This window comes from Zootoca vivipara, chromosome 4 (assembly GCF_965207765.1).
Source record: "Zootoca vivipara chromosome 4, rZooViv2.hap1.1, whole genome shotgun sequence".
Taxonomy (NCBI): domain Eukaryota; kingdom Metazoa; phylum Chordata; class Lepidosauria; order Squamata; family Lacertidae; genus Zootoca; species Zootoca vivipara.
The window spans coordinates 78,748,027-78,819,966 of NC_142587.1; the positions used below are offsets into that span (position 1 = coordinate 78,748,027).

General features: G+C 43.2%; 2 protein-coding genes across 3 annotated transcripts; one reads left to right on the forward strand and one right to left on the reverse strand.

Annotated features, from left to right (window-relative positions):
* Positions 1-14,690: 14,690 nt before the first annotated feature.
* SLC46A3 (solute carrier family 46 member 3) lies at positions 14,691-29,015 on the forward strand. Of its 2 annotated transcripts, XM_088668248.1 has the most exons (7): positions 14,696-14,871; positions 18,189-18,396; positions 18,753-18,956; positions 22,295-23,159; positions 23,662-23,745; positions 24,033-24,189; positions 26,484-29,015. In XM_088668248.1, the coding sequence occupies exons 3-7, from the start codon at positions 18,774-18,776 to the stop codon at positions 26,569-26,571; spliced, it is 1,377 nt and encodes a 458-aa protein (XP_088524374.1). In that variant the 5' UTR covers positions 14,696-14,871; positions 18,189-18,396; positions 18,753-18,773; the 3' UTR covers positions 26,572-29,015. The 2 variants fall into 2 exon arrangements, with proteins under 2 accessions (XP_088524376.1, XP_088524374.1); XM_088668250.1 differs by lacking the exon at positions 18,189-18,396 and having other exon boundaries at positions 14,691-14,871; positions 26,484-28,992.
* Positions 29,016-38,656: 9,641 nt separating this feature from the next.
* Positions 38,657-50,673, reverse strand: POMP (proteasome maturation protein). The gene is made up of 6 exons (XM_035116003.2): positions 50,632-50,673; positions 46,688-46,785; positions 43,368-43,428; positions 40,932-41,033; positions 39,993-40,086; positions 38,657-39,172 (listed from the first exon to the last, which is right to left on the reverse strand). The coding sequence occupies exons 1-6, from the start codon at positions 50,632-50,634 to the stop codon at positions 39,105-39,107; spliced, it is 426 nt and encodes a 141-aa protein (XP_034971894.1). The 5' UTR covers positions 50,635-50,673; the 3' UTR covers positions 38,657-39,104.
* Between the last annotated feature and the right edge of the window lie 21,267 nt (positions 50,674-71,940).

Here is a 71,940-nt window from a genome sequence, read left to right on the forward strand (position 1 = left end):
TTATGAATTGCTTCCTTTAACACATCTCGAAGCAGTTTAGCAGTAAAAACATCAACGATGAGAGCATATATAATAACAATTTCAAATACAACACAGACTGGGATAAAAAATTCCACATAAAACACTTGTTGGGAGGGAAAAGGTCTCCAAAAGGTGCTGGAAAGGCAACAGAGGTGTTTTTTTTCTGATGTCTAACGGGAGGGAGTTCCAAAGGGTACATAGAAATGAATTATTTTGTGAGAGGGGGGTTATTCTTGGTTTGTTTTTGTTTTATTGTGTATTTTGTGTTCTCATTTTGTATTTTAAATGTTATGAACTGCCGTGTGATCTTTGGGTGAAGGGCAGTATACAAATAATAATTATTATTATTATGTTGAGGAAAACAATGCACAAAGTACATTATATGGCAGAAAATTCCTTTAAAAACACATATTATATTACGCAAAATGGCGTCATGCAGATATTAGGATTATTGTCACAGTAATGTGGTGCCGTGAGGAAGCAGCCTGAAATTAAGAAATGGAGATAAACCCAAAATTGACAGATTCTCCACCACTGACCCACCTTACCCATGTAGCAGGGGCCCAAAGGGCCACAATTAAGGTGATAATGTAAACCCTTATTAATCTTGGGATATGCTTATAATAGAAGAGTTATGGTAACCTGATGCTTTAAAGAAACTGATGATTCAGCAAGAAGCCATCCCTACTGGGATAGAAGGTCAGCTAATACGTCAATCACAAAGAAGCAATTCATAAACTAGAACATGTTGTTACATGGTACATGTAACACAGGTTCCCAACATGCATACTAACTCACAATGTAACATATTACTGAGAATCAAGGCCTAGTTAGCAATACTTACTGCACATGTGTATTAAATTAGAATTAGGTAATAATGGACATGCGTACTAAAATAGAATGAGATAATGTTTAATGTGATTGGTTAAATTGAAATCCTTTGTTTGAAATGTTATAAATACCCCTGCCCGACCTTTGGGCGGGGCTGCAGTTTTGCGAAATGATTCGACTGTAGCCTATTGCTTTGCAGTAAACAAAATGGACTCCTAACTCCTCTTGTCTCTGAGTTTTATTGGCCTAACTCAGAAGATAAGCCATTTTTGGCCATGCAACACCCACACACAGCTTGATCTTATTTCTCTAAAGCTGTGGTCCCACACACACACACACACTTAATATGGAATAAGACCACTGGGTCCCCCACTGAGGTAAATATTTGTAAGGTTAAGTCAGTGCTGTTTTTTTAAGGGGAAAAAAAGAATTACTGGAACTCACCCATCACCGCCTCTCTTGTTCTCTTCGAATGGCAATGGCACCCACCTGAGAGGTGCAGGAATTGAGGGCTGGGGGAAAAAACACCTGTGTGGCAGATGGAATGGCCAATCACCTCCTCATCTGACAGACAGGTGACCAATAAAGGGAGGGAGGTGGTCTCGTGAGTTAACTTGGGCCCAGGCCATATAGACCTTAAAAAGGAATTATTAGCCCCTTGAAATGGGCCTGGAAGCAACTGAACTGCCAGTTGCCAATAAGCCGTAGCATTCATTCATCACATAAAAAAGTTTAACCTGCCCCCAAAGTGGTTTAAACATAAATGAATAAGCCTATTTCCGATTTGCTGGCAACAAGGCCCACAGGCTTTCCTACTGTTCAGAAGCACCTGAATAACAGGGAGCACAACAGGGTAGATATTTTGCATTCTAGGGAAAAGAGCAGAAACTGCTTTTTTCAGACATCTCCCCCGCCGTCAGTCAAAATACATAGTACCTCAGTGACTTTGGCACCTGAAGTAGAAAATCCAACAAGCACCTTGTTGGTTTGCATTTCTTAGTGCAGAAAGGATCCAAGAAGCTACTAGAAGCTTCTCTCTGTGAGAGAAGCAGGCAGAAGGGCCATGATTGTTTGGGTTGTACCTTCAGAATAGCTGAGTACAGCTGGCTTGAAATGGTTCTCTTATCTCTTCCAATTAAGGTCATGCTGACTATAAATATGGGCCAGAAGGAGCCTAGGTTTTAATTTCGCTTTCTTTCTCTCTTCCTTCTGGTGTGGTATTCTGTACATAGTATGCTTAGCGTTAAGGTTTAGACTTGTTATAAGTTTTTATAAGTGCTGCAACTGGATTTTTATGGACTGTGCCAATCCTGAATGTACTGGATTTGTGACCATTATGCTTATCAGTAGCAAGTAAAGCTCTGCTGAATGAAGTACAATTGCCTCTGGTCAATTTTTTGGGAACTCTGCATTGTGTTTTAAATTTTTCCTCCACACGTAAGACACACCTTTCCCCTCTTCCCGGCTATAAAATAATTACAATAAATCAAATAACACGTTTTCCTTTCGTGACACCCCAAAATCAGATACCTGAGGCTGCTGCCTCACTTTGCCTAATGGTCAGGGTGGCCTATTTTTCACAGAGCATATTCCTAGACCAGCACTCTAACCGTTACACTGCCCTGGATCTCCAGAATAAAAATTAGTAAACACACATTTGTGTTGTGGGCTTATGCCCCTTACCTAGTGATGTCCCTGCCAAGCTTTGCTGCTGTTCTCCTTCAGGTGGACATAGCAGGAAGAAGAGGCATTGTTGCTGTTGTTGTTAATTTGTACCCCGCCCACCTGATTGAATTGCCCCAGCCACTATGGGCAGCTTCCAGCATATAGAAAAACATAGTAAACATGACACCTTAAAAAGCTTCCCCATACAGGGCTGCCTTCAGATGTTTCGTAAATGTTGTTGTTGTTTAGTCGTGTCCGACTCTTCGGGACCCCATGGACCATAGCACACCAGGCACTCCTGTCTTGCACTGCCTCCCGCAGTTTGGTCAAACTCATGTTCGTAGCTTCAAGAGCACTGTCCAACCATCTCGTCCTCTGTCGTCCCCTTCTCCTAGTGCCCTCCATCTTTCCCAACATCAGGGTCTTTTCCAGGGAGTCTTCTCTTCTCATGAGGTGGCCAAAGTATTGGAGCCTCAGCTTCACGATCTGTCCTTCCAGTGAGCTTCGTAAATGTTACCGATATATAATTACTTATCTCCTTAACATCTGATGGGAGGGTGTTCCATAGGGTGGGTGCCACAACCGAGAAGGCCCTCTGCCTGGTTCCCTGTAGCTTCACTTCTCGCAATGTGAGAACTGCCAGAAGGAAGGAAGAACCTCATGTATCCAGCCTTGAGTCCCATCTGGGGAAAAGGTGGGGAAGAAAGAAAGAAAGAAAGAAAGAAAGAAAGAAAGAAAGAAAGAAAGGAAGGAAGGAAGGAAGGAAGGAAGGAAGGAAGGAAGGAAGGAAGGAAGGAAGGAAGGAAGGAAGGAAGGAAGGAAGAGGGAGGATGGGGAAAGGAAAGAGCCCCTGTCCCTAAGCAGGCAAGCTGACAGATTATTCTGTCTGAAAATAAAAGGGGCCATGAATCTCTTTTGCTATCACCCTGTCAAGCTCTAGTGTGTAAATGATAGCTGCACTGAGAGAAGCTTGGATGAAAGCGCCTGTATCGGGGTGAAAACTTCAAAGGCAGAGCAGGCTTTCTCCATTTCATCCCTGCCGAGGCTTGCCTGACGATTGCTAGAGAAAGCTACATCCAGCCTTGAAAGGAGAGGATGGCATGGGACATAACGATAAGGAAATCAAATGTTTTCAGCACTTTAAAAAAAAACCCCAAAAGATGTTCAACTGGCGCGGCCTTTAATGATAAAACAGTCCATCCTAAATGACAGTTCCATATGCCATGTGTTGCAACACGGCTCCCAGCCCGCGCCTGAAGGGCAAGGGGAAAAGGAGTGCGTCTAATAGAAATTTAATTCACCCACTTAGGCACGCTTCAAATGTTAGCGGTTCCACCAGTTATACTCGGATCACTGCAGGAAAACAGATGACATTCAAATCAAAACATGCACGTCTTCTTCCTCATGGTGAAGGGCAGAGCCTAAAGACATTAAGAAGAATCACAGGAGTAAAACAAAAAAAAACCAAACTAGAATGTTTACTAGATAGGAAGTCCCTATGAACGCAGTGTGAATTGCTTCTGAGTTAAACATACCTTGGTACAAGTTAGTAAGTTTTGGTGATGCAATTGCTTTAATAGACACGTGATGAAGTGCTGTTTGATGCTCTATCTGTTTTGGAGCGGTTCCGAGACGAACGTGGCAATTAGAATCCATTACTTAATAGATCACAATGTATTCTTGGCTTTACTGACACCTGGGGAGACTGGTTTTGTAAATTATGGATATTAAAAGCTTAATGTGTAGCTACACATTTAAAGCTTAACCAGTGTACAGTCATACCTCATGTTGTGTCTGCTGTGGGTTGTGTTTTTCCAGGTGACGAACGCGGCGGACCCGGAAGTGTTTACTTCCGGGTTTTGCCGCGCGCGCATGCGCAGAAGTGTTCTGCGTGCTTTCACGCATGCGCAAAAGCGCCGCTCGGGTTGCGGACTTTTCGGGGTGCGGACGGCACCCCGGAACAGATCGGGTCCGCAACCCGAGGTACCATTGTATAAACAAAGAAGGCTCAAGGAAAACAGCAGGTGGGCTTAGTCCGAAGTGTACACTAGCATTTAAGAACTGCACAACATCTGTGGCTAGTGATTACTTTTCAAGATTTGAATGTATATGGCAAGCATTTGTGACTACACAGTGGACTGTTATTCTATATGAGGAGCCATGTAAGAACATAAGAAGAGCCTTATTTCCCCCCCTCCATAAATATATCGTGTACTTTTGCTAATATTGTGACTCCCCAACTTCTAGCCTGCTGACACTTCTCTCTCCTGTGCAGAGGTTGTGCCATTTTGGATCCAGACTACGCTCAGAGAATGAGTTTATGGTTTATATTGATGTGTTACTGTATAGCAGGCATCCCCAAACTTCGGCCCTCCAGATGTTTTGGACTACAATTCCCATCTTCCCCGACCACTGGTCCTGTTAGCTAGGGATCATGGGAGATGTAGGCCAAAACATCTGGAAGGCCGCAGTTTGGAGATGCCTGCTGTATAGTATAGTAATCAGGCTGCATTTTAATTTTATTTTTTAAAAAATATATTTTTATTGGTTTTATAACAAATACAGAAAAATATGAAAAATATAAGTACAAAAACAAAGGAAAAACAAAAAACAAAAAAAGGAAGAAAAAACAAAAAAACATTTCTTTAACATTGTCAAATATATTTCTTACTCTGTCGACTTCCTCCTTCCCCCCCTTCCACGTTTCTATTTATAACTAATATAGCACTCTCTACTTCTTAAACCATTTCTTCTTCTAAGATACTTATTATAAATATTTTTCTTGATCCATTTTAACCACACATTCCCAATATTTCAAAATATCATTTGGATCTAGAAATCTTAATAATTATTTTACATTTAAACTTATTCCGTTCTTACTATATCTAAATGCTTCTTCAGCCTCTTTGTACTTCCACTTCCCTTATTGTCTATTTTTAATCATATAATTCTTTTCCAAATAAATCTTAAATTTCTTCCAATCTTCTTCCACCGTCTCCTTTCCCTGCTCTCAGATTCTCCCAGTCAGTTCAGACAGTTCCATAAATTCTATCAGCTTCATCTGCCAGTCGTCCACCGTAGGTAGGTCTTCAGTTTTCCAGTTCCTTGCTAATACAATTCTAGCTGCTGTTGTGGCATACAAATTTTAATACTGTATTTTAATCTGTATTTTAATCAATTGCTTTTTATGTTTTATTGTAATTTTATTGGTGTGAGCCGCCCTGAGCCCGGTTCTGACTGGGGAGGGCGGGGTATAAATAAAAATTTATTATTATTATTATTAGTAGTAGTAGTACAGTACAGTAAACCCACAACTTATGAGAGGGTTCAGTTCCAAGGAACTGTGTGCAAATGCAAAAACGAGTAAAGCCAGGAACTTCAACAACTCCTAAAAATCCCAGTGCGGGAAAAAACTAGCACTTACTCTCAAACCTTCCAGATTACCTCACCACCTCTCCTCATTTTCAGACCACCTCTGTTTGCTCTCTGCTCTTGCTAGGCCCTAATTTCACTCTCCAAATAATCCATGTATCACTATTGGAGTGATTGTTTTATTTTTATTTTTCCACACATAAAAATGCATGTTAAGAGAATTTGTTGGGTAGCCAGTTTCCACCCGCATTGATTCAGTTGCTGTGCTTTCTTTTCACTGTTCGGAGTGGGTCTGAAGCTGCTGACACAAGCTGGCAATAACCTGCCAGCAGCCTCCAAACAGTATGTCACTGTGACCCCCCCTCCCCCAATGACTGTACAGGAGTAGCTCCCTAACAAGACACCAGCTGTTAAGAGAACTTGTGACAAGTAATTTGAAACTATAATGGAGACAATATTGTAGTTGCATGCATTACCTAATTGGTGCTTGATGTGCTGCTCCTGGGGGATTTGAAAGCATCCATTAGTCTTCACCTTGCTGAAACAAAGGGTTTCTCCCTCCACCTGCAACCCCCCCACCCCCGCTGGGAGCCAAATGCGGTTTCACATTGTAGTGACATGCTCACTATTGAAAAGGGAATGTGTAATGGGGTTGTGAGCAAGTAAGTCACCTCATCTGGCATCAGTCAGCTCTTGTCATCTTCCAAGAACACATTTTGCACCCCTAAGCACAAATATGATTCTAAGCAAGACATCCACAAAGCCAGCCTGCCTGCAGTTTTAGACAGTGAGCCCAATCAGTTGTCACCATTTTATTTTACTTTTGTGTGCATTTCACCAATTCTTCACATGCTTCGTAAATGCTGCTAAAAGACCCACCAAATATTATGGAAATGTGTATGGAAATATGTTGGCTGTGGGCCATGTCCGTATGTTCCCATTTGTTTTTGATCCTTTGCTTTGAGTCCTGTTTGGTATGCACCTTTGCCCATTCCCTTAAGACTATGTGCCAGTCTGCAAATGGGTGCAGCCCCGCTCTGAGCTATGGGTAGTTAGCAGGAGAAAATGAAAGAGTTTCCAGGAAGGAGTTTCAGGATTGCAGTTGGGGGTGATGTAAACTGGAGGAAAATTACAGTAGTCTGCCCGGACACTGAGGTCCAGTGCCGAGGGCCTTCTGGCGGTTCCCTCGCTGCGAGAAGCCAAGTTACAGGGAACCAGGCAGAGGGCCTTCTCGGTAGTGGCGCCTGCCCTGTGGAATGCCCTCCCATCAGATGTCAAAGAGAAAAACAACTACCAGACTTTTAGAGGACATCTGAAGGCAGCCCTGTTTAGGGAAGCTTTTAATGTTTTTAATTATTTTATTTTAATATTTCTGCTGGAAGCCGCCCAGAGTGGCTGGGAAAACTCAGCCAGATGGGTGGGGTATAAATAATATATTATTATTATTATTATTATTATTATTATTATTATTATTATTATTATTTGCAGTTTGCAGTTTGCAGTTTGCAAGTGGCAACAGGCTGGAGAAAACGGTTGTCAGGGCACAACGGGGGCTGTCAGTTTGAATCCAAGGTTTCAGAAATAAGAGAACAGAACCCTCTTGGAGCATAATGCTGTAAGCCCCACCATCATAGGCTCAGGTTGCATATATGTGTAAATAAACCATATATCCTAAAACTACGGTCTCTGTTGTGCCTCGTTTTCCAAAGGAAACACAGACTCAGAGTAAAGCGTGCTTGGAACTTCCTGGAATCTTGCACTGCCGTGGAGATTGGAGATGGTGTGTAACAGTATATTGGTGGCTTATGCAACGCAGGCATGACTGACTTCTTAAAGCAATCATAAACCCCTATGTTGAGGACTCCATATTGCCCCATTACCTTTCCTCTCAGTCTATTGCCTCCCAGTGGTTCAGGCAGACTCACAGACATGTGGGCCATTATATATATTTATGATTATAATTATCTACGATACTGTAAGGCAGGATCTCCAACCTTTTTGGGCTGTGAGCCCATTTGCAAAGTGGAAAAACTACTGAACGCCACACATATCCTGTGACATATTCAATAGAAGAGAAGAGAATACTTTTTTCAAGCCTGATTTTTTTTGGGGGGGGGGCAGGGGAAAACCTTGGGTAACCAGGGGAGGTATCTGCAGGCACATGTAACAGCTGTTTCACACATGCACTTCCTCAGTGTGTTCTCATCAGCACTCTGATACACGTTGCAGTAACTCTCATTATCAGAAAGGTGTGATGAATATTATTAAGATTGCAAAAACAGGAAAAAGGACAACTAGTTCACACAGCACCTTCAACTGTAGGTGTGCAAACATGGCCAAGGATGACATCATGGAGGAATGTGGGTGGCCAAAATGAACTTGTGAATCTGTGCTCTATTTCTCCTCCTCCTCCAACCAATGTAAGTGGTTTGTCTTGCTTGCCACATTTGATTTCCACTTCCCTTTTCCTTATTTTTTTTCTTTCGTTGTACAAATTTAGCCTACTCAGTGGTTTGCGGTTCTGCCTTGACACACACACACAGAGAGAGAAAGAGATAACACATTTCCAAGGAGATTCAGTTTGGAGAGGTCGTTTTGGGGCTCCTCGCAATCCTGTTTTTGTTTTTACCACCCTGAACATTTGGTCTCGTCTGCAAACTTGGGTGAGTCACTGCTTGCTCCCTGACTCCTGATCATTTGTGACCTGGCTTAACGACACCAGTCCCAGCACACCTCAGTGTCCGGGCTGAACGATGGGGGAGACACTCCTTCAGGTATACTGAGCCGAGGCTGTTTACGGCTTTAAAGGTCAGCACCAACACTTTGAAATGTGCTCGGAATCATTATGTGAATGATTCAACGCCAAAATGTGGTAAGTCAGTCCTGATACATTTTGGAGCCCTCCTGCTTGTTCTGCTGTGTGGGGCACTGAACATCTGCTCCAGAGTCCTGATCAGATGGCACCACCACACTTTCCCTCGAGTAGTAGCTTATGCAGACAAACAGTAATTCTATCATAGTGCAGATATACAAAGAGGGAAAGCATTTATTTGCTTACCTGCTTACCTCGGCAAGAGAGACAAAGGTTGAGGGGGGATGGAGGCAGCTTGCCCTCATATGATCAAATGAGTAAGAGTCATGCGATTAGCAGTCCTCTCTAGTCTCTGCCCCCCCACCTGTTGGATAAAATTATCAAAAACACCAATGAAAAATAAATGCCTTGTTCTTTAGGAGAGTGCCACTGCATCACAAGGAGCTGACAGGTCAGAGAATACTGTGGATGAATGAGATGGTGGCTGGAAATGGGGAAGTTGCAGCGCTCATATCACGTTATTAATCGAGGGAGCCGGCGTACAGCTTCCAGGTCATATGGCCAGCATGACAAAGCTGCTTCTGGCGAACCAGAGCAGCACATGGAAACGCCGTTTACCTTCCCGCTGTAGCGGTACCTATTTATCTACTTGCACTTTGACATCCTTTCAAACTGCTAAGTTGGCAGAAGCTGGGATCAAGCAACGGGAGCTCACCCCGTCGCGGGGATTCGAACCGCCGACCTTCTGATCGGCAAGCCCTAGGCTCTGTGGTTTAACCCACAGCGCCACCCGCGTCCCAACTAAAAAAGAAAGCACTGTAGATTAAAGAGAAGCAGGTTCCAAGGAGTTACTTCAGAAGGCGAAACAGCACTGCTATCTCATTCTGTGTTCTGCCTAAATCATCAGAAGGTTTGTCTCTCTCAGTTGAATTTTCTATCTTATCTGTATCTTCTCCAATGAGTTTAGTGCAGCATACTTGGGGTTACCCCATTAAATCTTCAAAGCAACCTAGCAAGATAGACAGGGCCAGCCCTACCACTAGGCAGAGTGGGACCACAACCTCAGGTGGCTTACTTTTAACGTCATGAAATAGCAGCAATGTTTGTTTGTTTGATTGATTTCTAAGGTCCCAAGCCAGGTTACACAGTTACTAAGACAACTGCAAAAGTAATCCATAATAAAGCATGAAGCAACAACAATAAAAGAATAAAACGCCTTACTGCTAACATTTGCAAGGAGGACAAGTATAAATGCATACTGTACTTCTCTTCCAAAGACCAGGGCAAAGTGTGTCTTAAACAAGTTGTAAAGTGCTTGTGCCAGCTGCACCTCGTGGGAGGGGCTTTCCACAATAATACCATGGGTGCCATTTTGAGGACCAAAGGCATAAGATTTCAGTGCTGTCCATAGCTGTCAAGTTATCCCTTTTTTAAAGGGATTTTCCCTTATGCTGAATAGGCTTCCTCGCGAGAAAAGGGAAAACTTGGCAGCTATGGTGCTGTCATCCTGAAAGGAACCTCTTACCAACCACAAAGGAAGTGAGAAGCAATATGCACAAAGTACTATACGAGATGTAAAGCATGCAAGCCATCAATCACAAAAAACAGAAACAGGTGACAAGCATGAATACCACTTAGGTCACAAGAAGCTCAGGTTTACTGCAGTGTTGGTATTAGCATCCACAAAAATGCAAGATGACAAGGCTTCATGGACACAATCCAGGTGGCTGCCTCTGGTACATTTCAAGACTTGATATGCTGTACTCCTGCAAATGGACTTCTGTTGATTGTCTTTGAGTAGCAGCCTTTACCTCTGAGTTTCATTAGCAATTTGCCAGGCAGTATGTCTGTGCTGTGGCGTGGCAAGAGGAAGCCTGCATTTTGCAAAGGCAACCACACTCACAAACAAAGGAACTGCTTGGCACACAATAGTACAATAATACAGTTCTCAGAACCGTGGCCCATGCTTACAAGATATTTTCATACTTTTTATGCAGCCTGAAGAATACTTTAAAGCAGGGTCCCCAAACTAAGGCCCTGGGGCTGGATGCGGCCCAATCACCTCCTAAATCCGGCCCTCAGACGGTCTGGGAATCAGCATGTTTTTACATGAGTAGAATGTGTCCTTTTATTTAAAGTGCATCTCTGGGTTATTTGTGGGGCCTGCCTGGTGTTTTTACATGAGTAGAATGTGTCCTTTTATTTAAAATGCATCTCTGAGTTATTTGTGGGCATAGGAATTCGTTCATTTTTTTTTTCAAAATATAGTCCGGCCCCCCACAAGGTTTGAGGGGCAGTGGACCGGCCCCCTGCTGAAAAAGTTTGCTGACCCCTGCTTTAATGTAAACACAGGTGTTGCAATGGGGAAAAGAGTGTGAAGAACCAACTTCAAACAGCAGAATAGCAGCAGAATAATTAGCAAGCAGCTATGGGAAAATGACCACCTGTAAATCTCAAAACAGATGAAACAGCAGGAGTAAGCAAAATGGCACTCAGCAGGAAAGCTTTCTCCCTCTCCCCTAAACACATTTTTAGCACTCTTTTCAGTGGTGCAAGTAGGGCTGGAGCAAATTCCAGGACCCACCAAATGATCTGCTGGAGAGCTGCAGATGATGAGCTAAGTGACAAGCAAGGCCTGCAACAGTACTAGGGTCACCATGGGCTGATGCTGGTTGCCATATTTTCTCTCTTAAAAAGATTTTAGTCATCAGCCAGCCAGCCAGCATTCACCAAAATGCTCATTTCATTGTTTCTACTTTAAAAATATATTATCCTTTCTAGAACAAAATGATGCTCATTCCATAGCTGTCAAGTTTCGGATTTGAAAATAAGGGATCAGCACCCTCACCTGTCCCGGGGACAGTCTACGATTCTCAGGGACAGTCTACGGCACAGTAATCCCCCCAGGCTACAAATTAATTTACACCAGGCCACACACCATCATCTTTCCCCACCTTCAGAATGTCAGAATGGACACCACCCCCATCCATCTCCCCATCCCACCATTCCCCAAGTTAAATACGCTTTTACCATCAAGGCAGCAGAAGCAAACCCAGTTGTATTCCTGTAGCCATGATGTGATTTAAATCAGTTTAACACATGGAACTACATATGTGCAGATCTTTTTTTAAAAAACAGAGCTGTTGTTGGGTTGGGTTGTTTTTGTTCTAACGGATCAGTAATATAGAAGCAGCTGTAAAATACAGTGGTGCCTCGCTAGACGAAATTAATTCGTTCCAGGACTCAATTCATCCTACGAAAATTTCGTCTAGCGAGGCACCGTTTCCCATAGGAATGCATTAAAAGTCAATTAATGCGTTCCTATGGGCTCCGGGGGAACTGGTGGCGGCGGCGGCGCTTGTTCTCTTGGCTCGGGGAAGGCAGGCAGGCACTTCCCCGAGCCAAGAGAGCAAGTGCCGCTGCTGCCAACGACAGAGCCGGATCGGACGAAGCTTCAGAAGCTTCGTCGGATCCGGCTCTGTCGGGCGGGGTGGGGGAAAGGCGAAGGAACGATCCTGCGCCTTTCCCCCACCTCTGCCAAGCCCCATGCCGGCTGTGTGCGGCAAGACAGGCAAGACAGGCACGCAAGCAAGGGGTTTCTCAAAGGAAACCTGTCCGAAACTGCGCTCCATGCCGGCTGTGCGCGGCAAGACGCGGTGGCGGGGGAAGACGTTCCCCCGGCGCTGCGTCTTGCCTGCCTCCTTTGAGAAACCCCTTGCTAGCCTGCCTTGAGAAGCCTCCTAGGATCCCCACTGTGTGACAGGCAGGATGTGGGGGAAGCACAGGATCTTTCCTGCGCTTGCCCCGCATCCCGCCTGTCACACAGCGGGGATTGTAGGGGGCTTGAGAAGGCGCCCGGCTTTTTCGGCGAAGGCAAGCGGGGGACACCTACCTAGCCCGCCCCCTTGCCTTCGCCAAGAAAGCGCCGCCTCGGCGAAGGCAAGCGAGCGGACACCTAGTTCCTCCCCCACTAGTTCCTCTTTGTGTTCCGCTGGTCTCTGCTGGGGCAGAGACCAGCGGAACACAAAGGGGAACCAGCTGCAGCAGGGAAAGAAGGCAAAGGGAGATCAGCTGAGAGGCGGTGACAGCTGTCAGCGCCTCTCAGCTGAGCTTCCTTTGCCTTCTTCCCTTGCTACAGCTGGTTCCCCTTTCGCTAGATGAATGCCCTGATTTTCTGATCGGAGGTTTTTATGGCCACGCTTCGCAAGACGAAGCGGTGGCCATAGAAAATCTCGTCGTATAGCGAGGCAACCTCCGATCAGAAAATCCTTTCGTTAAGCGGAATTTTCGTCTAGCAGGGCATTCGTCTAGCGAGGCACCACCGTATGAGAAAAGAAGATTCATAGAGATGCATCTAGCATCTTCATTGTATAGCTTCTCCCTTATGCTAAATATGTACCTCTTATTATGCCATAATGAATTTGAGTTTTTAATGTTCCACAAGTCTCTCTGTTGTTTTTACTAACCCAGCTATGCCTCTAGTAACTTATTCTGAGGATTTTCCTTCTAAAACAAATGAGGATTTTTGGATCATGTCAAGTTGCTACTTCCAAGAAATAAACAGATTGGAAATTCTATGGGATAAACCGCCTTTGATAACACCACAAAGTTGTCTTTGTTTCAGCTTGCATGAGCATGTGAAATGTATTTGTATTAATCTCATGCTTGTCATTCTAGAAATGGCTAGAGACCTAAGGCAGACAATTGAGTGCCTTTAGCAAGCTTTGCTTGGTAAGACAGCTACAGCCTTTTCTGGATTGATAGCTTGACCACAGTTGTGCATAAAGTCAAAGCTTTAAGGTTGGATTATTTGAATGCACTCTGGACACTTCCGCTGGCAGGCTGCGGGGGTGGGGGCAAACTTCTGCCAGCATATAACATAGTAATACTGTAATTTTATTATTTATATGCCACCCATCTGACTGGGTTGGCACAGCCCCTCTAGATGGCTTCTAACAGAGTATTAAAAACACAGTAAAACATCAACCATTTAAAACTACCTTCAGATGTCTTGTAAAAGGCAAATACTGGTACCGTAGTTGTTTTTCTGTTTGACATATGATGGGAGGGCATTCCAAAATAATAATATTGTCTGTGAGATCTATACTGGCTGTCAATCTGCTAGAGGGCAGAGTTCAAGTTTTTGGTACCAACATATAAGGTGAGCTATCCAGCTTAACACCAGGTTACAAGGAGGAGGAGTTATTGGTTTGTGTTTTCTTTTTAGTTTGTATTTTGTGTTTTTATCTTGTGAACTGCCCTGTGATCTACAAATGAAGTACACAAATTTAATAATAATAATAATAATCAGAGATCACTATTTTAGCTGTTTTTACTGTATGATTGCGAACTGCCTTGTGACGGTTCACTGTCATCTTCTTATATTGTATGAGGTTACTTCGGGGCAACTATCTATTCCTTCTCCTTCTGAATGGCGCAACGGGTAGGACACTTAGCGACTGTGGAAAGGAGGTGGGACTGAGGCGGCCTATTGCAGGGGTATGCAACCTAAAGCCCGTGGGCCGGATGCGGCCCAATCACCTTCTCCATCCGCCCCGCGGACGGTCCGGGAATCAGCGTGTTTTTACATGAGTAGAATGTTTCCTTTTATTTAAAATGCACATCTGGGTTATTTGTGAGGCATAGGAATTCGTTCACATATTTTTTTCAAAATATAATCCGGCCCACCACATGGTCTGAGAGACGGTGGACCGGCCCACGGTGAAAAAGGTTGCTGACCCCTGGCCTATTGCATACCGTAACGCTAGGAGCGTCCATGCCCTAACATCTCCCGGTCGTCCTCGCGCAGCCTTTGGACTCTCACCGCCCCAAGCCAGCCAAGCCCAGACTTTGCCAAAGCCGCGCGGCCGCCTCCACACACCGGGCATGCGCGGAACAACAAGACCCGGGCGCTCCGCCGGAGAGGCGGGCTCCTGCGGATTCGAGTGACGCGTCGGCAGGCCAATCGCCTCGTGAGGGCTTCTGTCTCATATTGGGAGCCAATAAACAGGGCCTCGTTCGCATGAGCCGGGCGAGGAGCGCGCGGGGAGCCGAGGGCAGGTAGCGCTTGTCTCCCTAATGGAGAGGCGGCGCTCCTTCGTCTGCAACAGGCCATGGAGGCGTAGTAGGAGTTGGGGAAGCGGGACAGGTGGGGCTGCGTGCGGCCGGAGGTAAGCGAATGGCGAGTAGGGCGGCGCTGGAGCGCAGTTTGCGCTTGCGCTCGAGCGTGCGCGTGCACCACCGTCATCCCCCGGTGCTGCCTGCGCGCGCGATATCGGGAGCGGAGGGGCAAACGCGTGCACAAAAGCTCCGGGTCACGGGGATAAATTCGGGGAGCTGCTTTCAAATACCGCAGTGCTTTTTTCATTAAAAAAATTGTTAGGGGTGTGTGCACCCCTGCGTCCCCCCGGAAAAAAGCACTGCAAATACTTGAGCATCTTCTTGCTTGCACAGAGCGCACGGCTGTTCGTTCGTTTGCATGACAGCCGAGGCCGAGCCACTTTGCAATATAAACTAGGCTGAAGGCGACAAGATGCTTGGGGGGGGGGATAAAATAAAATTCCCCCTCCACCCCACTTACAACTGACTGGAGGGGGAGGGGAAAACAAATAGGCACAAGTTTCTGACAATCTGATGCGCAGGGGGTGACTTGCAAGGTTGCTGCAGGTGAACGGGTGCCGCTCTGCAGTTTGATGACCTGTGGCTCAAAAAGACAGGCATTTGAGGTTTTTCGAGCCGCCAAGCAGACAGTTGCGCAAAGGCTAAATAACTGACGCGTGCGATTTTTGTTGGGTTTCGTTTTGTTTGCAGTGTCATGTGAGAGAGATGCAGGGCCATAAGAACCAGCTGAGCTTTACTTCACCTTCCTTGTTTTCCTGGATGAAGTTCGAATGAAGCTGACCAAGCTTTTGTTTATTTAAAACAGTGGTAGTCATTCTTTTTTTCCCCTAATGTATATTCCCAGGTTTGTTTTCTACAAAGGAGTTGCAGTGGCAATCTTCATGATTGTCACAGCCACGCGGCCCACGCCCCTTCTAAGGTTGTACAGCATTCTAAGATTACACATCAATCTTATAGTTATTATTGTATTCCTAATTATTATTGAGAGCACTAGGATAAGATTGAGGGCACTAGGAGAAGGGGACGACAGAGGACGAGATGGTTGGACAGTGTTCTCGAAGCTACAAACATGAGTTTGACCAAACTGCGGGAGGCAGTGCAAGACAGGAGTGCCTGGTGTGCTCTGGTCCATGGGGTCACGAAGAGTCGGACACAACTAAATGACTGAACAACAACAACAACAAATTATTATTATTGTATTCCTAAATAATAATAATAATTAATGGACATATTGCAACAATCAATGCAGATCTTCAGGCGTTGCCTTTTAGCTAGATCTACCATAGTTTGTGCACGTTCATGGGCAAATGATTTGGAGTGGTCCAATATCTTTCAGAGTGACTTGTGTTTCCCTAGAAGTTCCAATTTACATAACAAAAGTTGCACACCATTCTTTTGAAACGGACGCACCTAGTGTTTTCAGTGTTCCTAAATGCTTAACTTTGGAGCATACTGTGGCTTAAAAGCTCCCCTTTCTAGCTGATGGGGTGACTCTAAGACACTTGAGGCAGAAATAGTAACATGTCTTTGAGTGGACCAGTACAGTACTGTTCAGCAGTTCTGGGCCTTAGACTGTAAGAACCTGTGCTTTTTCCAATGGAGTATAAACTTGGTATTAGCATAATTCCTGCCTTGGAATAAACTTTTTGGAAAATGCATCATTGGCATGTATCCCAACGTTTTGTCATTGTACAATCCACGTTAAATTGTGGTGTCTCTCAGGCCAATCCTGGGAGGAAAAAACATACACATTTGCTGCTGGACAGCTGCCTTATATGAGAAGTGCTGGCATTGTGTTTGGCCCAACACTTTATTTTTCTGAAAGACCCTCTCAAGAGTAGAATGTGTGTGCACACACGTACACACTAGTAACTGCTGCTATAAATATGAACGAGGAACTGGGAAGCTGTGATAGATAACAAAAAAAATCTCAATCAATCTTTATTACAGTTAAAGACCAGACAGGGTAACTTTCCCTGGGGTGACAGTAGCTGTATGAGTTCTCCACTGTCTTATAATTCATTGTCTTTTAATGAATGCTGAATAAACAGGCCATCTGGAAAAGGCCATAATTTTTCATAAAAGGCACACATGCTGAAACACAACTTTTAAAGATTCAGGTGCCCTGCCCTGTCTTTTAACCAGGTCACTCAACCAGTACTTCAGTTGCTATTAAAGTGCTTTATTTCTAGGGGGGTAAAGGTGCTGATACTCTGGGCAGTTGCCCTGGACACAAAACTTCCTTGGGAGTCAGGAAAAACAAATACATGTAAAACAGAGTTGCGTGTTACAGGTAGGTAGCCGTGTTGGTTTGGCGTAGTCGAAACAAAATAAAAAAATTCCTTCCAGTAGCACCTTAGAGACCAACTAAGTTTGTCATTGGTATGAGCTTTCGTGTGCATGCGCATGAAAGTATCTGAAGAAGTGTGCATGTACACGAAAGCTCATACCAATGACAAACTTAGTTGGTCTCGTAAGGTGCTACTGGAGAGAGTTGCATGTTTTACTGGAACTTCATTAAAATATTGGTATGTAGTTATTACATGATGTGGTAATTAAAGGACTTGCTGCAACTCTATACCTTGTTCTGTACTCTTAGTACCTGACTGTGCATGCCTATTTTCGCCACAGGGTCATACCATTCATGATTCTGCTGGGACACGGGCTCACATTCTACTAATGCAAAAACACCAGGCATGCCCCACAAATTACCCGGAGATGCATTTTAAATAAAAGGACACATTCTACTCATGTAAAAACATGCTGATTCCCGGACCGTCCACAGGCGGATTTAGAAGGCGATTGGGCTGAATCCGGCCCCTGGGCCTTAGTTTACCTACCCATGCGGTACTGTGTACCATTGTGTACTGCCAGAAAAAAAAGCACTGCTTTCATTGTCTAATTATGTTGTTCAAGACAGAAAAACAGAAACCAAAATTGCAAAGCAGGAAAATGGATAAAATAACCCAGTAGGTTGTTGGCATCTGTCTGTCTTGAGAGACAATGGAGTGCACCTCCAGGGGTGAAGTCAAACTGTTGCATTAGCTGCACCCAAGTGACCTCCATGGGGCACAAGCCTGGGCAGTGTGTATGGAGGTCCTGGGCTACCCAGACAACAAGACTGGGCTACCCAGACAACAATCAGCCTCGCTGGTGTGGCCCAAAGGAAAGTAGTTTGGCCCCAGGTTGGCTGCAGGAGTTGCAAGAAGGAGGCGTACAAGGCCATCCAACCATCTTAGGGACTCCTTTTCTTTTCCCAAAGATACCGCACAAGGCAGTGGAAGTTTAGGGCCAGAGTTTCCTTATCCTAGCTAGGGTACCTTCCCAGGTTGATGAGCCCCATCTGCCCCTTCACTTCCCCCTACAGCATGAGCAGAAACCTTCTTGACTGTTGGACCCACTATTACTCTTGTCTGCTCAATCTGCTGGAGCCTGTCTTCGCATACAGTGGAAGTCCATAACTCACTGTGGGTTTGAAAGCCATCAACTGCCCTCATCTGGATTAGCCAGCCAGTCGAAGCCATTTCCTGAGGAGCAACCCCCTATTGCATGCTGACAACTTCTGGAAGCCGCAGGTGAGAGCTGAGTGCAGGGTGGGGAACTTCCTCAGAAGGAGCATGATGTGTCTGCCACCCATATACCCCAAACCCAGAAGTTATTAAAAAAATAGAACTCCCTTGTGCTAAACTCATTTGAAAACCCCATCTTAGCAGTGTAGGTTAGAGCAAATGTGAGTCAGAGCAGGTTAAGTGGCTCTTGCATAATTTAACAAGGAATTCCAGAGGATCCACCCCTTCTGGTAACAGCGCCCCAAACCATCAGGGTTGCAGTGTTTTTTTTCTTGCTTGACTCATCACCTGTTGTGGGACTGCAGGTGTGCAGGTGTTGGTCCTTCCAAGAAGACTAATGCGTTCCTTTCTTCCTGAAACAGAATTAAAACTCTGATTCAAGCATGAAGAAATTTATGGTAGTGGAACCTGTGGTTGCCTTGTTCATGTTTTTATATTCCATGCCATTGACGCAGCAATATGTGTATCGGAGGCTCTGGGAGGATATCACCAATTCCACCTTCGATAATGACAATGCTTCTCATTGCCATGTGAACCAAAGCGACCCAACTTTCTTGAAGCAAAAGGTAAGCTCAAAGTTCTCCTTGGGTGCATACCAGGCATAGTTAAATGGGCAGCACAAGTCTACTGATTTCTATCCAGAAAGCTCCTACTCTTGTTTTCTTGGGAGTAATCTCCACCGAACTCAATGGGTTCGGTGTACACTGGGTAAACTCGTAAGAAAACATTTGTAGGATTGGACTGCTAGTCTCTATATATCGCTGCGAGAGATTTAATTGTATGCTCTTTAGTTCCACAGGCTTTAATGGAAAATTTAAAATGCATATGCTTGGGTTGTGTCCACTAGGAGAGAGCGTTGCAAAGAAAACATCACTTGAGCCAAGGATACACAAGACCCTCTTTTGAGTTAAATGACACAGTCAATGAATTGTCAGCTGCTGGAATAATCACAGCTGGAAGGACCAGCTGCAAAAGAGGACGGGGCTCTGGCAGCTTTAAGAGGGCGTTCCAGTAGGCTCGCCAACTGAACTTTGTGTGGACTCTTCAAATGTAGTCCCATTGAGAGCACATGGCAATAATCCAACCTGGATGTGACACTTTTGTCAGAGCTTTTCAAGAATGGCTGCTGATGGTGCACCAGCCTAAGCTGGACAAAAGCACCCCTGGCCACAGTACTCTTTGGACATCTTCATCCAGGAGTACTGCCAGATTGCAACCTGATTTTTTCAGGAGGAGGGCTACCCCATCGAAGGTGGGCTGAAGTTTTAAAACAGAGAAGTTGTGTATCTCCAGTCACTGATTGCCTTAGGAACTTGAATATGGTCAGTGTTGATCACTCATTTTAGGGATGGTTCAGGATCAAGGATTTTAAAGCGGTATTTTTAAGAAGGCTTCCTAGCATTTGCATTCAAATATCTTTTGTACTGTGTTAGAATTGGATTCATGTTTAATTACAAAGAAGCTCAGAATTCATTAGACCAGACTGCGGCTGGCCTGCTTGAACAAATATCTTTATAGCTAAAGTGGGGGATCTTACACTGATACAGTGGTGCCTTGGTTCTCAAACTTAATCCGTTCTGTGAGTCCATTCGAAAACCAGGGCACAGCTTCCCGTTGGCTGCAGGAGCTTCCTGCACTCAATCAGGAGCTGCATCGGATGTTTGGCTTCCAAAAAACGTTCGCAAACCGGAACACTCATTTCTGGGTTTGCGGCGTTCGAGAGCCAATTTGTTTGACAACTAAGGTACCACTGTACACTGTTTAATGTGCAATGCAGGTATGCTGCTTGCTAGACTGGCTGCAGATTGTGGAAAATGCTTTCATTAATAATAGGGTTTGCTAGCAGCGCTCCCTTCCTTGCATCTTGTTTTGCCTCACAATGCTCTATCCCTTAATTTAATCTTTAATATAAGTTGAGGACTCCTCCCTGTTTAAATTTCTGTTGCAAGTTCTATTTACTTGCTTCACAAACTGTGCCCTAGAGTGAAACGTATCTTCAGATTTAAGACATGTGGGCCAAATCTTCAGCTAGCGTCACAGTGCAATGCTTCATTGGCTTTGCTGAAACTCAGCTGCTTTTAATCCAGGCGCTTCTCATTTACTTTCTTGTGTGCCTGACTTAAGTAGTGGAGTGTTGTGTTTAATTTATATGCAGCATATGTTTTGGTGACTCTCCCTCATTATCTGGAGTGATCAGCAGATACCTCATGTGAAAACATGGCTGTGTGCAACCCAAGCTGACGTGGCAAAGTCCTATGGACTTCTTTAAATAAGTGCATTCAAGGCTCATTTGTTTTTCCCTCTGGATTGCACACAACACCAAGCACCAGGCCAGGGTCATCTTGTACCAGCTGGGATTCTTGCAACATTTGCTTAGTGTTGGGCCTTCTGTCTCTCCTCTCTGCTACCCCATCTAGACAGATCATTGCCATGTTATCATCTTGCCCAGAGGAAGTTAAAGGTCCTTTTGTGTTAAGAAAGTCTTCAAACAGAAAAACAACAACACAATCGCAGGAAACAACAGTCCTGCGGTTTCGGGCGGGGGGCCCCCGTTGAGTCTGCTGAGTGAGGGGGGCCTGGACATCTGCCCCAAGGTCCTACCCTGTCTCTCAGAACAGACACACCAAGTGTGTCTTCAGTCGGCAAGTGTTATTCTGCCACTCTCAAGGAGAGAGAATCGTTTACAGAAGGGCCAAAAGGTCACTAAATGCAAGAGGCATGCATAGTCTGCGACATTTCTACTCAAAGTTCAAGTGTGTGTGAGATAACCTCCGTGCTTACTTTGCTTGCCAGTGCTTTCTCTGTGGGCTTGATACATTTGAGCTTTGCACAGAAATGTAATGGGCCCCTTGCATTTTGTGGCATTTCAACATGGTGATTTATAATTCTCCCGTCTGTAAATAGATATACAGGTATGGCTTCAACTGGCATTTCACGCACTGGGTGATGTAGAATCTAGTCCACAAAAGCTTATGCCGCTGTAAATGTGTTAAAATCATATCCACACCATTTAAAGCACACACCTTTCTCCAAATAATCCTGGGAACTGTAGCTTGTTAAGAGCGCTGGGAATTGTAGCTCTGAGGGTGAACTACAGTTCCCATGATTCTTCCAGGAAAACCTTGTGTTTGAAATGTATGGTGTGAATGTGACCTAAAAAGGCTCTTTTGTCTCTGTGGTTGCGCTGGCTGATCAAAATTTGGCCTTCCCTCTTCACACTGTCTCCTACATGCATGCATGTTGAGGTGTGAAAGAGGGAAAGATGATGATGTTTTAAATAATAATAATTTATGTACTGCTCACAAAACAAAATGCCTTCTAAGTGGTTTGCAACTATAAAACCAATTATATAATCCATGCATAATTAAAATACACTAACAATTCCACTGTAGCATTAAAACATAATTAATTAAAATATGCCACAAGCCAGTTATAATAAATATAACTTTATATCCCGCCCTTCCCAGTTTAAAAACCGGGCTCAGGGCGGATAACAGCAAAAATTAAACATTGATTAAAATGGAACTTAAAAACAGCATAGAATACCACATAAAATGCAGCATCAATATCAATAAAATCCAAAAATTATGGGGTCATTTTTGGAAGACGAAAAAAGTTAGAAAGCACGACAATGGAAACAACTGGGAAAAAAACCAGTAGGATCAAGTTGAAGTTCAGGAGCATGCCCACCTGAACAGGTGTGTCTTCAAGAGCCAGTGGAATGCCAGTACTGATGGCACCTTGGTATTTCAGCAGGGAGGGCACTCCACAACACACTGGTTCCACGCTTGCCTGCATGTTATCGCAAGCCATTAACAATCCGTTATTACACAGGTTTGCATTCACGGATTGACAACCCGCTCCCTGCTACTTTATATTAAATCTGTTTATTTTCCTCTTTCAGGAAGTCCAAGAAAAAGTCTCTATTTTTATCTTGAAAACAGAGCTGTGTGCGGGTGCCCTCAGCATTTTGGTAGCCTTTATTGTCGTAGCAAATGGAGAACGCTGGGGGCGCAAAGTATCGCTGGTTCTTCCTATGGTGGGGAGTCTTGTGAGCACCATCTTCCTCTGTGCTATATCCTATTTCTCGCTGCCCCTCTCTCTCCTTTTCATTTCGGCCTTCGTTACTGGGGTGTTTGGAAGCCTAGCAACCTTCCTCGGCGGTGCCTTTTCCTTCATAGCTGACCTTTGTGAGAATGAGAAGCAGAATACCATCCGAATAGCGGTGATCGACTTCATCCTTGGAGTGGCCTCTGGATTGGGAGGACTGTCTTCAGGCTACATTTTAAAAGCTTTGGACTTTACCTGGACATACGTGGTGATGTCACTGCTTCATGTGGTCAACATTTTGTATGTTACGTGTTTCTTGGATGACACTGTCCGGGTATCTGATGATGAGCCAAAGTCTCTGAAAGAAAAGCTCAAGGAAACCTTTTCTGGAGTTTATGACTTATTTCAGAAATCTCCCTGTAGGAAACGGACTCTGATTGCATTGTTGCTTTGTACATTCATGACTTACTTGTTCATAATGATCGGCGCGCTTTCTCTTTACACAATCTATGAACTGAACGCTCCGCTCTGCTGGAATGCCATCTACATAGGATACGGCTCAGCTGCATCTACTGTTGCATCTCTGATTGGCTTTCTAGGAATCCTTGTCCTTGTCAAGTACTTAAAGGACTTTTACCTTGTTTACCTCGGGATCTTCTCTTACATAGGAGGAGCCGTCATGGCTGCTTTTGCCAACACTACGTTGCTGATGCTTTTAGGTGAGTTCAGTACCAGACCGGTGAAAATTCAGGACTTCTGGTAAGAACGCTGGTTATGTAGACGTTTTGAAAACAGGTGGTGCTCACAACCGTGAGGAGTAATTTCTGGGCTACATTATTTTCAAGAATATATGCAATTTTATGCACACTTCCCCCAGATGTATGCATTTTTATACACATTCCTTGGTTCGAGAACTGCACCACAAAATTCAGAAAAGTATGGATTTTGAAATTCATTTGCATTTCGGTTTGCATATTGTTTCAGGTTAGGTTCACATTAATCCTTACCAAACCATTGAAAGCCCACTGAAATAGACTTGAGTAATTTAAATGCATCTACTGTATTTTAGTGGATCTTCTCTGAGTATGACTTAGTTGGAGACAACCCTATATGACTATCAAAATACCTTGGCTGTTTCCTTTTGCTTTGTTGTAATTTACAGTACAGCTTCATCTATTTCAGTCTCCCATTCATAATATTGCTGGCTTGTGTGTTTTGCAGTGAGAGTGCCTTCCCTACTACTTGCAATGCCCATTCCGGTCCTTCGGTCCATGTTGTCCAAATTAGTTCTTCCTAATGAACAAGGTGAGTTGAAGTTGCGAAAGGACAGGTCGCGGCGGTTGTCATGTCATAAATTACAAAAGGAGTTAGGAGGTGTTGGGTGGATTTGTCAGTTTTATTTTACATTGCTATTTATTATTTGGGGCTTAAAAAAAGAAAAAAGCTTAACCCTATTAATAAGTAGCTTAAGTAACACTCTTGAATGCCACCCTGGAACCTTCTGAGAATAGGCGGATGAGAAATGTTTCAAATAAATGGAGAAAAGCACAAGTGTCTTATTTTAATTTTTTTGTGTTTTCTCGTTTTGACAGGAGCTATATTTGCTTGCATCGCCTGCTTAGAGGTCGTGATGGGGACTCTTGGACTTGTCACGTTCAATAGTCTTTATGCTGTGACTGTGGGCTGGTTTCCAGGCTTCTCCTTCCTCTTCTCAGCCGGCCTTTGCATAATTCCACTGAGCACGCTGAGGTCGTATACATATTACTCCTCTGGTTAATGCCAAAAGCAATGCTAATTATTACATTGCATTTATAGCCCACCTTTCCCTCCAAGGAGCTCCAGGTGGTCTACGTGGTTCCCCCCCCCTCCCCCTTTCAGTAACCCTGTGAGGTAGTGTCCGGGCTTGTGCGTGGCTACTCTTTGAGTAAAGACGCCAAAGTCCACCCTGTCTTTAACAGGTTTATTGTGCATAGTATTTACAGTGCAGAGATGCCAAGGAACATGACCTTCTAGTCACTCGCAGAATCCGGGAGTGGACGTTCCCTGTTACCTGACCAGCGTAAGAGCTTGGGCACCCCGAAATGCCACCTCCCCTCCTTACGTTTAGTACCACGCCTTAACTGGGGCAACGGAAGTGGCTGCCCCGTTTCCTCAGTTCGTTGGCCGGGGCAGTGCCAGGGCTCTGCAGCATCTCTGAGCCCTCTCTCCTCCATCCCCATGACTTCCTCCTCCCCCTCCCCTGACCTGCTGCTGCTCACTGGGCGATGTGCTGGTCAGCAGGAGAGGCAGAGGCTCCCTGTACGGAGGTCCCCTGACAGGTAGGTTTAGAGTTAGAGACAGCGACTGGCCCAACATGACCCCGAGAGCTGCATATGAAACAAGTGCTCCTCTATAGAGCTACCACTCCTCCGCCAGTGCATCCTTAATAAAAATCTCCAGCATCACTACTTCATATATTATCAAGTACTGAGACCTGGTAACAGTATTTTTTTTTTCTGAATGAAATTCTTCTAGTGAAATATTAATTAAATAATTAAGCACAGTGGTACCTTGGCTCTCGAACTTAATCTGTTCCGGGAGTCCCGTTCGAAAACCAAGGAGCGGCTTCTGATTGGTGCAGGAGCTTCCTGCACTCAAGCAGAAGCCATGTCGGATGTTCGGCTTACGAAAAGCGTTCACAGACCAGGATACTTACTTCCAGGTTTGCGGCATTTGGGAGCTGATTTGTTTGACAACTAAGCCAGTCAAGAACCAAGGTACCACTGTATTGAGTACTATAAAGTACTGGTAAAGTATTTAGGTGGTGTTCGACTAGCCTTTAAACTGTTGGCCCATTGAAATGAACATGACTAAGTGAGACTCGTCCATTTCAAAAGGTCTACTCTCAGTAGTTGAATACCACACTTTGACTTGAACAAAGGAGACCAACCAACACCATGTTTTCCCCCCCTCAGTACAAGACTTTTCTCGGTCAAAACTTCATTCCAGGGTGTTTGTGTTAAAAGGGAATAATCCCATCTGAGCTACTTGGAAGATAGGCTGAGTACAAATGCAATGTAGATCGGTAAAAGAAATGGTCAGGAAGGGGTGTATTGCAGATAAAAGTCTATATGTCAGGACAAGAGTATTTGCTGGAAATTAGTGAAAAATAATGCAAAACTCAGGCTATATATTTCCTGCTATGCCGATTTCCCAACAGTGCCTTGGCTTTGCCACATACCTACAGTGTTAGGGTGGACACAGACATAACATTTAAAATAGTGGTCACACTGCGTCCTTCTCCCTGCAGTATGGAACTGCAGTGGTACCTTGGTTTTCGAACAGAATGTGTTATGGGAGTCCATTTGACTCCTGGAACCATTCGAAAACCAAAGTGCGGCTTCCCATTGGCTGCAGGAGCATCTTGCAGCCAATCGGAAACCGCGCCAGATGTTCGGCTTCTGAAAATCATTTGAAAACACAAGCCCTGACACTTGAAAACCAGAATACTTCCAGGTTTCGATCGTTTGGGAGCCGATTTGTTCAGTACAACTGTACTAACTAGTAAAATACCGGTTCAGCTGTCCATCCTTTGCTTTCCTTTGTGTTTCACGTTCTAGAGATTGGCAAGGGGGAGGTGCGTAGGTAAATGTCATAGGTTTTCACCAATAGGAATTCTCCTTGGCCAGCTATTTCCCAATTCAAACTGAACCATGCTGAAAATTTGCAGAAGTGTTGTTTTTCCACACATGTCCTGGGATAAAGGAGAAGCTATTTCGCCCTGGCAAGGTTGCTTTCAAATTGCCTTAACTGCTCTTAGAATGTTCCACCTGCCTTTGGTCCTAATCTAAAGCTTGTATGACAGGTGTTTCCTTCAAAAGGTTAAGAAGACTATCCATTTCAGGTTGCATACAGGGAGGTATTGTCACAACCTTACTGAATACGCCACATGGACCTTTTTCATTGCAGTGTATGACAGCTTTATGATTTCTGTACATTTTCAGTTGACTTAGTACAGTGTGTTCCGTATCTCCTCTTTAAAACGTCTTATCTCTTCCTCACAGCTGGTTTCTGTATGCCACTTGGCATGAATATCACTGTGCACTACTTATAAATGAAGAAGACTCCCTTGGGGAGAATGCTGACAGCTGAACAGAGAATTTGTCTAATGGCTAGCCCTCCTCTCCTGTTCTTCTATCATGGCCATACCTGTTGACTCCATTGGCACAGCTAAAGAAGGATCTGATGTGTCTGTTGTTAGATCTCTACAAGAATTGACCATCCCAGGTTTGCTACTGTCCTTGATGGTACATAGGATGCTGCGCAAAGCGGTAGCAGAGAAGAGAGTCGTGAATGGTGTTTTCAGTCTGTTGCTATTCTGGGGCGGGATTCAATCGCAAGCTGGCAAATTCGCAATGACAGTTGATTGGGAGGCCTTGCGCAACAAACCTGCTTTCTCAAAACATCAGGCTTTTTGCAGTAAGGAAAGTGACGGGGAAATGGACTGGAAAGGATAGGCTCGCTGGACACAACGTCGTCTAGCCTCTCCACAAACAAATCGGGGTGAATGCTCACTAAATAGCCAATGTAGCAAACAGATCAGGAAGGAACGCTCAGTAAACAGATTGTCTGGAAGCACCCAAAGCACTGCCTTGGTCGTGCTGTTTCAAAGGCAATGGGCAGTTGGCCATTGCTGAAACAGGAGTGATGTCAGAACTGGGATCAGGCCCTTGATGTCTTGGTGCACCTGCGCATGGCTGTTAATGTTTCAGTGCAATCAGTAGCAGATAGTGTGGTGCTGCTGCTCACCTGATCTCAGGTTGGGTTGGTTGTCGCTCCTGCTTACTGGAAGAGGCAAGGTGTCACCATGTTTGGACACATTTCCGTTCTCTCGTCATTTTGAAATGCCCCGGCCTTTGAGTTTCGGAATTCTGTGACTCCTGTATTAATCAGACTTTCTTGTGTACACCAGCATGTCTGTGATGCATACCTGCTTGCAAGGAAGTGGAAAGATGGGCAGTAGCGATGCCACTCCCTCAGCAAGGAAATAATGCACTTAATTTGCATGCAATGCAATCTTATGTGTGACTATTCAGAAATAAGCCCAATTGGGTTCAGTAGGACTTACTTACAGGATTGAACTATTATACAGTCACACCTTGGTTTTCAAACAGAATGCATTCTGGAAGTCCGTTCGACTTCCGAAACATTTAGAAACCGATTGCGCAGGTGCACCAGAAATAATAGTGGAAGCCGCATCGGATGTTCGGCTTCCAAAAAAAGTTTAAAAACTGGAACACTCACTTTCGGGTTTTGATCGTTCGGGAGCCAAAACGTACAAGTATCAAGGCATTTGAAAACCAAGGTACGACTGTATATTGATATGTAAATAGAATTATCTACTCTTGCAACAGGAAGGTCGTGTTTGTGTTGCAGAGGGAGTAAGAATCACAGGATGGGTGAAGTGCTGTCAACAAACCCTGTTTGAGCAATTGCAGCTGTGGAGGCCTACATAGCTTCCCCAATTTTTGTGTGACCACATCTGCAAGCAAGCCCTGTGGCCAGACAAGGTTAAGAAAATACAGAAACTGAGCCAATTATTTTTAAAATAATTCTGAACAAACCTGATTCTTCTTTACACAGAGGAGAGGCAGGTGCCTTGAATGCAGTCTATAATAATGATTGGCAATCTTTGGCTTGGAATCTAAGGTAAGTTAACTTAAGGAACATAATGGAAAAAAGGCTTCCATCTCCTGTTCCACCTCTGTAGCCACCTGAATCCCTCCCCCTGAAAAAAGCCACTCTGGAAGGTTTTGTCTCCCTCCCGAATCATGTAGGATGGGATGCTAAGGCCTTTGGGAGAGCTGGAGAATCAACTGGAATTGGGCTTGGATCAAAGAATTATATGGAAGGAAAGATTTCACCCAACAGCTCCACGCAACCTGTCCCACATTGTACAGGAAGGGCCAGCAAACCTCTGGAGAGGCTTTCATGATGGCAGAGGAGAGGAGAGGAGGGGGCAGCCAATTCCATGAACTTCCATAAGTTAACCTATTTTATGATGCATACAATTGTATAAAATGCCGCTGTGATTTATCTTGCGTTATTTTTCTTAAATTGTTCTATTGGGCCTAAGAATGGGCGGGTCTTTCAATTTCAACATCAGTTTGCAAATTCTTTCATTTTAAAAAAAGGTCAGAAGAAAAAAACCAGCATTTTAGTACAAATTTCTCCTACATGCACATTTTTGTATGCAATGTTGTCATTTTTGCAAGTAGTATCCACTATTATAATGCATTTTTATGCGCACTTTACCTAGTTTGTATGAATTGCTTGGTTAGAGAACTGCATTGCAAAATTCAAAGAAGTCTGAATTTCAAAGGATGACTGTATTTGGTTCATATATTTTCAGGAGTTAGGAAAATTTGCCTTTAAATGTGAACTGAATCCCTCATTAGCCTGGCCTGCTAATGCATTTAAGTATACAAAAGGGAGGATTAATCAGTAATGTTTGCTGTATGCTGCCCCCCCCCCAACAGCACTTTCTACGGCGGATAAAAGAGGATATGTTGTAAACAAAAAGGAAAAAGAAAAGAAAAAAACCCTAAAGTAATTGTATATTTTGTTTAAGGATTGACTTGTTAAATTATTAGGTAGTGTTTCAATTGATTCATTTGATAGGGTTGGTTCACATGAAAACAAAGAGCAAGACCTTGCTATTCAGGATAAGCATGTTGAACCTGTGAAGCCTGCAGTGGAAAATGTAGCTGCCTGCAGGGTAGACGCTACGTAATGTTTTGGGCTGCAGTTCAACACAGGATTAGGTGTGCTTAAAACTCTTTCAAAATAACTGGATTTAAAACTTGCCATCCTGAGCACACTCACATGGCCCTTCTGCATACCTGCCAAGTTGCTGTCAGAGAAATAAGGGACCGGGCCGGAAATAGCAGGCCGGAAGTAGCGCTGCCGCCATTTTGGAACTGGGCGGAGCATGCTCAGAAGTGACTTTTGATGCTGCTTTGCCCAGTTCCAAAATGGCCACCATGCCAGAAGTCGCACTGCAGCCATTTTGGAACTGGGCAGAGCAGCATCAAAAGTTGCTTCTGAGCTTGCTCTGCCCAGTTCCAAAATGGCTGCCGCGCCAGAATAAACCAGGGAAAAACAAAAAAATCAATTTTTTCAGCTAGGAACAGCTGGAAAAACGGGGATTTTTCGGGGTAAACGGGAGACTTGGCAGCTATGCCCTTCCGCTTCCTTAAGTGAAACCCCAGAGTCTGCCATACCTGCCGCCGCCACCATTACGGGGGATGGGGGGAAATGGGACAGCAGGCGGGCATTCTTGCTTGTGTGTGGGTCAGGCACAGTGTGCCACAGATATAGAGTGGCGTTTTGGAACTCCACTCTTGGCCCACACTCTGTGGTTTGGTTGTGGGTGTAGGAATGCTGGCCATTTTCCAAACGTCTGGTAGTGCTGATTGCATTCTCCAGTGATGGCCGGGGTGGTTCAGCCAGTGAAATAGTTACAACACAGGGAAAGGCAGGAGAAGAACAGGCTGGTTGGCTAGATGGGGGTGAATGGGGAAGTGGAAGCCTGTGTGGTGTGTGTGTGTGCAGGGCCGGCTCTAGGTAGACCCCCGGTGGCGCAGGGCACCATGGCGCTGGCCCGCCAGGAGGGCGCCATGAGCTGCGCCCGCCCGCTGGCTGGCCGGTCCGCCAACCGCGCTGTGCCTGCCCGCCCGCCGCGGCACCGCGCAGCAGGGGGCGGGGCGGGGGGGCGCCAGAGTGATCCGTTGCTCCGTGGCTCCAGGGGCGCTTAAGACGGCCCTGTGTGTGTGTGTGTGCGTAAGCCAAGAGGGGGGAACTTCTGTGTTTGCACGTGAAGGAATATTTGTGTGAGTGAGAAGATGAATGATGGTTGAATGAAGAGAAGGGAGAGAGAGAGAGAGAGAGAGAGAGAGAGAGAGAGAGAGAGAGAGAGAGAGAGAGAGAGAGAGAGAGAGAGAAGTGCTCCCCCCCTCCCCACATTTTGGACAACATTCCAATGTTGGGCGGTTTTCCCCTAAGCGGAGATGGCCCTAAACCCCCCCCCAAAAAAAACCTTTCTCATCTTCTTACTGGAAAGAAAGCCTTGTCAATAACGTTTTCAAAATCAAGAATCTTAAATTTTGTCTCTCCTTGAGCACTTTAACATTTTTCTCCCCTCTGGTCTGGAGAATCTTCCTCATTTCTTTTTACAACTCTTTTGAGCTCCTGTGATGGAACCAGAGCTGTGCATCTAATTAGTTACAGTTAATGTGCTGTGAAGTGTAATTTTGTACTTGCATCGCACTTTTCATCTTTCAGAGCGCTGGGCAAATATGTAAGTCATTAATCTTCTCGATGCTGCTCTGAGGCAGGTACTCTTTGCCAGCTTCACTTTCCACCTCTGGGTGGGCAACCTTTTAATATCGAACTTGTCTCAGGGCCACAGAGCAAATTAATATTAGGGATTGAGATGATAAAACAGCTTCTGCCTTTTGGGTTTATATGCTCTATAATGACAGTATGTATAGAGAATGCCATTCAATGGCGTCTGTCCTCCCCACCCCCACCCCGCCCAGCATAAAATATGTTGTTAACACCTGGCGAGTTTTTCATATAGCTAACATTTAGGATGTTATTTCCCCACTTGCCATATATTGCTTTGCCGTATCATGAAGTGCTGAGGTGCTTTCATGCTGGTGGTTTTATGAGAGTTCCTTAGTGACTTCTAACGCTCCCTCTCAGTCTCTGTGATCCACACACCTCTCTCCCCCATAGATCAAATTAGATGTTCATGGGAAGATTGTGATAAGTCTCTGAAAGGGTTTTTTAATGAACCCTGACTGCCGTCAGGAGTGAGAGAACAGCAGGAGGTGGGGTGGGCAGCACTTCACTTTCCTGCAGTTTGTCCACTCAGAATTTATTTCCCCCCCAGTTGCTTATCTCCCTGCGAGGGAAAAATATCTGGGTTCTCATCCATGCAGCTGGTTTATACAATGTGTGCTGTTGAAATGATATTTTATGTTCTTTAGGGGTTGTTTGTGTCCGTGATATTGCTGTGTTTTACTTTGATGAACTAACATTCATTAATTTGGGGAACCTTTCGGTTGGAAGCTTGGCTATAAATCCAAGTAGTAATAATAACATCTTTTCCTACCCTCTTGCTTTACTCAGACTGCAGCGTTACCTAGCAAGTTCCATTTTTTAAAAGTCCAGAGACTGGTTGATGTTATCTCCTATGTAATGTCTGCTATACCCCACCCCACCCTGATCGTGAGGGTTGCAGATTGTTTGGGGTCATAATGGACTACACTGTAAATAGCATTTTGGGGGCTTTGGAAGCGTGGGAAATGAGCAATGGACTGGGCACTCTTTCCTCAGTCCAATGTACCCAGCTCACCCCCCCTTCCACATCTCTGTATTTCTTAATTTGTGTATGTGGGTAGTCTGGGCCGCCATAGTACATTTGTTGGATGGAGGGTAGGATTTGTACAGTAGCTATAACAAACAGGAGTTTGGAAGTCTTTTTTTTTGGGGGGGGGGTGGCAGCTAGGAGAAAGCTCTCCAAATGTAGCTGCTTTGGTAGTCGACCATTATTTCCGATGTCCACTAACCGGACCTGTCTACCAAAGTGCCAGGGGAGGCAAGCTGTGGCCTCGCTTCCTACTGTATGGAGATGCTCAGAAGCAGTGAGACTCTTACTTCCTCTTGCATCGGAGTGTTTCCAAAGCTTGGCATGAACCAAGTGGCTGACTTCTCTTTTCCAAGTACATGTGCCAGAGAGATATCAGGGAGAAGGCCAGGCTTTGTTTCTCCCACACAGCGTGAAGCAAAATGCTGCTCTTGGCTTTTGTGTCCTCCTAGTTGTGTGGAGAACTTGTGTGGGGGTGTGTGGGGGTGTCTCATCTAGCAGTAATTCATTTTATGGGCACCACTTTGATTGACGATACAGAAATTTAATTCAGTGTGTGGCCCCCAGGTTCTCTGACGAAGTGCTCTTGTGGCCCACTTGGTCTGAGTTGTTGGACCACTTTGCTTTAGGGTAACCTTTAATGACTGGTTTTAGATTGCCCTTTTACTTTGCCCACTTGGTGTCCTGTAGATGTTTTTGGACTACAACTCTTCATCCCCAGCTCCAGCACATGTGGAGAGCAGGTTGGCGAAAGCTGCCACAGACAGCTATGGAACAAAAGAAGGGACTGCATTTTCTCCCAACCAGCAGCAGTAAGACTGCAAGCTTGCTTGAGAGATATTGCACTGAAGCTGACTGTTGTGGCTTAAGAGAGGCTCTGTAATAACTTCTGGCACTAATTACTCAGGACAAAGCTGCTTTGTCAAAGTTAATAGCTGCTTGGGGGGAAATGGCAATAGCTATTCACTGACCAGAGAACTTTCACTTTCCTCCTTTTGTGAGAGGTTGTCGTACTGCTGTTAGCAAAAGCAGCCCTCCACCCAAGGAGTTTGGGCCTGGAGTTAGCTTCACATGAACTCAAAAGTGAAAGTTCATGAGAAGTTCTGTTATCTTGATCTGATAGCGCACAGAGTGAACAAGAAAGTATCTTATCTGAGTAACTTTAAAATGGCCTTCTCCAACCTGGTGCCCCCAGGTGCTTTGTATTCCAGCTTCCATCATCCCTGACCACTAGCCATGCTGGCTGAGGCTGATGGGGAGTTGTAGCTTGAAACATCTGGAAAGCACGAGGTTGGCAGGAGGCTACTGCCAATACATCTAGAGAAGGAACTGATCATTTGGCTAAGGATCAGAAAATGTGTGCTTATGGGGGGATTTATAAAAGGAAGAGCGTAAGAGCAAGCAATTGCTTTTAGACTAGTGTAATTGTAGTAGCTTATTGCAAAGAATCTTGGGAATTAAAAGTATGCTGAGCATGTTCAGATCTGTATTGTCCTTCATAAAACTAGCCCCCAAGATTTCCTAAGGTTACCAAATGATTTAGCAATCCTATGCATATTTGTCTACTCAGAAGTGAGGCACATTGACTTCAGTGAGACTTACTCAGAGGTATAGGTGCACGAGAATGCAGCCTTAAACCAATCTGTATCAGTAGTGTGCAGACACTCAAAACTTTATGGAACTGGAAGTTTTTATACAGTGGTTGCTCAAGTTAATCTTTGCACTGATTCTGGCTCTAAGACTGAGCTGCCTTGGGAGTGTGTGTTTTGCAATAATCATGACAATATTTGCACTTCTTTCCTTGACCGACTTTTATTTGTGTGTATAATGTATATTGAATGAAAATATTGAGATAAATAAAACCCTTTTTGAATGACATCTGTATCGGTGCTTCTTAAAACAATTATTTCACGTGCAATCCAGTCACTAGAAAGAAACATGGCAATTCAAGCTGCTTATGCTAGAACACGTTTATCTAAAAAATGAGTCAGTTTAGGTTAAGAGGGAAATGATTACATTATACATTAATTTATATGCCAGTAAATCCATTTTTAGGGACCCAGGTGGCGCTGTGGGTTAAACCACAGAGTCTAGGGCTTGCTGATCAGAAGGTCGGCGGTTCGAATCCCTGCAACCGGGTGAGCTCCCGTTGCTCAGTCCCAGCTCCTGCCCACCTAGCTGTTCGAAAGCACATCAAAGTGCAAGTAGATAAATAGGGACCGCTCAGGCGGGAAGGTAAACGGCGTTTCCGTGTGCTGCTCTGGTTCGCCAGAATCAGCTTTGTCATGCTGGCCACATGACCCGGAAGCTGTCTGTGGACAAACGCCGGCTCCCTCGGCCTATAGAGCGAGATGAGCGCCGCAACCCCAGAGTCGGACACGACTGGACCTGATGGTCAGGGGCCCCTTTACCTTTACCTAAATCCATTTTTAGAATTTACATCTCAGAAGTCAAGTAAGAATGACATTTAGTTGTCTGGTTTTGAAATGGACAAGGAAAGAGCAACTTGTTTATGGTCAAAGATCACATTAGAATATGACAGACCAGTGTGTTCTTATCACATGCAGGTGCTGTGTACAAAGATTACAACTGAACCTGAACTTGTAAGCTGGTTGTTTTTACTAAAATCTTTTAGTCCCGTGAATCTGAACCATAACATAGTAACAAACAGCCTGCTGGAACAGGCTGGTGGCCTATCTAGCACAACATCACAGTGACCAACCAGGCATAAGCAGGATCTGAGTACAACAGTACTCTCCTCTCTGGTAGCTTTCAGCAACTGGTATTCAGAAGCATGCCACCTCTCGACTGCACAAAAGCTGTAACAATTAGGTAACATGATTAGAAGCTCAGAAGGGCTTTAATCTTCCAACCAGAGCAAGAGGCGGAAAAGCATTCCCAGGAACCTACTGGTGAGTAAGAAAGAGGAGCTAGAGAGTTCTGGGATTGGTAATTTTTCATTTACTTTGGGTACCAGAGGTTTGCCTGGTGCCCATGCTGCCAAAACTCAGGAATTTGGGCCTTCATGGTTGGATTTTCTGGTCTTTGCTTTTATTGTGTAACTTTCAGTTGCATGTGGAAGGATATTTTCGTTGTTGGTTGATTGCTATGAACACTCTTGGTATTACAGTGGTACCTCTGGATGCGAATGGGATCCGTTCCAGAGCCCCGTACGCAACCAGAGCAGTACTCAACCTGAAGCGCCGAATCTGCGCATGCCCGTCGCACAATTCAGCGCTTCTGCGCATGACATCATTTGGCATGTCTGTGCATGCACGAATTGCCGAACCTGGAAGTAACTCGTTCTGTTACTTCCGGGTTCGGCGCATTCGTAACCCGTGTTGTACGCAACCCGCAACATTTGTATCTAGAGGTATGACTGTACAAGTTTATTACATTTTTTATTGATTGTATTTTACCTTCTCTTTGAGATTCTCTGGTAAAAAGCAATGAATTACCTTGGCATCAAGAACAAACTGCTTGTATGAGCAGGAAAACACAGGAGCTAATTTATCAAAACTGGATCAATTTGCAAACTCTAAAAATGTATATTGTAAAAAAAATAATGCAACTAAATTTTCAACTGGAAGCATCTGACTAATTCAGAATTTGACTTTGAGCTGCATTTTAGGATGTGAGAATTGTAAGAAGCAAATATGCACTTTGTCAAAGCAAGACCTCTAAAAGCCTTGTGGTTTCCACCAGGTTATTTCTTGAGTTATCTTAATCAGTACCCTTTACATGATACACCGTTTGCATGGGAGGTGCATTTTCATGGACTCAACAGCCCTGCTGTCATTTTAAAATGTTCTTGCTTTGTCAATCACTAGCCCACAGGACATAATGCAAGGGTGTTGCAAAAGCAGCCCTGTTTAGGGAAGCTTTTAATGTTTAATATATTTCAATATTTTGTTGGAAGCTGCCCAGAGTGGCTGGGGAAACCCAGCCAGATGGGCGGGGTGTAAATAATTAAATAATTAAATAGCACCCAAGTTCCAGTATACTTTTCCTGAGATGAAGCTAATATGAGGCAAAAAAAAATTCTTACTTCCCAGTGTACAATGAAATATTTTATCCAAGAGAAGTTCCCTCACTGCAGTGAGATATTCTTTTAAAAGAGGGGGGGCTGGGGGCAAAGAAGTCAGAGAAATTTACTAGATCTAATTTCCATGTCATGAATAAGCAATTCAAGAACATGAAATCCTACAGCTTTTCAATTTTTTTATCTTTCCTGCGGGCTACCCCACAAAACGTGTTGCACGTTCATGAAGCAAGAGGATCGTCAAGTATCTGCCAGCTCAAACACTAAAACTGGATAAGTCCAAAAGCATCACAAGTATTTAGGAATGCATACTGATTGCTTCCAACCAAGATAAGAATTCATCTTCACCGAGGCAAAGTTGTCTCCATGAGGAACATTTATTCCTGTGAAACCAAACTTTGAAGCTGTGTTAAGCAAAAAGGACAGAAGGTAGTCATGAATTGTGGGTGGCAATCCTCAGGCCTGAGGGAGGAATACAGCCACACACCCCTCTAGGCTTTTCTTCTCAGTCATTGAAACTCCACACCAGCCTCAAATGCTTTTGTTTCACAGGAGGGAATCCTTGAATTGGGATGCCTCTTGCTTAACCAAATGGAGGGTGGATGTTTATGGGAAAACCTGACTTGCATAGCCTACTGTACATTATCATTAAAATCAGTAAGATGCTAATGCTATTTTATCAGGTGCTTTTACAACATTATGCTGGGCAAAACAAATTGGTCCCAAGGTTTCCTTACAACCACCCTTGATTATTACAGCTTTAGGATGAGGGAATGTGGTTATTACAGAGTGTCACGGTCCTGCCTGGAGCTGTACAGCACCACTGGATGTTTTACGATCGATTGATACTGCACCAATGACACTGGATACTTGCTACTATCTTTAGATAACACAGACCAGGATGTTCTTTAAGAAACAAGTTTGGTTTATTTGTTTGTACAGAAGCATGTGGTTACTGAATGAATAATATCGTAAATAAACTTATAACTGTTAGCCTATACCGGCCTATATCCGATAAATTATTTACCAGCCTGTACCGCTAAAACCTCTAATTAAACAACACAAGTTTCACATTGATCTGCTATCCTGTCTGTTCCTTCCCACCAATAATCCACCTAGCTCTCTGGCTAATCTTCCACAGCTCTCTCTCTCTCTAACTGATACCTCCACCTCCCTCCCACAATTTCCCCAATTCCAACAGCCCTAACTGCCACTAGGGAGGGTTTTTTATACCATAACGGAACCTGCCCCTGAGGGTTCTAACGTTCCAAAACTTAACCCCTTACTTGCTCAACCTTCTTCCTAAATAGGATCGCCACGCAGAGCAGCATGCTCTAGGGCAGGCATCCCCAAACTGCGGCCCTCCAGATGTTTTGGCCTACAACTCCCATGATCCCTAGCTAACAGGACCAGTGGCCGGGGAAGGTGGGAATTGTAGTCCAAAACATCTGGAGGGCTGAAGTTTGGGGGTGCCCAGGGGTCAGCAAACTTTTTCAGTGGGGGGCCGGTCCACTGTCCCTCAGACCTTGTGGGGGGCCAGACTATATTTTTTTGGGGGGAAATGAATTCCTATGCCCCACAGATAACCCAGAAATGCATTTTAAATAACAGGACACATTCTACTCATGTAAAAACATGCTGATTCCCAGATCGTCCACGGGCCGGATTTACAAGGCGATTGGGCCGCATCTGGCCCCCGGGCCTTAGTTTGGGGACCCTGCTCTAGGGGCAGCTTTCCAAACTTGTTAAATGTGCATCACTTCATGAGACAGGAATTCAGTTTTACTAGCAAACCAAAGGTTAAACTAACCCTTTTCCGGCCCCAGGAGGAGCATGGGGAGCATTTGCACGACGCACCTGCATACTGCAGCCAACACACTAACGTGTCAGGAAACAAGATTTTGAAAAGCTCTGCTCTAGGGCAACCACTGACTGATTGGGTATAGGACTGTTAGCTGGTATATTACTACATTTCCTCCAAGGAGGCAAAGTTGGCACACCCAGTACAGTACCCACCTTTTCTATTGAAGGGAGGTTAGGCTGAGAGCAGAATGACTGACTTAAGTGAATGTGGTGGTTGAACGGGGATCAAATCTGGCTTCAAAATTCTAATCCAATACTCTAGGCACACCACATATGAATCAGACTCCTAGGAAAAATGGGGAAGACTTGATAAATGGGCACGTTATAAGCAAGATGCAGTGGAAACAACAAAGGTCCTGCAACAAACACCAGTTGCTGCTTTAGAAGTATAACCAGTAACACCACTTTGTTGGGCACTGGAATTAAGGGAGAGGAAGGAAGCTGCCTACAGTGTCTGTCAGTGGCTCTCTCCCATCTCTGCCTGGAGATGGCAGGGACTGAACCAGGCACTTTCTGCATGCAAAACAAATGTTCTACCACTAAGCTACAGCTGTTTTGTAATGGAGCACACTGAGACTGATGCTAATTGGTTTGCCTGGCAGCTTGCTTGCCTATTGTGCGCATAAGGACTAAAGGACAGCACCTCAACATTGATGTCAACACTGTATGTTGACCTGTGTGTTCTCTACATGAGTAAGGAAGGGTGCCACCTGTGAAGGGTGCCAGGGCAGTGGTGTTGGAAATAGAGGATCCCAGCTAGTTATGCCAGTGTAAATTCTGGTTGTGAACAGAGTAAACAGATCTATGCTAAGGTGAAAGGGAATGGCTCAGTAATGGAAGCAGGTGCTGCTGGAGGCAAGGAACTTCGTAGATAGGACTAAATATTTTGAAAAGTCACAGCATTTCTAGAAAATTTTATTCATTGTTTTTAAAAGATGGCATGTCAAGTCATCAAGCACAAGGAAAGAAAGATTAAACAGCAAATACCTGGGTTATATACGGCAAAAGGTTCTTTTACAAGAACATTCCATCTAAAATGTCCTTTTTCTATAGACTTTTTAATGTCTACAGTTCCACAGTTGCAGACATGAAACAGTAATTGCCCTGAAATGAGATGTATTTCCCGATTTTTTAAAAATACCCAATTACAAGACATTTGTACTGACAGTAAACACAGAACAAAAGTAATATATTTAAGCATTTAATGTGCATTTTTATCAAGGTAGGTGAGAGATTGTGTTTATCAAAACAAGCGCTGTATGGCTATTGATTAATATGGTTTACTTGAACCTACAGGGACATGGGTAAGAAACATTTTCACGAACAGAAGGATGGAGTATGCGTGCATTATAATAAACCAAGTTTGTGTTCAACCAACAGATGAGGATCGCCCATCACTTCACTCTGTGCCGGGTCTGGAAAACAGGTTTAATATTTTAGTAATCTACAACTTTGAAAGAACAAGTATCATCATGCAAGATACAACTTTTAACTAAGTGTAGCAGAAAGCTCGTTATTTGCTCCACTCAACCCCCTGCACCCCACACTGACTGAAAACAGATCAGCACAGCTCTAATTAACTCTTCACGTAGGATGGTTGGGAAAGAGTGCTTGGAAAGAGGCCAGTGTTTTCTCCCTGGGCAACAGGTGATAGATTCTAATTGAACCTTTAATCAGCAGTGGATTGTACTCCTGAAAACAAGTTGTCTCTGCTCTTTAAATTCTGCATAGGCATAGGCACTTGCTTGGGCCCACCCTTGTAAGAAAAGCCCCCTGCTGTATCAGATGAAAGGCCTATTGAGTGTCTCCCATTTCCTCACAGCAACCAACCAGACACTGCTACCTATGGGAAGGCTACAGGCAGGTCATGAGGATCCCAGGTGTGAAGGCACATCAGGCCACCATATTGCTGAAGCTAAGTAGGTCTGGGTCTGCTTAATGCTTAGATTGGAAGCCACATATATGTAATCTTGGAATTCCATGAAAAAAGTATGGTGGGACATAAATGCACAAAAAAATTACAGTTGTTTCCCAGTAACACAGCTGCAATAGTCATGTGTAGCACATAGTTACACAGCGGGACCCCAGCATGTGAAAAGTGGTTTTCATATTGGTGCAGCAACCTTTGAACAGGGCCTGAGGTTTAGAGATGTCTTGTGATCTTTATAATCCACCCCCCCCCCCCGGCAGCTTTAAAATACTAGATTTCTCCCATTTTTTTGGAATTTTCCTTACCGTTTAGAATATCCTCAAAACCAATGCAGTCATAGTTGCCTTTCAAGATATCCAGGGACAAGTTAGAACTATTAAGGAAAGGAAGACGCTGGGCCTATAAAGTACAACAGTTAGTCAGGGAGATTTCGTTCAACAAATAAACTGTCCAGGTGTATTAACTACCCAAATAAAGGGATCTTGAGGATCATTTAGTCCAGACATCCCCAAACTGCGGCCCTCCAGATGTTTTGGCCTACAACTCCCATGATCCCTAGCTAACAGGACCAGTGGTCGGGGAAGATGGGAATTGTAGTCCAAAACATCTGGAGGGCCAAAGTTTGGGGATGCCTGATCCAGTCCAACCCCCCGCAATGCAGGAATATGCAGTTGTCCCATACGGGGATCAAACCCACAACACTGGTATTATCAGCACCACGGTCTAACCAGCTGAGCTATCCAAGCTGCAACATGAAGCCATGCTTGATTATTACTGCAATCTTATGATATGTGTCTACAGAGAAAAGAGACCTATTGAGTTCAATGGTGCTATTTTATATACCTATTTATGTAGACTTAATTGAATAAATTGATACGGTTAATTAACTAGTGATGCAATCCTATGTGTTCTTACCTGAAAATAGGCCTCTTTGAATTCCCTGGGGCTTACATCCAAGTAAACATACACAGGATTGTGATGCAAGATTAATTTAAACAGGGTACAGTCCTACATGACAAGATGATTCTGAAGAAAATGACTCAAGATCTTTCCCTGTATCTCCATTCCCCCAGGTTCAAAAGGTTCAACTCCTGGGCTTTCTCAGTTCAAACGAATCACTGACGTTACAGTGGTTTTAAGTATTAATCATTCAAACCAGTAAGAAGCTAATGCTATTTTATCATGTGCTTTTAAAACATTATGCTGGGCAAAACAAATTACTGAAAACAAATGAAAAAGCATACCTGCTTCACTGCTTTGAATTCCATTTGCAGCTTCAGCGGTGCATGCAGCCCTTGAATATTTCTCAGAGTAGAAAAATTCATCTTATCTTGATTCAATGAAAACTACAAAACAAAGTGTTAAGAATATACTTGAGTTCTAGAACAATTAGCGAAATGTGACTTCCCTTGTTAAAAAATGTTTGTAATGCTTCACATAAATGTATTTTCCTAGCTTACTTTAAATACTTCCACTCACTTAAAGAAAATACCAACCCCCAGCTGGAATTTATATGCGCCTTTATCAATCCATCACAACATGCTGTTTCTGGCAAGCGGAGTACATTTGACTCCACCTCGTGGTGAAAGTAAAATACTGCCAAATAACCCAAATCCCATTTGGGTTAATGTTAAATAAATTACTTTCAGTACTGAAGGAATGCCAACATCCGACTAAGTACAGAAGGATGTGAGAGAGAGGAAGAGGTGTGTTTCTTTGCCATCTTATAGGTGCTTGAGTGATCCATCCATCTGACTATCCAAGCCCATTGTGGGAGCATTCCAAACACAAGATCCAATGCAGGCATCCCCAAACTTTGGCCCTCCAGATGTTTTGGACTACAATTCCCATCTTCCCCGACCACTGGTCCTGTTAGCTAGGGTCATGGGAGTTGTAGGCCAAAACATCTGGAGGGTCACAGTTTGGGGATGTCTGATCCAATGAAATGAGAGGAGTTTTGAATGAGCAGGTCTGACTCATCCTGGCTCAGCTGGAGATATGCTGGCCTAAATTCTCTATCCCACCTGAGGCTGAAGTAAGTCCTGAAAAGGGGCTGTTCCTGGGAAATGGCGGGATGGGGAAGGAGGAGACTGACCCGTATTCTGAACTCCATTAAGCTTAGTCATGTGACCTAACAACGCACCATAAGTTAGACCAGGCATCCCCAAACTGCGGCCCTCCAGATGTTTTGGCCTACAATTCCCATGATCCCTAGCTAACAGGACCAGTGGTCAGGGATGATGTGAATTGTAGTCCAAAACATCTGGAGGGCCAAAGTTTGGGGATGCCTGAGTTAGACTGACAAAAAGGGTGGTAAGTAAAACCATTTCAAAAGATTCTTTTGCTTCTTCCAGGCTCCACTGCTGAACAGAGTATGTAAACAAGAAGAAAATATTCATGCATGTTTGAGCCTTTGCAGGAATTTGATGATAAAGGCAGAAAGCCTCTATGCTTCTGCCTCATGACATCTCCCTGTTTCAACTTTCCTTTCTTCCTTTCCTTATTGAGTCACTTATCAACCCCAATGGCTCTCCCACATTCATCATTGCGGCTGCTAACATTTTGCTCCTTATGCTGCGAACATGCATTTCTTTTCCACCTTCAAATCTCTTTTCAAGACCCTCTGTTAATATGCATCAATTTATGAACTACAATAACCACATAATTTCTGTGCCACCTCCAATGCCACCCTTCTGTACTGCTCATCATGCACTGTTCAATCAGCTTGGCTCTGCCCCTTCAAGATGGGTTGAAAGCTTTCCGATAGGGAAGACAAGACCGCCAACTGAAAATACAATCCCATACATTAATAAGAGGTCCCACCAATCCCAACTGGGCTTACTCCTATGAAAGTAGCTTTGGGAGCGCAGCCTTAGGTTTCAGTTTTGCCCCCAAAACACAGCTGGTGCCAAGTGTTAGAAAAGTATCTGCCCTGTAAAATTAACAGTTTTCTATCCACTGTTAACTGAAAAAAGTGTATAGTATGGCCACGTCATACACATATTTAACTTGCATGATTTTAACTATACATGGGCAATAAAGGGATGCTCTTGTGAAATCTCAGAGGAAGTTGGACTGTCCCATGAGGGCATCCCTAACATTCCCAGAGCCAGTGCACCAAGCAGGCCTTGCCTGAGATGCAAGGCCAAGAGTTTATTGAGCTGTTTTTCCACCAAGTAACTCCAAGCAGATTCAGCACAGAAAGAGTTTAAGCTCTCGTCCTTGTTTCCCAGGCAAGGCCCACTTAGTGCTCTGACAGGAGTCCTCTCTTTCTCTTCCCCTCACCAGCTACCTTACCCTCAACGGCTAGCTGTGGGGCAAATCCAATGGCAACACAATTTTGGCTCCACAAGGTTTTCACATATACATAGGGTTGCCAGACTCAATAGTGGACAGGACTTCAGTGCTGCCTTTAATTGCCCTGCTCTCTTTTGAGTCTGGAAACCTTAAAGAGAAACCAGCAGACCCTTTGTTTAATTTCCAAGCAAAGGGTCTGCTGGTTTCTCTTTAAGGTTTCCAGACTCAAAAGACAGCAGGGCAATTAAAGGCACAGAAGTCCTGTCCACTATTGAGTCTGGCAACCCTACATATACACATTACCCCGGCATAAGATATGGTGCCACTGTATACCACTTGCGCTGTTTAACAGTCCACTGTCTGAAAAGATGAAGTGTACTTACATTTTTCTCTGATAGTTCCAAAGGATGAACAGGGAAAAGTTCACTCTTCACATTTGTAAAGCTATAAAAACAATGTACAGTATTAGTACTGCAACTTTTATCTCAAGAGCATCATTCACAAAATATTTTGGATAGCAATTCCAGGTAATAGTTTTGTGGCTCTAAAGTCTGGAATTAATGGCACAGAATACATAAAAGAACTATTTTCTCTTCTTTAGTAGGGTGGAATTAATGATACTAGCAATGTGTGTGCAGGAAACAAATACCGTAAAGTCTAATGCCCGTTTGCATATTCTCTTGGAAGTGAGTCTACCCATCTACAGTGGGACTTACTATTATTTTTTATTTATTTAATTTGTATACCACCCTTGATTCAAGGCTTGCTGGGCAGCTCAAAATATAAAGATACAAAATGAGACACAAAATAAGTAATAAAATACATAATAAAAACAAAAACAAACCAGTAGCACCCCACATCCAATAAACACATTTAAAAGGCCAGAAAGATTTTTGCCTGGCACCTAAATATATGCAATGAAGGTGCCAGGCGAGCCTCTTTCAGGGAGAGCTTTCAACAAATGGCGAGCCACCACAGAAAAGGCCTGTTATCACTTTTCCACCCTCTGGACCTCTCATGTAGGGGGCACATGAAGAAGGTGATGATCATAGGGTCTGGTTCAGTTCGTGTGCAGCTGTTGTCAACTTTGGCTTTAGTTTAATGTATTAAAAAAGTTTTTACCTTTATTATTTTATAGGCAAAACAAAATGAATAGTCACCACACTCAACCTGAGTACAACTATATGTCATCCTCAGCCATGATCTTTGCATTTTTTTCAGGGATCTGAGCCGGAACAATATAAATTACAAAAATAATAATAATAGAACAAACCCAGAGTAAGATGAGCATTTACATTTTCAGAAATGCAAATTACTGAAGCTTAAAACAGTACAGTTCACTTAGTTGTGTTTTTTTTAAAAAAAAAAACCCTCTGGTAGTTGACACTGTTCTGAGTCAAAAACTAGTCCATTTGAAGCTATTTGATATGTAACAAACCTGTCCATAATGGCTAGCAACCATCTGATTTTAAAATCTTCTGATTGAGCACCTAGAAAATTCTGTAATGAATAAGAATCTTTCTCTAAGTTAATTGTATATAGGGCAATACAGAATATACTACACTTTGATTAAGCCCAATTCATCTTTGATCTGGCTTTATTCATATATTATTTGGTTGCTTTTTTCCAAGAAAGAGGAAGTCAACGTGACTTAAAAACATTGAACAAGTGTAAAAACAGGAGAAAAACAACCTAAAATGCTCAGAAATAATATGCATTACACAGATAGTTATTTATTGCCCTACTGAATAAGTTACTGGTCAGATATTGTGTAAGTTTAATTGCAAATTGAAATTCACATCTCACAGGAAAAATAGAAAATTTACAAGGGTAAGCAGCCTTTTTATGATCAGATTTACATTTAATATACCCATATACCCATCCAAGGACTTAGAATTCATCATGCATTCGAAGTCCGCTTTGGCATCTTAAGGAAAAAAATACATAATGGATCTTCTGCTCAGAAATATCCTGAGATGACATTACAGGGGAAACTGAATAGTTCAATAAGAAACTGTTGCAGCATTGTGCAAGGACCTTGAAACTTATCCACGAGAAGATCACCCGCTTTTGTATTTTTTCCTGACTCCTATTTTAATGCTTTATCTGTTTTTCAGGTGGTCTTATTTGTCTGTGTATCTTTATGACAACTCTGGAATGTCCCTTGAGTTAGAAAGGCACAGCATATTTTCATTAAAAGCAATAAACCATAGCGGACAATTTTTTCTGAAATAAAACTTGATCACCACTGTAGAGTTTACTCTGCAGTGTCACCACGAAAGCATGCACGCTGCTCACATGGTGTTTTGGTGATGTCCAACAAGCCTGACGAAAGTCCAGTGTAAACAAGTGGTGTCCCCAGAGAAGGTTCTTAAAATATCTACAACATACAGGGGAGCAGAGCAAGGTTTATTTAACAGATAATCAGGAATGAGCTCCCTGGATGCAGATAGCAGAAACGACAGCCTTCTTCTGCCTGTATTCTTTCTGTGGCTGCAAATGATCCATTACATAAATGAGATAATAGCTCAGAGAAACTGTGCAGGGTATAAATTTTAAATTGCCAAAACTGTATGGAGTATTGCAAGTTTAAATATATAAATTCAGATTTGTTTAATGCCACATGTGAGGTAATCACAGGGACAATGTAAAGAAAGATTACTTAGGACATTATTGTGCATCCTATCAATTACATTTGATAACAAATATACAGCTCAACATGTTGGCTGTCATTTCACGAGACATCTCAAAGAAAGAGCTATACTGTAGTTTATTTTAACTAGTCCTAATGCCTTGCCCACGTATATAGTGGAATGATTGCCTACATATATGCAGAAGCGCTGCATGTATAATGCTGCCACTGGTCTGTTTCGACAGAAGAGAGTTCTCTTCTTGTCAAGCCCAACCTATAAAAATGATTCTGGCCAAAGTCTCAGGGGAATGGGATCAACTTGTAAATCCCACCTTCAAACTAGGCCAAACCAAGTTCACCCTGTTCCCACTATGTAGGAGCCCTGACATTCGCGTGGTCCATTCCATGAAACAGGCTGCTGGGAAACTGCAGTTCTGTCTGCTCCTGGAGGAAGGAAGGCAAAGAGCTTTCCACCCAGTTCAAGAGGCTGAACTGGCTCCTCCACTTCATGCAAGCAGGAAGCGCTCTGGAGACGGACACAAAATCTTGGATGGATCCAGTTTTAGTTCCACAATTCTGTGGAAAGAATCTATATTTAAGGCTCCTGCTGTCAATAAATTTATGAAGACAAATAACTGGGTGTAACTTTGGAAGATCACCTCACGCAAATATTTAGTAAACAAATGTTTTGTAACTAAGGAACTGCCCAGCCCATGTGGGAGAGATGAGCTCCCTTTCCTTTTGAAGTCAGAGGTGCAGCGTGGGGTCCTTCATCCAAGATGGATAGAAGGGGTGGAGGTGGCATATTTGGGGCTCACCACCTTCCCAGGTAAGCACTGCTGCAGATTTATGGGATTCATTTGTGAGTGGGGAAGTGAGAGCTTCTTTTTCCTCTCTCCTCTCAACAGTCTTGACCAAGCCACCTCTACACAACCCACTTGAAGAAAAGCAGACCAAGAACACAATTCATCCAGGAGGCAGAGAAAAACAATTTCAAACACACTTTGGATCTCCGTCATCAGGGCACATAAGGAATTCACCTATGTATTTCAATGGCTTTCTAGTGCTTACCCTCTATTTATCACATCACAGCTTTCAAATGCTCCAGCAGCTGAAAAATCAGAAACTGGAATACAGTCCTTCAGCTGAGATCCAAACGCTCTGGTATTCTGAAACAGAGATAAGTTACTATTAGGAATGTACAACTCAAGAATGCTTTCAAAATGAGTACTGCTAGTTACATTTGTTTTCAAGGGGTGGAATTCAATTTTGCGCTACTATAAATGTTCTGTCTGTGCAAGCGTTTCAGCTTGCTGGACAGAATGATTCCCAACCTCACTGTTTTGGGGGGTGCTCCCTGTTGAAGCTTCATTCACCGTGTCTGCATTCATGGGATTGTTGTCTATCACATGATAGTATATGTTTTCATTCCACAGTGGGAAGTGACGAAGACAGGATGTTTGTGTTACTGTGTTTCCTGAAGTGGGACTATTGTCCTTTGCTCTTTCTCTTTGCTGCCTGATGCGGGAGCCATGTTGCAGTGCTCCATGTGTGTTTATATGTAAATAAAAGTAGATTAGCCAAGATGCTGAGGTCTGTTACGCGATTGCACAAACTCTGCGGATCTGTAAGTGTGCTGATGTCAGCTGGCATCAGTCGCTGTGATGTTCAGGCTGAGGAAAGATTTTGAAGCTCCCGAACAATCGACCAGGAGGGAGGGAACAAGCCAGTCGGGCATGTGTCTCTGTCAGGGTCCTACTCGAGAGTAAGAGATCTAACACTCCCAACTCTCCCAGAGCCAATTCTAGGGGGCATGGAGAGAGAGAGGCGAAATCCCTCTGCGCAAGCAGAAGACCTTGCACGGGGCTTCTTAGATGAATCCCACCCAAGGGGTCTAATTTAGTAACTTTGTTAATTATATCACACCAATCAAAATTTAGGCTACTTTAGAAGGCAGACAAGTTCTGTAGAAAATACAGCAAAACATGTGTGTCGACTCCCAAACTTACTTCATCTACCAAATATGGACACAAATTTCAGTTTGGGGAATATACCCAGCCAGATGGGCGGGACATAAATAATAAAATTATTACTATTATAATCCACTGTGATTTATTTTCAAACTGTCCATAAATGGATTCATCATGGTGGTTCCCAATAACACTTACTTGCTGCTCATGGTATGTAAAAGAGTTTAAACCCAAATACAATCTCTCAGGTGTCTTGCATGTAGGTATTCTAATTGCTGAACACTGCTTTGTTCTTCGTGTTCTAAATCTCACTCTGATGCTCTTGAAGTGGTCTTCTGACCAAACTCTCCAAAAGCAATTCTAATATGGCAAGCCTAGGTCAACCAGACAGTCGCTAATGAAAATGTAAGCACTTTCCTATTAATCCCCAGGTGCCAGTCTGCCCACGTGGTTTAGAAAAAGGCGTTCTTCCATCAATTGTACAAAGCAGGTGGGATGAGAAAAGTGAGCACTGTCAGGCCTTTTATATTGGGTACTCTGCTTGCCTTGATTTCAAGAACGTGCTTAAGAAATAAACATATTACAATGTTAATTCTGCAGAGATAAGAAAAATAAAGCAACATAAATAGTGGGCCTAAAATCAGCTTAGTTAATATTTGTAACACAGAGAGAACACTATTTTTCTCCATTGTTCTGTCCAGCATATCAATTTCTTCTCTATGAAAGAGATCAGACTACACATTTTTGGAACTTTACATACAGTTGTGAGCAGTTATTTACTATTAATAACACACCGCAATAGACAAAAACCAGGAAAAAAGTCCACAAAAAAAGGTGAGGGGATACATAACAGACTGATTTATGAACTGACATACAAACTGACGCAATATGGGCTACCAGACAGGAGACTGGACTAGAAGTCAGGATTCCAGCAAGTATAAGCAGCATTTCTGTTTCCTTTCCCACCATCAGCTTTTCTTGTTTATTTTAGTTGTACATTGTTTGTGTCTCTTGCAATCAGTCTGTATACTTTTTTGCACCACACAATCCTGACTGGAATCTCCAGGCGCTTCCTTTACACAAACATACACCTCCATTTTGCAAATATTTGAAGTGCATAAATTAAAATCGAGCTGAATTATTACAGCACAGAGTCTGAAATTGGATAGATTAAGTAAATAAAAGGACTGAACTGCAGGAAATCCCTCCGACAGTGACACTGACACAACTGTTCTATTGCTTCCCTGTGGAAGTGAGATGTTTGCAAAGTAAGCCTTCAAAATCTTTGGGAATGGCCAGTATACAGTGACCCAGCAACATTGGCAAATGAAGAGTAGGCCCATAACAGAGGAAATGTATTTTGTTGCTCTAGAGTGGGTTAATTTCCCCCCCTAAAAAATATTACACCATCCCTTAAGTTATGATGAAGCCAGGTGTAGACAGTGCATTTCAGCCCTGTATGTTCTACATCAATTGTGACAACTCTTTCTACCCATTATACCAATGGTGAACCCAAGAAACAACTTGTGTATGATAACAGTTACCCCACAACGCAATTCCTTTTTATCTTTAATTGGAACGTTTCTACCTGTGGCTGTTTTATTTACCATTACTTCTTGCTATGAATTTACATTATATGGATGTTTGTTATATTTTCCACTACACCTCAATGACAACCTGGTGCTATAAGAGTCAGTATCTATACAGTACTCTATTGTATAGAATTCACCACCTGTAGTTCAAGGTGAATACAAAGGAGGATGCCAGATGTATCTGCCACCAGCTGATCTTTTTTCTTCCTCCATGCTTTTGACAAAAGTCTACCATGCAGAAATATGACTAGTGAAGAAAAAATTTACACCTCTTATCTCCATCTCAGGAAAAACCATACAGAAATTTAGCAGGTTAGGCTTTCTTGGCATGGAGTGACTGGGTGGGAAGTTTCACCAGCTACATTTATGTATTAAAGCCCCCCCCCCCCGGCCCACACATAAAGAAAAAGGCTACAATCCTACTCAAGAGCATTACTCCAGTAAATACAAATACTGTAGTGAGATTCCTGGGTAACTGTGATAAAAAGGGAAATCTGGACGAAGTGAAGCAAAACAGAAACTGGAACAAATTTTTAAAAAATAAATAAATCTCAAAGGGCACATCCAGGGCCGGATTTAGGTTTGACGACACCCTTAGCTACTGAAGGTAATGGGGCCCTTTATATGTCCAGCTGTCCTTTGTCAACAACAAGCGGTCGTTTTTTTTGTGTTGAATATATGCTATATCCGGAACCCACTACTTACATCATAGGAGCCTACACAACACAAAACACTTGCTTTATGTAGGTTTTATTTTACTTTGTTTTTTATATTTTGGAAATGTACATTCCAGTTGTTGTTGTTTTCCTTTTTTTTTTTGGAGGGTCCCCAAGAGAGTGGGGTCCTAAGCTATAGCTTGTTTAGTTTACAGGTACTGTAAATCCGGCACTGGCACATCCACTTATAGCAGCGTCCAGGCCATGAATTCCCAGCTCCCCTCTTCACGGTGAAGACATGGACACGTCTGGACGCCCGGGGAATTCGGCAGGCGGAAACCCCTTTCAGACAACGCATGTCGGGAGGGAAAGAGAGGGGGCTTCAATGCGAAGTGTGCGCGGGAGGGGGGGGAGGAGCATCTCTCATTAGGATCCCCAAGGCCCGCCTCAGCCCCGCCGTGACTCGAGAGGGAGGGTCGTAGCTGGGTGAGGAGGGCACCCCCTCCGCACGCAGAAAGCTCCGAGTTCAGTCCCCGGCACTTCCAGGTGGGCCTAGGAGGTACCGTAGCCTGAAATGCCTTGGAGCCGCTGCCAGTCAGTGCGGACAATACCGAGCTAGGTGGACCAACGGGTCTGACTCGGCATTAAGGCAGCTTCCTATGTTCGTGAGGCGGAGAGAGATAGAGGGAGGACCCCCCCCCGGGACTCCCCCCCCCGGCTATGGTGGCGCCAGTTCGCCTGACGCCCCCAGGGTGACCCGGCCCCACGACCACGTTCTTTGACTGAATGCCGCTTACCATCTTTGCACCGTCACCCGCTCTCTCTTCCTTCCGCCAGCTACGAGCGAGGGCAGTGACGTCGCGCGCGCGCGCGTGCGTGCGCACGGGATGGCTCTCGCGAGAAGTTGTTAAAGGCGGGCGGGAACTAGCGAGGGCCGACGAGGTAACTGCTTGCCCTGCGGCCGAAAGAGAGGGCGGCTCCCGCCTCTCGGCGTCGTGTCGAGGGAGCGTGAAGGGAGCGGCGCGCGGCGTTTTCCCTCTTTCGCCCGCAGCTTTTGCCTCACCGTCAAAGGTTCAAAACGTCCCTAGCTGAAAATAACAATAAAACCGTCTGAAGCGCCCCTGGACGGAGTGCGGCAGCAGAACTCGAGTAAAACGCAATAAAGGCAAAGTGTGAGGCATCGTAAAACAAGGATTCTTTTTTTAAGCTGAAAAACAAAAGCAGCGGTTCAGGGACGAGTAACAGACTAGTCCTTTAAAAACGCCTAAGCGATCAAGAAAGCGTTATAGCCCTGCAAGGTACCTGAAAATAACGTGTTGGCGCCAGTCCAAACTCGGACAAAAAAATACCTCAGTGCAACCTTCAGAAAGGGTTCAGCTGCGCTTTGTAAGTGGCTGCTTAAGTTAACGCGGTCTGGCTTGCTTGCTTTAATTCAGGGGTCAGCAAACTTTTTCAGCAGGGGGCCAGTCCACTGTCCCTCAGACCTTGTGGGGGGCCGGACTATATTTTGGGGGGAAAAACACGAATGAATTCCTATGCCCCACAAATAACCCAGAGATCCATTTTAAATAAAAGGACACGTTCTACTCATGTAAAAACACCAGGCAGGCCCCACAAATAACCCAGAGATTCATTTTAAATAAAAGGACACATTCTACTCATGTAAAAACATGCTGATTCCCAGACCATCCGTGGGCCGGATTTAGAAGGCGATTGGGCCACATCCAACCCCTGGGCCTTAGTCTGGGGACCCCTGCTTTAATTGTTTGATTTTGCTGTGTTACCATTTTGGCATTGTAGCCTATCCTGCTTGGAGATGATTTCACAATGAAAAGCAAGTAACAAGCTTTGTACAATACTGTACTGATACACTGTAAAATCAATAAAGTGGATATTCTTTCTACTGACCACTCTTAAGCGTGGTACTTCAGTAATGTGTTCAAACCTGGGCTGCCAAAAAACAACACAGTTGCATGCCACCTCAATCCCTCTTCAGTGGAGACTGTGGCGTCTTTATAATATATGGTTCATTTACACACATAACCTGAGTCTACCATGCAGGGGCTCATAGCACTGACACCCCACAACGCCTTGCTTGTCCCATAGTCACAGCCTTGGTTGGATGAGAGCAGAAAACAAGCATGGCTCTCCCCAGGTTTCTGCTCACACACCACTCTATTATCGCTCTCATCATTAGCCAGGTGAGGGAACAGGGCCCACCCATGTGTTCTCTGGCACAAAGGCACTTATTTTGCTATATTAAAGGCCATGCCTAGGCCCAATGCTATTTTTCTAGCAAAATAAGTGCCAGAACTTGGCATGAACAACTCATTTGTTCTCTGAGAAAGGCAATGGTGCTCACCTGAGAGGTGCCAGAACGGAGTTCCTGTGAGTTCCCCCTGGGGAAAAAAGTTAAATGCACTTGAGAGAGTAGAATGTAAGTAAATTTTGACGCTTTTATGGGGGCAGCAGGTATTATTCTGCCTAATCAAATTTGGCGTGACACAGCCTGAGCAGGTGGAAATATGATTCAGAATTATGAACCTAAGGAATAAATGGCATTAGCGTGCACACGATGCATGTGCCTCCACAAAGAAGAACCTTTGTATTTAATAAGATGATTCCACTACTGGTTTAAAATGGAGGGAATCAACATAGAGATAAAACAGATTGCTCCAACAGCGCAAGCATTTGCCCTTTCCTCCTCCCACGAGGCTCCAATTTCGTACATATGGCATATACCTATGAATCTGCCAGTGTCCACAGGGTAGCTAAATTCAATACTCTCACAAGTCCAGACATGTCTATTGATTATAGTTCCTAGAATATGTTCAGAAATCTAACTCTTCACCTTTCATCTCCTGTACATTCTTGCTTGTATAATTGAGAAATGAATCCAGTGGCAGAACCTTTTGTAATTGTTTGACTGATAGTATTCTATACTCCAAATTTGCAGGGGACGCAGTTGGAAGTGGAACGCAATTCCAAACAGTTCTTGAATAACCTCTTCCCCGTCATCTCATGGCATCTGCTTGACCTTCAGCTACGCTCATTCAGCTTGTATGTAAGCTCCTTTTCAAACAAGTTTGAGTGGATCAGGGGAATGTATATTTCTGTTTTATTTTACTTTGCATGTTTTCATTCTTTTTGGTTAAGAACAGTTTATTTAATGACAGTTGTTTTTTTTAAAAAAAGAATTTTTATTCACATGGATGTAGCCAAGGGGGGCAAGGGGGCAGCTGCCCCCTAAATCAATCAGAACCAATACAAATCTGAGGTTCTGCCCCACTAACAAAAGCCTGCCCTCGCCGAAAAAAAACCTGGCTATGCCTATGCTTATTCATTAAAAAATTGAAAATATCAAATTCATTCATTCATTAAATCAATATGCATTAATACTTGCTGCACCACCTAAATTGCCTTCAATTGTGAACATGAGGACTAGGAAGGCCCACATGGTTAGAGATATATAAAAAAATTGTCCCGTAGTACCTTAGAGACCAACTACGGTTGTTCTGGGTATAAGCTTTCGTGTGCATGCACACTTCTTCAGATACTTCATTCAATTTTATTTGTCTGAAGGATGCAGAAAAACAACCACAAAGCAGGAAGTAAATTAACATTTTTGTCTATGTGTTTTAGTTTGTATTTAAAGATAATAGTAACTACAAAGGTTCTTATCATCATCATCATCAAACCTTTTATTGGCATCACATACAAACATCCATAACAAATCAATACAGAATTACCACCTCCTCAGTGGCACAAAACATTAGCCAAAAGAAAAGATGCAGAGCAGTCAATCGTCACATCTCTAGGTCTCCAGGGAGATGAGACGTCTACGATGTGTTTCGATGACAGAAAACCAAATAGAGATATTTAGCGACTAACTTGGTGAGCTCCTGATCATTCCCCAGTATTAGAAAATGTATGACCTCCACCTCTGGTTTCCATTTGGGGATGCAGAGTTGGTCTAGGAATTGCTGGCAGAGATCAGCATATAGTTTACATTTAAGAACCATATGTGTAAGAGTTTCCACCAGGTGGTCTTCACATGGGCAAATTCTTTCTCCTTCCACCATGCCCAAGAACCTTCCCCAAAGGAAGTTTGATGGAATTGAGTTGAACCTGGCCAGTGAAAATGCCCTTCTTTCTTGGGGGTTAAGCAAGAACTCAAGATAATTGTGGTTAATTTCATGTGCCCAAGAAAGTTGAAAGTGAACAGGGGTACATGTTTTCTCTGCTGCTACTGTTAGTTCCTGGCGTTCAATATCCCACAACCTATTTTTTTATTATAGCCTTGGCAGATGGTAGAGACAACGATCGCAAAAGTTCCACTGACAGCCCAAGTTGCTGTACATACCTTTATGTTAAACTGTTGTAGCCCTGGGGAAGGAAAGGGGTCTAACAAAACTTGGCTGAGGAGAGGATCTTTATCTGTTGTAAGGCAGATGTTTAGCCAGCATAGGAGAAATCTCACCCAGGTGACAGTTCCAGTTACAGGTAGGTAGCCATGTTGGTCTGACGTAGTCGAAACAAAATAAAAAATTCCTTCCAGTAGCACCTTAGAGACCAACTAAGTTTGTCATTGGTATGAGCTTTTGTGTGCATGCACACTTCTTCAGATACACTGAAACAGAAGTCACCAGACCCTTGTATATAGTGAGAGGGTGGGGAGGGGTATTACTCAGAAGGGTGGTATAAATGGCGACAGTCTCTACCTTATGTTGCCTTCCCTCTAAACACAAGGCTGCGTAGGGTACATATCGTGGGACAGCAAAAATCTTAAAAAGGAAAGCTTGCCTGCACTCGTTCAACTAGCTGGGTAAACCCTAGCAGCCAGACTGGAATACCATAAAGCAATTGAGCTAGAATTTTGGCGTTGAAGACCTTAAGGGCAGAGGGGATATGCAAATTACCTCTTGTTATGAAGAAACACATTATAGCCTGCATAGACATCTTACTGGCATTCACCGCCATTGCATAGTGTGAGGACCATAGAAGCCTATGATGGAATATAATTCCCTGGTAGTTGAATTCGAATACCTGCTGAATGGGTTTTCCACCAAATACCCAGCTGTAGCTCTTACCTGAATTTCCAAAAAACATTATTTTGCTTTTATCAAAGTTCATACACAATTTCATTCTGTCCAGATAGTTAATGCAGGAATTTAACAATCGTTTTAAGCCAATTCTTGACAAAGGTTCTTATAACTTGATATAGATAAGTGGTGTTTTTTTTTCAACCGATGTGATGTAGAATGGACAAAAAGAAACAACTGCATGTTCCTGTTTAGTGAAACTTCTAGAAAAAATCAGGTTCGTCACTAAATATATTTATTTATTGAGTGTTTTAGTTTGTTGATGAGGAAATGACTATAGAGATGAAACATTTACATTTCAAAGTTTTTCTTGTAGGATATAGACTGGACACCATCACTACACGTACATTATTGACATCATCTTCATGTTTAGGCTGCATAACATAAAGGAATGTAGATTTGGTTTTCCTTTAAAGGCAGACTTCCACACTAGGAAAAACTTCTAGACATAAATAGAATAAGATGTTTGCTCCTTTGTTTCAACCAATCTGTGAAATTTACAATTTATTTTATCATCCTTCCTTAAAGAGCATAGAACAATATATATTTTTTTAAAAAAATCCTATTTGTGTTTACTCAGGAGTAAGCCCCACTGTGTTCAGTGGGGTTTATTCTTATGTAAAAGGATAGGCACACATGTGAAAGCATCATTGAATATAGTTCAATGGGCATATCAATCCAAACTATAAAAAGCCAATATCATTTACACCAAAGTAAATTATGCTATTGTAACTCACCTATCCGAAACTCCATTTGGGAGTGGGGCTACTGCCAACTTAAGTTCTTGAGCATAAGAGAGAAACCATACTTTTTGTCAGTGTTTTTCTGCCATGTTGCTGGGGTAAATCTCCTCTTGTCCTGTCCTACCCGTTTCCCAAGAATCTGGCATCTGCTGAGCCACGATGAAAACTGCACATTGCAGGGGATATTGGGCTTGGAATGTTCCATTAGTTCTCAGTTAACTAGTATATAATTGTGCTCTAATTGCACCAGATACAACAGAGGGCAGGGTTGCAGTAAAATAGGGTTGCCAGACATTTTAACTGATCTTTGAAAATTCCACAGAGACTCTATTTTGGATGGATGAATCCCATCCATGTCCGGGAAATTCCAGAAGTATGGCAGCCCTTGAAAAGTGTGAGAGCCCTTACCTCTTTTGCGATTGAACCTGACTTGCTACACAAATTGATATGGCAATGTCTGCAGTCTTCAAACTAGAAACTATTCTGGGGCATTAAGGCTACAATCCTGTACATATCTACTAAGAGGTATGTTCCACGGAGTTCAATGGGACTTAATCTCCAGGTAAATGGGTACAGAATTGCACTTCAGTGGTGAAAAAAGAAGCTCAGAATGAAGGCAATGTATTTACAGTAATGTTCATCATTTGAAATACTATCTTATAACAGTATGAGCCTGTCTGAATCAAGCATCTGAGGTTCTAGATGTCTCCATTTCTGGAGTTTAGGTAGGATTGCCATATTTCACACAGTGAAAATCCAGGCCATTTGAACTTTTGGGGCAAAAAAACAAAACCCACAAAACCTTTTCCTGCTGTTTTTTATGGGAAAACAGCACTGCCAACATGGGGCTGCCATAAGTCTGGATTTTCCCAGACATTTCCCCTGATTTCTACCTGGGCACGTGAGGTTCCGTATATGGCTGGGATAATCCGGAAGTATTGCAACCCTAGTAGGTGAACAGGCTTTGTTGGCATCTTGATTATGGAATGTCTCCCCTTGTTTTTCTGGTGCTTTCTGTAATATTTCTGTAATATTTTTTAGGCACTAGGTGAAAATATTTATTGGTGGGTTTTAATATGAATGGCTTTTTGGATTTTATCTATTTTGGTTTGTTTGTCAGCAACAGAACCTTTCTGATCTATACAGGACAGTGGGAATTCAGTCCCTACTGCCCCAATCTAAATTCTGCACAAGGGTATCACTCTTCTGCTCTTCAAGGTATATTATGCATGTTAGTTGAAAGCATTTTATTAATTTTTATACAGAGTTGGGAATATTTGTGCAAGGACTGCATTAGTAAAGCAGGGGTGGAGAGAGAAGAAGAGCAGCTAAAAAAAGGCCCTCAAAGCACAATAATGGTTATTTAGATGGTGGATCGAATTTGTTTTCTGTTGATCTGGGTGGTAGGAACTGAACTAACAGGTTCAAATTACAACAAAGAGAATTTTGACTAAAGATTAAGTACCGGTAGTCATGCCTTGTCGTATGAGCTGTTGGAGAACGGAAAAAATAGCAACAGTCAACATCCAAAATAGACCAAAAAAAGGGGGGGTGAGAAAAACCTCACAATGTTGTAAGAATTTTTATTAATAAACTAGCCCAACATGTTTTGGCCTGTCAAAATGCAGAAATGGACTGAATACAGTACTGAGCTGGAAAGGTTTAGCCCCCTAATAGGTTAATGAGGAACTAGAGTTTTAAAAGTCTTTTTTTTGAGAGATAGAATCCCTTATTCTTTTCTTTGGAGTTATGTACTTCAGTGAAAGAACTTTGTTTCCTGTCAGTAGTTAACAATGCCTCTTCTTGACTATTTTTTATAGTATATAGAGTTGGGTACTTTTAGTTAATATTTTTAATTGACATGTATCATCAGATATCTCTGTTTAAGCTTCGCATTTTGAGTAAGTAAAAGAGCTAAGTGCTTGCTTTGTTACTTTAGCAGCATACATGTACCTAGGGGTTGGTTAGGTTGGCCCACGCCAAGGGCACAGGCCCAGGAGGGGACGAAAATCACAACTCTCCACTCTGGCTTGGAGTGGGTACGAGCCTGCTGGTCTGCATGCTCCCTAGGCCACTCCTCCACTATCTGTTTTTTGCAGATAAAGTGGCTCAGATTCGGAAGGAGGTAAACTCCACTGTGGGAGCAGGGCCGGGGCCTAGAGTCCTGTCTAGTCATGTTACATGGGATGAATTCCAATCTGTTATCTCCGAGGTTGTGAACAGGCTGCTTGGACGAGTGAAACCGACCACCTGTCTCTTTGATCCTTGACCATCCTGGCTATAAAACCAGGAAGGGCTGGGCGGGGCGGTGAATGCTTCCCTCTGCGAGGGAAAGAGGCAGTCATTAAACCACTTCTAAAAAACCTGGCCAATATTTAGACCCGGTCAATATGGCCAACTATCACCCAGTCTCAAATCTACCATTCTTGGCCAAGGTGAATGAGTGAGTGGTGGCTGAACAACTCCAAGCACACCTGGAGGATGCTGACCATTTGGATCCCCTCCAATCGGGATTCAGGCCTCACCATGGGACTGATCTCCGGCGGGCTAGAGACAAAGGTGAGAGCTGTTTCCTAGTTCTGCTGGACCTCTCAGCGGCCTTTGACACCATTGACCATAACATCCTTCTGGACCATCTAGAGGGGCTGGGAGCTGGGGGAACTGTTATACAGTGGTTCCGCTCCTTTCTCCTGGGCCATGTCCAGAAAGTGGTGTTGGGGGATGAGTGTTCAGACCCCTGGGCTCTCACTTGTGGGGTGCCTCAGGGTTCTGTCCTCGCCCCCATCCTTTTTTATATCTATATGAAGCCGCTGAGAGAGATCATCAGGGGGTTTGGTCTGGGTGTTCATTAGTATGCAGATGACACCCAGCTCTACCTCTCTTTTAAATCAGAATCAGTGAAGGCGGTGAATGTCAAATGTGAGTGCCTAGAGGCGATTGGAGTATGGATGGCGGCTAACAGATTGAGGTTATATCCTGACAAGACAGAAGTACTGTTTTTGGGGGGCAGGGGGTGGGTGGGTATGGGGGACTCCCTGATCCTGAATGGGGTAACTGTGCCCCTGAAGTAGCAGGTGCGCAGCCTGGGAGTAATTTTGGACTCACAGCTGTCCATGGAGGCGCAGGTTAATTCTGTGTCCAGGGCGGTTGTCTACCAGCTCCATCTGGTACGCAGCCTGAGACCCTACTTGCCCGCGGACTGTCTCGCCAGAGTGGTACATGCTCTAGTTATCTCCCGCTTGGACTACTGCAATGCGGTCTATGTGGGGCTACCTTTGAAGGTGACCCGGAAACTGCAATTAATCCAGAATGCGGCAGCTAGACTGGTGACTGGGAGTGGCTGCTGAGACTATATAACACCGGTCCTGAAAGATTTGCATTGGCTCCCAGTTCGTTTCCGAGCACAATTCAAAGTGTTGGTGCAGACCTTTATAGCCCCAAATTGCCTCGGTCCTGTATACCTGAAGGAGCGTCTCCACTCCCATCGTTCAGCCCGGACACTGAGATCCAGCGCCAAGGGCCTTCTGGCTGTTCCCTCATTGCGAGAAGTGAGGTTACAGGGAACCAGACAGAGGGCCTTCTCAGTAGTGGCACCCGCCCTGTGGAACACCCTCCCATCAGATGTCAAGGAAATAAGCAGCTATCCTATTTTTAAAAGACATCTGAAGGCAGCCCTGTTTAGGGAAGTTTTTAATATTTAATGCTGTGTTGTTTTTAACACTCGATTGGGAGCTGCCCAGAGTGGCTGGGGGAACTCAGCTAGATGGGCGGGGTATAAATAATAATAATAATAATAATAATAATAATAATAATAATAATAATTATTATTATTATTATTATTATTATTATTATTTTACCCTGGGCAGCTGGGGAAGGTGCTCAGGCTCCTCAGGGCTCCTTGCCAAGGGAGCCTAGGTACGCCTCTGCTTACCTTTCTCTCTTTTTATCAAGATATAAAATTGATATTGGCTGAAATGTGATGGGCTTGCTTATGAATAAAATTCCACACAGCATTTTTAGATTTTTCTCCTTCCCTTTTTGGTATGAGCTGCTTGACAGTGAAGCAGACTGCTTCAGAAAGTGATGCACTCTCTCATTAGAAGTTTTTAAGCTGAGGTTGCCTCAGGCAAATTCTAGCAGTGAGTTTCCTGCATCTGCAAGGGCTTGATGATTTTGAAGTCACTTCAAACCTTGATTCTGTACTTGGGCTGGAAAATCACCTGAGGAATCTTTTGGTATGCCTGTGTTCAGCAGGCAGAGCCTGTATGTTTTTGAAATCTTTCTCAGAAATGGTCAGGAATAAAAACATATATTTTTTATAATGTTTCCTATATATTTATAATAACAATATGATCTCAGCAAAAATAATGGCCACTGGGCAGAGAGAATTATCTGGTTTTGTAGTAGTTCAGTATGAAAGGAGATTCAGTGGTCACGGGCAGTGCTGAGGACTAGGGGTCCCTCTGGATCTACTGCTATTACTCATTGTTGTTATTCAGTGTTTCAAATTGCTTGTCACTCAGTCCTATGAAAGCATACTCAGAAGATAAAAGTCGACTGTGTTCAGTGAAGCTTATTTACATAGGACCACAACCTTAAGTAAACTGTTAAGTATGTAGGGCATGATTTTCAATAAAACTGGTGTCATAAACCCTTTTTTTGTTTTTGCTGTAACAGATTAACACAGCTATTCATCTAGAAATGGTTAATTCATTTCCATAGGTCTGCTTATAATCAAGTTGTTTTAAGTTCTTCAGCTATGAATATATATAACCTAATAAAAAGAGATCATCTTCACGGTCTTGTTGTCACATAACAATAGTAATAAAAGTGTATTGTGGTTAAAGTTATATCTTTATAATGTCAGTGAACACCCTGTTCCACATATATAAACCTCTACGGAAAAAAGCTTTATCCTGTTGAGGAAAGATTTCTTATACTGTACCAAGACTTTGTCAACAGCCATTCATGAACTTGTTAAAGCGAAAGTACTTTTCATTTGCATTCATGAAATAAAATAAACATATTTTCTTTGATCCTTAACCAACCCTTTATTGTTAACTTGCACTAGACTTTTATGTTTCAGTACTCATTGTACATGTAATTATTTGAAAAGTGATTTTGTTTTAAATTATTTAGCCTTTTCTGAATTTTAGATAAACACAGGCATGTTTTGCTAGCGATTAAAAATAAATTTCACCCAACACTGCAGAACGTAGCAAAGATAATAATGTGTAGGCGTCAGTGTGTTCCAAAACAAGGCTCTCTGGGGACCCCTTTTAACACACTGCTACGTTAAAATCGTGTTCTGAAAGCCTCAGGAAACCCCTACTCGAACCCACCCTTTCCTGAAACTGGTGAAAGTATTTTTAAAAATACTGGAGTGAAAAAAGGCTACTGCTAAAATATTGCCAAACCAGATTGTTTCATTTAGTTACTGTTACCAGGTTTTTCATCCTTCAATATATTGATAATTCTAGTGTTACCAATAATAACGTTAAATAAAATGTTAATGATGTCAGAATACCTCACAGTATAATGAGAAAAGTAAGTTTTCATGATATAGTCTTATGATAACATAGTTTAATTATACATCATATAGTCTTTTCTTTTTAAAAAATTACATTTTCATAGAAGGTGCCCCCAAGCTTTATACTGTCCAACCCATGCAGGAATCGCAAGTAAAGAATCCCTGACAGATGGCCATCCATGCTCTTCAGTGAATGAGATTCTACCACCTTTTGAGGTAGACCAGGGGTCCCCAGACTTACCGGGCTTCGGGCCGGTGCCCGCCGCGCCGACCACGCGGCGGGCCGGAGGGCAGGGGAGTGCGCGCGCAGCGGGCCGGAGGGCGGGGGAGTGCGCGCCCGTGCGCATGCGCACACGCACACGGTCGGGAAAAAATCGCCAAAAAACGCTTCTGCGCATGCGTATGGGCCTCCCCCGACCCGGAAGTGCATCGGAAATGACCTCTTCTGGGTCGGGAGAGGCCCATACGCATGCGCACAAAGGATTTTCAGCGATTTTTTGCCGATTTTGAAGATCGCCGCCGCGCCGCACGCCGTAAGAGCGGGCGGCGGGGGTCGTCATGGGCCGGATTGGGAGGGGGCCGTAGTTTGGGGACCCCTGAGGTAGACCATTCCTCTGTCAAACAGCTCTTACTGTCAGAACGGTATTTCTTTTCTTTCTTTTCCTTTTTTCAAAGTAAAATAATCTTTATTAGTTTCAAAAAGCATTATTTACAATCAAATAAAAAAGATGTACAATCATAACCTTAGCGTTACATTGTCTTGTTTCCCCGTCCCGTACCTCCCTTCCTCCCCCTCATTTCCCTCCCTCTTCCGTCCCCCATCTACTTCTCAACCTTTTCTGAGCTTGTCCCTGTATTCCAGATATAAACCACATACAGCATAACTTATGATACATCTATCATTCGGCTTGATGTCCTCTGATATCATTCCTAAAAGAAATATTGTGGGGCATTTCTTGAAAGAATATTTCAATATTTTCTTTAGCTCCTTGTATATCATCTCCCTGGGAGAACGGTATTTCTATCGTTAGTCGGAATCTCCTTTCTTGTAATTTGAATCTATTCAGTCACTATTCATTGATGCTACCTGTAGCATCTTATGCAGTTCTGGTGTTTTTACCTCATTCAACAACTTGCAGCTTTATTCTTTGTTTACTGCCATATTGGATTCAATCCAGATTTGCAGTGCAATCCTAACCATTTCTACTCGGAAGCAAGCTTTATTGAATTCATTGTGGCATATTCCCAGATAAGAATGCTTAACATAATAGCACTGCTGGATAAGGCCAGTGGCTCATTTAGTCCAGCTTCCTGTTCTAACAGTGGCCGACCACTCTCCTTTCCTGCAGTTTACAGCAGCTGGTATTCAGAAGCATAATGGTGGTAGAACAATAGTCATTGTGGTTAATAGCCATTGGTAGCTTAGTGTTCATGCATTTGTGTGATCCTGTTTAAAAGCCATCCAAGTTGGTTGTCATCACTGCCTCATGTGAGGGCAAATTCTATCATTTAACTATGCACTGCGTAAATAAGTACTTCCTTTTGTCTGTTCTGAATTGTCCAACATTCAGCTTCATTGGATGTCCACATGTTCTAGTGTTATGAAAGAAGAAGAAAAAACTACCAGTAATCCACTTTCACTGCACCATGCATATTTTAAAAAACTTCTATCATGTTACCTCTTTCTCACCTTTTCTTGAAACTAAGATGTTCCAAACACTTTATCCTTTTTTTCATAGGGGAGTTTCTCCATCTGCTTTATCATTAGTTTCTATTTTCCATTTTTAAACCTTTTTACAAAACTGGAAACGGTATTTTGAATACAGTTGCAGAGCAGAGCTGGGGTTGCAGCCTTAGTCATATTTATGCTTAAAGTAGATTCGTTGAAATCAGTGGAACAATTCCATTGATTTCAATGAGTCTACTCTAAGCATGATTAAGTCTGGATTCATTTTTTCTTCTATCAAAAGTTTTACTTATTTCTTATTTATTGTTGTATTTATACCCCTCCTTTCAAGAAGCTTCCTTCAAGAAGTAGCATACATCTACTCATTTTACTAATACATCGTATGTATTAGTACATCATATGTACTAATACGTATGTACCAATATTAGTAATAGTACATCGTATGTACAAATATTAACATACATCGTATGTAAATATTTGTAAGTTAATTATTTCATTTAAGACAAGGTTCAGAGAGGAACCAGGAACAAATGAAGTTCACTCCACCAAGACACCTGGCTTGAAACCATGAAACCAAAATACTGGGAGTGTAATATTTTCAAATGATCACCAGAGGGTGCTCAGTAGCTAAGTGTGCTTGACCTTTGACAATGATAACTGCTTGCTGAGAATGCTGCTGCTGTTTCAGCACCACGTTAGATTATACTGGTCTTTTAATTGTATTCTATGAATGTAAAAATGTTGTAGATCAGAAACATTTAGATCTAGAAAATGTGTAGATAGAAAAGTACAGTATTTTAGGGCCAAACTAAATATGACATGGGAGAGGCATTGTGTCCCTGGTGTTTGTTTTGTTGCTAAAAACATCTCTGTAGGACTCTGGTGCTGGGGAAAGAGGTCTAATCCTTCTCTCCCAACCTGCACCATGGCCTAATATTAATTGCCTTTGTAAAGCTGCTGTTCCCCTTATGGTGGGAAACATAAAGCACTCATGTTTTCCCCATAACAGCTTCAGTCAGGGTTACAGAAAAGGTGGGCAGAAAGAATTACGGTAGATCTCCCTCCAGGGCCACAGCCCTGATTCAACTGTCGTCTTCCTGATTCTCTTTCAGCAAAAGAAAAAGACGTGTCCTGTTTAGTTTGACCATGAAGGAATATATATATAAATGAGGTCCAGGGGAACAGTGCATTAAATAAGATGATATGCAAAACAGTAACAATATGTGGGTGTCGTGCCTGACCTAAGCCTGAACCATGACTCTTCCTCAAACAAGGACCCTGATAACACAAAGTATGAAGACCTTTTGGGGCCTTCTAACTCCAGCACTACCCCAGACATCCTCAAACACTTTGGAAAAGGTATGCCAAGCTTATTGGTAGCAAAGGATCCCAAGGGAACTGTGGATGTGCTCCCTGACTCACCTGTAGCAGCTCTTTCACCTGCAGAACCAGAGATATAATTCTCAGCCCCAGAATTAGAAGGTGTAGGCGCAGGCAACCACCTAGCAACAGAGTGCACACATAATGACCCAAAAGAACTAGGCTCCCTATGAGTGAGAGGCTAGCTGCAGCTGGGTCTCGGTGACAATTCTACATAAGCTCACAAAGGAAGGCTGTTTGTTGATGGAACAACACAGGTGCTTCTGTGCAATCCTGTATGTTGATCCTGTTACCTATCCTGACTAACTCTGTGCTGCTGACCCCTGCTAATACCATGCTTTTGTAAACCCATCTACCTATGGACTCTTCTGCTGTGTTTGACCTTGGCTTTGTCTCATGACCCTGCTGTTGGGCTACATCCACTCAGGGCTGTCTTACCCATAGGCGCTAGGGGTGTGGGGCACCTGGGCTCTCGGGTGCCAGGCCAAGAGTCCGGGGCCCGAGAGTTGAGTCCGGGGAAGAGCTCGCCCATTGCTTAGAGCGCCGTGGCATGCTCTTCTGCTGCGGGCAGCTCTGCGCCGTGAATTTGGGGGTGACTGAGCCAGTGAGATGCTGAGGTGGCCAGCCGGCTCTGTCCTCCTGCGCGCCTGGGACTGGGCAACCGGGGGGGGGGGGCGCTGGGAAGATCTTTGCACCCAGGTGCCGCATATGCTTAAAACAGCTCTGCATCCACTTTTTGACAGCTTCACTGTGCTTGCCCTTGACATCATTCTTCTTAAAACCCTGCATTTATTTATTGCCCCAATATCTGGTTGTTGTCTTAGCTCTCCAGAGTTTGGCCAGTCCTCTGTCCTGGGGATCTAGCTTCCTTCTCATTTCTGGCTCAAGAACCAAGGCAAGACCAGACCAAGGCAGGACTGTTTCTAAAGGCATGTACTATGTACTTCTTCTTCTTTGGCGATCACTCATAGCTGAGTAAGATTGTCTTCCATAAACACGATTTTAACAATGGGTCCGTAAGTGACTGTGGAGGCCAATTCTGGATCCACATGTCCTTCCACAGTGGGGACATTGGTTTCCAGACGGGAGTTGATCACGGTGTGGATTTGCCAAGCGTGCCTTCCTCTTAGCACATTTCTCCCTTGCATCCTGAGACAGAGTTTCTTCACCTTTGGTAAAGGCTGTTCTCCAGTGGAGCGCTCGCAGGCCAGTGTTTCCCAGTTGTCAGTGTTTATACCACATTTTTAAAGATTTGCCTGGAGACAGTCTTTAAACCTCTTTTGTTGACCAGGGACTATTAAGACAACATAATTCATGGATGCTGAATCCACTACCTGTCTGGCAATGTTGTTGAATTTTTTTTGCCATAATGTACTTTAAATTCTTAACATCTGATATTAGGCTGAAAAGAAAACTTGAAATTCATATTAGCAGTGGGTCTTTTCCCAGTTTTCCATTCATCTCTGCCAGTGCATCCTTATCCAGTCCCACACAGTCAATGCTGGCTTTCAGTCCTGGATCACCTTCAAAGCATCTGACAACTGCAAAGGATTTGAAGATACACATTCATTGTTCATTTTCAATATTCATTCTTAATTACATGGAAACCAGCAGCTCATTTTCTTCTTAATCTAAGTCAGGCTCATACTGTGCTAAATATGTAAGACTAATGCGGCAATCTGCTTTTTCTCCTTAGACAGTTGACTTACATTTTGTCTCACTATTTTCTGTTGATTAGTAAAATTGTTTTTGTGTTTTCAATTTTTTATATAAAATATAGTAAATGCTAGTTGAATCTTTGAATCCCAATATTCATGTTCAACCTGTATATGTGCATTTTTAAGAATCCCGATCTGTTTCTGAGTACTGTCTTCTTTCTCCAGTCTGTGCTTCTGGAGCACAATACTGGCAAATCTAAAACTGGCTCTAACTTCCCCCATTTTGGATGAAGCACATGCAATTTACAGGCTCAGAAATCCCTCCAGGCTAGATTAAGATGGCTAGATTATAGGCAGATATATCAAGGGGCTTTCATGCAGGGTGTGGCGTTTGCCCATTCTTTGGGGGTATGTTTGTATTGGGGAAGATAAAGGGTTAATAGGTTGACCGATAAGAAAGCCTGGAGGCGGAGCCTACTTGATTTTGAGGCTCAGCCCAGAGGTTTTGACAGTTCGGTTGGTTCGTTGGGGGGGGGGAGATAGAGGAGTCAGAGTGAATTAGAGACAAGGGACAAGACTAAGAGGGAATAGGGTGACAGTGTTTCGAATATATTTTAAAACTTGTTTGTGCTTGAAATAAACTTTAATCTTCATTGTTAACTCTACCTGACTGAGGCTCAATACTTCACTGGGGAACCCTGGGTCTTTCCCACAAAATTAGTGGCAGCGGAAGAATAAAGTAGTGGTGTACAGGTCAATAGTCCATGAAACGACCGGGGGCTCTGTACGAACGCCACACAGGGCAAATTATAGTTTGATTATTTATTTAACAATTATAAACTGTTTTCCAACAAATATCTTTGAAGCAGTGTACAATGAAGGAAAAGTCTGTAACAATTTGATTTTCTGCCAGAATTGGGTACACTGCTCAGGCATGGCCACCTCTTCTGAAAGAATGAAGCTTGCCAAATTTCAGACCGATAGCTTCAGTTGTTCACCCCAAAGGGCAGACTTTATCATTTTGGGGTGGGTACAATAGGAATCATATCCCCTAGATACATGGGGTAGAGGAAATGTCACTCCTTGGCAACAACTCTTTTACCACCAAGGGTTGTTGCTATGGGGTGGGCTTCTGTTCCTCCTCTCCATAGATTTTTGGAGATACAATGGAGACTTCTTCATGAACTTGCATAGAAAAAGACATATAGCCAGGTAAGTTTTTCGTTCCTCCCCCAGATCACTATGATTGGGAGTGCCCTGGGAAAATAATTGTTGTGATATAACTGCGGGATCTGTCTGTCAAAACAAATGATTACTCAATTTCTCAGGGTGTTTCCCAAATCAGCTTGATTTCATTTCTCATGAGGAAAAAACAGGCATCGGTTTTTTCTTTAGAAGCATAAGCCACAGAACTACTCAGAAGCTTGAGGAGTCCTTGATCTGCCTCAAGACACTTTGCAATCTGACTTGGAAACATGGTAAAGGTAAAGGGACCCCTGACCATTAGGTCCAGTCGTGACCGACTCTGGGGTTGCGCGCTCATCTCGCATTATTGGCTGAGGGAGCCGGCGTACAGCTTCCAGGTCATGTGGCCAGAATGACAAAGCCGCTTCTGGCAAACCAGAGCAGCACATGGAAACGCCGTTTACCTTCCCACTGTAGCGGTTCCTATTTATCTACTTGCACTTTGACGTGCTTTCGAACTGCTAGGTTGGCAGGAGCTGGGACCAAGCAAAGGGAGCTCACCCCGTCACAGGGATTCAAACCGCCGACCTGATCAGCAAGCCCCTAGGTTCAGTGGTTTAACCCACAGCGCCACCTGGGTCCCTGGGAACATGGTAATTTCCCTCAAATCACTCTAATTTGCCTTATAATTTGTGGTACACCCAGAGCCAATGTATATCCTTAGTAAATGCTCATTTGCTTCAAATTCACGCAATCAGTTTTATTCAGATACTTATTTTCATTGTGAAAATGTTTTTACAATAATTTTGACTAGTAACTTTCACTAACAAGTAACATTTAATAATTCGATAGCAGCAATTTAAGAGACATTAACTAATAACGTGGTTGCTGATAATTTTTGTGGGTTTCATTCCTGATTTCCAACATGATTCCAGATACTTGACTGTACCTGAGCCAAAGGCTTTAACAGCAATGAAAGAAACACAGATTCAAATATTTAAAACTTTTTATGTTCAAAACTATTGTTTATTTTGAAGTATTCTAATAACTAAACTAAATGAATTGCAGTTTAGAAATAATCATAGTTATACAGACACTTGAGTCTTGCTGACTCATTTATTGGAGGGGATGTTAAAACTGGGATACTTCCATAAGAGATAAGAATAGGAAATGTAGTACACAGAGTTCCAGACACTATGCCATAATTACTAGAAAAATTGTGGTTTTGTCTTTTGATCAAAATATGGGACACAGAACCTACAGGTGTGCCTCTTACTTTAAGAAAAAGGGTTTAGGCATGGATCCTAAACAAGTGTATTAGTTTAAGCCTTATTGAACACAGTGCAGCTTACATCCTGGTCTAAGAAAACATGTATGATTTCTCTGATAGATAGATGCTGTTGAATATAGAGGTTATGCAGCATTCATGAGTAAAGACGGTGTTCATTCTGGTGCATTTAAGTGGTATTGAGGACAGATAAGAATTGATAGAACCTGAAGAAGAGTGAGCAGAGGTGACATGAATGTGATAAATAGAAGATAAAACCTTCATGAGAAATGCCATCAGTTTTTTTACAAATGAAAAATATTTTACAGTTTCTTCCCAGTTAGGAGATTTATTGCTTTTCAGACATTATTACCTTGGTTTAAGAACAGCTTGGTTTATGAACAACTTGGATTAAGAATGCTTTGGTTTAAGAACGGACTTCCGGAACGGATTAAGTTCGTAAACCAAGGTACCACTGTATATGACATGCAGTAGTTATAGAAGAGTATATTTGTGGAGTCTTCTTCTAACATGGACACATGTATAGCAGAAGATGTATATTATGGTGGATGTGGGAGTGATAAAGGACTGGGCATCTTCAACCTTTAGGGTACAATTCTCTACTTATATTACAGAGAATATAAATGTGCAGTAAATGTGTCTTCGTTTTAAAACAATATGTTTAAATAATACTTCTCTGTACATCAACGTGCATGGGTCACTTGTATTTTGTTCTTTCCCATACTACAAAGCCACACTAAAAAGCCAAAGTAAACTACGTAACTACACAGTGCTGTTTTTTTGTTGGGTTGTGGGGTTTTTTGGAAAATAAAGAGCCAGCTATTAGTCTCCTGTGGATTCTTTGAGGTCTACTGGAAGGGTGTTTGGGGTATCTTCTAAATGTTATTGGATAAAAGCTGAGACTAGATATCCCACTGTTTTTAAAGAGCATGCTGAGGCAAACCACTGTTAAGATGTGCAAGACTGCACATTTCTTTATTCTCATTTCTCAGCTCACATCCTGAAAGACATATGGTCAGTGTTTTTGTTTTTGACTCTTTCTGATGATTTTTTTAAAAAAAGAAAACCAATGTGAGAGAATACTTTAAATGATCTAATCTTTTTTTAAGGGTATTTTGCATGTGGAAGAAGGAAAATGTAGACATGCTGAGGGGTGTTCTAACCATTCACATCAATATTCACTGACACATCTTCACCAATATCCAGATAATACTTTTAAAGAAACAGTGATTACCTAGTATAACAGGCAAAGGTGCCTCTCCTCCAGATTGTGCAGTGGGCTCTGTCACTGCTGAGACGACAGCTGTACCTGCCAATAGTGTGGGCAGCTCGGAAGCTATTGCCAGCAATGTTCCCACCATGTTAGAAGAGTCCCACTGAGTTAGTGGAACTTTATGTTAAATCCATAGGTATAGGAATGCAAGCTTAATCTTCCAGTCTAATGTTACTCATATTTCACAGACTTCCTTCTTTAGCATCTCCCTAAAAGGGGTATGTGAGTTAGGGTTAGATTTCTTCTAGACATGTTGGACTATGAAGAGAGCACAGGGTTTTGTCAGAGAATTAATCAGAATAATCTAGGTAAAATGGCCAATCCTTTCTACAAGCCCAAACTAGGCAATGTTTTTGGTGGTTCCCTACTTCAGCAATGAGAGGAGAAACCTATGATTTGAGAACTGTTGACCAACACAACTATTTAAACAAGTATTCTCAGAAAGGATATAATCTATTATTACATGGTTCTGAAAGCTCTGAAACATATTTGAAACAGTATATCAAAATTCTCAAGACCCATAAAGATCCAAATAAATAATGATCCACTGCTGCAACATGCATACAGTGCAGTATCTTTGTTATATTGCCGGGCACTGTGACTTCACAGACCCTACTGTTTTTGTTGTTATTGTTTAGTCATGTCTGACTCTTCGTGACCCCATGGACCAGAGCACACCAGGCACTCCTGTCTTCCACTGCCTCCTGTAGTTTGGTCAGACTCATGTTCACAGCTTCGAGAACATTGTCCAACCATCTTGTCCTCTGTCGTCCCCGTCTCCTTGTGCCCTCCATCTTTCCCAACATCAGGATCTTTTCCAGGGAGTCTTCTCTTCTCATGAGGTAGCCAAAATATTGGAGCCTCAGCTTCAGGATCTGTCCTTCCAGTGAGCAACCAGGGCTGATTTCCTTAAGAATGGATATTTTTGATGTTTTTGCAGTCCTTGGGACTCTCAAGAGTCTCCTCCAGCACCATAATTCAAAAGCATCAATTCTTCGGCGATCAGCCTTCTTTATGATCCAGCTCTTACTTCCATACACCACTACTGGGAAAACCATAGCTTTAACTATACGGACCTTTGTCAGCAAGGTGGTGTCTCCGCTTTTTAAGATGCTGTCTAGGTTTGTCATTGCTTTTCTCCCAAGAAGCAGGCGTCTTTTAATTTCGTGACTGCTGTCACCATCTGCAGTGATCAAGGAGCCCAAGAAAGTAAAATCTCTCACTGCCTCCATTTCTTCCCCTTCTATTTGCCAGGAGGTGATGGGACCGGTGGCCATGTTCTTAGTTTTTTTGATGTTGAGCTTCAGACCATATTTTGTGCTCTCCTCTTTCATCCTCATTAAAAGGTTCTTTAATTCCTCCTCACTTTCTGCCATCAAGGTTGTGTCATCAGCATATCTGAGGTTGTTGATATTTCTTCCAGCAATCTTAATTCCGGCTTGGGATTCATCCAGTCCAGCCTATCGCATGATGAATTCTGCATATAAGTTAAATAAGCAGGGAGACAATTAGTGTATTTTAATATTTCTGTTGGAAGCCGCCCAGAGTGGCTGGGGAAACCCAGCCAGATGAGCGGGGTATTAATAAATAAATAAATAAATAAATATTATTATTATTATTATTATTATTATTATTATTATTATTATTATACTCTACTGTACAGCCTTGTGGTACTCCATTCCCAATTTTGAACCAATCAGTTATTCCATGTCCAGTTCTAACTGTAGCTTCTTGTTCCACATAGAGATTCCTCAGGAGACAGATGAGGTGATCAGGCACTCCCCTTTCTTTAAGAACTTGCCATAGTTTGCTGTGGTCAACACAGTCAAATGCTTTTGTGTAGTCAATGAAGCAGAAGTAGATGTTTTTCTGGAACTCTCTAGCTTTCTCCATAATCCAGCGCATGTTTGCAATTTGGTATCTGGTTCCTCTGCCCCTTCGAAATCCAGCTTGCACTTCTGGGAGTTCTCGGTCCACATACTGCTTAAGCCTGCCTTGTAGAATTTTAAGCATAACCTTGCTAGCATGTGAAATGAGCGCAATTGTGCGGTAGTTGGAGCATTCTTTGGCACTGCCCTTCTTTGGGGTTGGGATGTAGACTGGTCTTCTCCAATCCTCTAGCCATGCTGAGTTTTCCATACTTGCTGGCATATTGGCTGTTTATGATGTACCAATAAAATGCATTACATATTCCCATGAATTTACAATGACAGTGAGATGAGATAGAACTCAGATGTAGAACAGAGTGAAGTGGAAGGTT

What these genes read in the sequence shown, in the direction of transcription:
- SLC46A3 (XM_088668250.1), top strand. Translation starts at nt 18,774, where the DNA reads ATGAAGAAATTTATGGTAGTGGAACCTGTGGTTGCCTTGTTCATGTTT. An exon ending in AGTTCTTCCTAATGAACAAG is followed by an intron (nt 23,746 to 24,032) that starts GTGAGTTGAAGT and finishes TCGTTTTGACAG; the next exon opens with GAGCTATATTTGCTTGCATC. An exon ending in ATTCCACTGAGCACGCTGAG is followed by an intron (nt 24,190 to 26,483) that starts GTCGTATACATA and finishes TCTTCCTCACAG; the next exon opens with CTGGTTTCTGTATGCCACTT.
- POMP (XM_035116003.2), bottom strand. An exon ending in AATTCAAAGCAGTGAAGCAG is followed by an intron (nt 40,087 to 40,931) that starts GTATGCTTTTTC and finishes TGTACTTTATAG; the next exon opens with GCCCAGCGTCTTCCTTTCCT. An exon ending in TTTTGAGGATATTCTAAACG is followed by an intron (nt 39,173 to 39,992) that starts GTAAGGAAAATT and finishes CCTGTTTTCCAG; the next exon opens with ACCCGGCACAGAGTGAAGTG.